Consider the following 68,992-nt stretch of genomic DNA (forward strand, 5'->3'; position numbering starts at 1 on the left):
TTCTTGTTTGCAATTTTAATTTAAAAAGAACACAAATGTTTAGCATTTAAAAAAGGGGAGAGTTAGTCATATAGTTCTACATTTTTTTTTTTTGCAATTAAGTACCTAATAATTTATATGCAATTAAGTGAATAATAGTTTGTATGTACTTAAAACACTAATCTATCTTCACCTATCAGTTTTTATTAATAGGCCGTTACAGATAACTAACCAATTAGAACTAATATAGTTTTAAATAGCTAAAATTAAATAAATAATTTTTTTATCCTATTAATTTTTTTACAGTAAATTCTTTATATACAGCGATAATATATTTATAAATTATTGTGAAATTAGGGGTGGCAATTTGGGCCGGACACGAGACACGGCACGGTTACGACACGGTTTAAATGAGTTTGGGTCGACCTAAAATGGATCTGGATCCATCCGTGTCGAACACGATTAACACGATTAAATAACGGGTGAACACGACACGAACACGACAACCGATTGGGACCCGATTAGACACGAATATTAAATGGGTAAACACGATCAAACCCGTAATGACCTAGTTAAAATATTAAAAACAACTATCAAATTATATTATAAGAATAAATATTATATACAACACAAATTATAAGTGAAGTGTATCCACTTTACATAGAATAATCTCTAGTTAATGATCTGTTGGAGATACATTGCTTTTTGAAAGATTGTGTTTGAACTTCTCTTTTGTATTACAAATATTATGTTGGTGGCTTAGTTGATTATATGGAGTATTTTTATTAATTACTTATTATGACTAATTTTTTAATTAATTTGATTTAGAGAATTTTAATATTTTGAAATAAACATGTGTAAGGGCCTCAACCGATTCACGTGTTCAAACGGGTTTAGTGGTCTAAATGGGTTTGTGGGTCTAAGTGGATTCGTGGGTTACATGGTCCATTAAGACACGATTAATAAATGGGTCTTAATGGGTTGGGTATGGGTTTGGCAAAAACATAGTGGGTCGGGTTTGGATTTTGCTCCTAGACACGATTAATAAATGGGTCGGGTTTGAGTCTGTCAAAAAATACATGAAAACGAATAGGAAACAACACGAACACGACACGTGACCCGAATTGCCACCCCTATGTGAAATTGACAGCTACTATGCTAAAAGCTTACGACTTTGATTATTTTGTTGATTACTTAAGTTTAAATGGCTAATTTTGTATAACTTGTTCTCATTAATAATAGGTTATAAAGTTTAAATTCTTCATTTAAGAAAACTAGGAAAAGTGTTCTTAAAATAATTTAAATAACTAAATAAAATGAGGAATACGCTTTAAAGAGAATAAATAATTATATACAAACAAAAATGCACACGTGGCTTCGTCTAGTTCCAAGCATTCACTATGTTTCTATATTCAGCAGTTGCTAAAATCTTTGTGGGACCCGTACTGTCCAGATTTAGTCTTATCTTCCTAACTCGTATGTCTTGGGCGGTTTGAATTTTTTTTTTTCAATGCTATAAAAATTGTTTTTAAGGAAAATAAATAAAAATTGTTAGACATCAAATGCATCACGAAATTCCGAAGAAAAAAAAAGCATCACGAAATTCCAAAACAACAAAAATCGAGGTATAGAAAATTACAAAGATTCTAGTCCAAGATAGTACGTGGCATCGTAAGAATGTTACGAATATTTAAAGTGTATATATATAGCTTTTTTTTTTGTCTCCGGATTTGGTGGCAGAATATACCATGTGGATTTTAGTTAGTTCTCTTCTAGATTACACGAACTAATTCTAAACTATTTTACTGATTATTTTGCTGGGTAGTATATGATTTATTCGCATTTATACATAGCTCATGCATTCAAGATTTTGAATTAGCACTCTCTTCAAGTTTTATGTACAGGAATTTAGATTTGGGAGAAAAAATTATCATCTTCTGTTACCAAAGACGATCCAATTAAATCCACATCTCACTCCTGTGGATCTAGTATTAGAGAAGTAAAGAAAAATTACAAGATAAACTTACCATTCACAGTGTTTTCTTGGCTAAAATTAAATTGGAAAGGTCTACTGTTTTCAAAGTTAGGTAGACCCTAAACTGCAATTATCACAGATTCACAGTCCTATATCTATCTACCATGATTTTTTTTTTCGGGGGTATGTTACAATCACCTACATTAAAACTTTACCTTTACGTTAACAACGATGGTTTTACACAATTAGTTCTCTGGTCAAAGTTTTTTTTCATGAGTTATGACGTGAAGGCTAAAAGGTATTTAGGTTGTAATACTAAAAAGGTGAAATGTCCAATAATCTTTTTGAGGGGTGACAAAATTCGGTTGGCTTGTCAAATTAGATTTAGAGTTGAAAGAGAATATTTGCAGGAGGAATTAATGTGAATATCATGGCATTTCGCATATGGTTATTTTTAAGGCAATACACATGTATAGAAATAGATAGATGATCGTATAAGTAGTATAATCACATATGTCAAAAGTCATTAGAAAAAGATCAACGAAGTGTAAAAGTATGAAGGTGAGAAATTATATAGAAATTATCTAATTCTTTATTATTTAATTTTTTCTATTAATATATGTATTAATCACTAATCCAACCAATTCTCCACTCCATTATTCACCATTCTTGTTCTAGGTAGGACCAATGCCACAATCCTTGAAATACATCTCTGACTTTGCGGCAATGAATCATAAAAGTTGTTTGCTTTTTCTAATGCTTTTTAGGGATAAACACCATAAACAATTAAGTCGCAACATTTTAGACAAATGAAAAGTCCTAAATAAACTTTTCTCACCACAAATATGATCAATATCTTTGAAAAATCTTCGAGAGAGCAATTTTTCGAGGTGACTACGATTGTGCTGTCATTATTGTTTCTGCGCTTGGAAGAAAGCCATCAATGCCAATGCCATGAATGACACAACTCACCTTCCCAAACAAATTACTAATAATTCTTGCTAGAATATGTTATATTTCTATTATTCTCTTTTTTCAATAAAAAAAAATTATGAGTTTTTTTTTTTGTCGCGATCCTCTAGGACGTTAACGTCCTAGAGGATCGCGACCAAATAATAACATATTGAGAAAGAGAGATTAATAGAAATATAACATATCTATTGAAGATGTTTAAGAAAGAGCACGAAATAATCAAAGAAACTACCGCGTCTGAAAATACTCAAATTTACATTATCAGGACTCCAACCACACAGTATAATAATCAACACTAAATTATAGTGGGGATATAGTACACACCTACTTTGGTGTGAGTATTGTAGTCCACGGGAAAAAAATTTATTGAAATATTTTATCGTTTATATTCCACTACCAATTGATTTTAGTGTATTTTTATTTATTTTAATAATATAATACTAGAGAATAGTATTTTTAGTGTGAATTTTGGTGTTGTGATTGGAGTATAAAAAAATGGTGTTGAAATTCCACTAAAATAATGTAATTTCAAATTTAGTATTGTGGTTGAAGAGGCTATAAGTGAAAGTGGGACATGTGGAAGTAATAACATGTAAGTGTAGAGTACCATATACACGTTCGGTGTTGATTTTTAAGGAGGTATGGGCATGGAGGAATAGCCAAGTTTTTGGCTCTAGAAGTCACAGTGGTCAGAGCATCATTAGAATCAAATCCAGGCTAGTTGAGAAAATCAAAGCTAGGCTAAATGAGGCTGTTAGAGAGAACGAAGCCAATGAGAGGTATAAAGCTGAGACTCTTATCTCTATCAGACCTAATCATTGTCGAATGGAGGTCCGATTGGGGTACGAAGAACTGCGTCAGTTAGGGTAATAGCGTTTGACAACACTGACATGCAGGCACGAAGCCACGTTACACTATACCCCCCTCAAAAAAAAATTGCACTTTTTACCCACTTTTTATTTTATTTTTACAATTTGTTACCCTTAAAATTTACAAATTAGCCCCCTCTGAATTTTTTTTCACAAATTAACCCCCCCTAAAGTGAAATCCTGGCTTCGTCCCTGCTGACATGTTTACATGTACATAGAGAAGTCCGATTAATGGGCAGTCATTGGCACATGCATAACTTAATGTTGTTCTCTTGGGAGCTCTAGTTGCTAAGTTCATGAATGCTGGAAGTTTTTCGATCATTTGAGACAATCTGTAGGTGGTGAGGAGCGTGGAATTGAGTACGATCTGTCCGAACTGGAAGTGCATAAATATTCATAGGCAGATTTTAGATAAGGTTAACGATGTTAGAGAGGTTCAGTTTGCTTGGAGAGCGAGGACCATGAACGTGGTGGACCATGAGTTGTGTCAATGGACGACACGAGATCTTGGTTCCGGTTTTTGCAATTACAAGGAGTTACCGACCTTTATTCGGAACGTTTTAGAGTCTTTTTTGGGCAATGTCAATGTTAATAAGCATGGGGCACTCGAATATTTTAACAAGGCCCCAAACCTTAAAAAACATTAAATATAAGTTAGTAATTGATTAGTAATCAGGGGGTACTTACTTGAACTATTTAGCAATTAATTTCGCCGGTTTTTGCTTTTACCGCTTTATTTCAATACGTACAAACTATTTCATGGAATTAACATTACGCTTCCCAAGTCAAATAAAATGAACATATACATTATACACCTATTTAGCTATCCCTACTATTTCTTTCTATTGTCGCGAATCTTCCTCACACACATCACATTCAAAATATAAAAAATAAAAATAAAAAAGTGAGAAGACAAAAAAGAAATAATTGGAGTATTCTCAAGAGTGAGACACTCTATTTGTACTCATATACACGTGTACGCTTTGCTTAGGTCTAATTACACGTGAGACCTTACACTAAACAAAAATTGCAACAACCACCATTATTATATCACCTTTTTTATCCGATAAAAAAAAAATTATATCACCTTTTATTTTTTATAACACATCAAATTAAAGTCTCTCTAAGAAACAAGCAGTGTTTATTGAACCCTTTTGGTGTAAGGCCTGTCTCTTTCACATATTAATAATTTGGCCTCAATTACATATATAAATAGGTTGGTCTCTTTTATCAATATACACCCGCTAAAGTAACAAAGCTGAATAAATATTAGAGGAAAAGAAAAAGAGCGAAGATAATGAAGAGGTTTCTTTCCTTGAGATCACTGTCAAGGACAGTCCATAGCGATCACGGCGAGGATGATGATGATGGTGGTGGTCAAGATCAACGGCTGAGATGCGTCGAGGAGATTTCTTCGCTGACAGTTTGGAGAAAGTCTCTTCTGATGAACTGTAATGGCTTCACGGTGATCGATTCTCATGGAGATCTGGTTTATAGGGTCGACAATTACATCGGACGCCCCGAAGAAATCATCCTCATGGATGCCCACGGCAAATCTGTCCTCACAATGCGACGTCGTTTGGTACGTATATATATATATATATCTCTCTCTTTATGTTCTTTTTAGGGTTGTCAACCTTTAGTCACCTAAGTAATTAAAGTTCTATTTATTTTTTATTTTTGTATAGTCTTCAAAATTGTATATAATTTTTTAACAAATCTTAAGTATATAACTCAAATTTTGTATATTTATTATTATAGCTTATTTATTTTTACAATAATTTTACGAAATAGAAAGACTAATTGAAATAACCAATGTTACATTGTGATTTTTTTTTTTTACAATATCATTAATTTTTTTGACAATGTATATTATCACTTTCAAAAATTTAATCACGAGGCCAAAAAAATTAATGAAATCTGATACTTTTACATTTTATTTGTATATTTAGATTGTCTCTCGTCCTATATCCTTTTCAAACGCTCTTAAAGAATTGTATTCTAAACCTAGTCTAATTTTGGTTGTTTATCTGAATTATTTAAGAAAACCCAAAATAAGAACATGTCAAAAACAATTCTAGTAATAATATTGGGAATATTGTACTTTATTTTTTTATTTTGTAGAAGCTTGGACTAGTATTGGAAAGTTGGTTTGTGTATGAAGGAGACTTTGGTGACAATAATCATCATCAACGCACCGCAACAAGACCAAAAAGGCCAATTTTCTGCATTAGGAAGAATATTAATCTTCTAAATACAAATAAAAATAAGAAAAACATTCTCGTGCAAATTTACCGCGACATGTCGTGCAAAAACTGCGAATACTCGGTCGAGGGGTCGTACACAAATAGGCATTGCCGGGTTTTGGAAAACGGTTGCTCGAAGAAAGTCGTGGCTGAGACGAGAAGAAAAGAAGAGATTATTGGAGGTGTTTCTTATGGTGTTGATATTTTTCAGCTGATTGTTCATCCCGGGTTTGACCCCGCATTTGCAATGGCTTTGATTTTGATTTTGGATCAAATGTTTTCTTGATGTGTAAATTAATAGATAAATTGCTTCTGTTAATTCTTGATTATTTGGTACATTTAATTTGTTTCTTTTGTAATAAGTTAACTATTTTATTTTATTAATGGATGTTTCGGGAAAACTTGGTAGGGGTGTTAGTTACTACATACTTTAATTTTTTATTAAGTGATCAAACAGTCAAATGGTAAAAGATCAATCAACTTCAAATCCACGCAAAAGAAAAACTTGACACTCAAACTCAATACTACTGTTAAATTAGGACTTCGTTTACGATACGGTAGGTTAATTGATTTATTGATAACATAAATTAATATATATTTATGATTATGTAGATTGCAAAATTTAAAATTAAATACTGTTTTGCCGACGGTTTATGCCTTTTCTATCTGCATGTGATTTTTCCGTTTAATAAGATTAAGAGAACAGGAAAAAATAAATAAATAAATAACATCGGAGATACAAATTCACATATACGTGATCGTTTGTTTGGTACTAGCAAATAGCAATTATAGGTCATGTTTGGTTACATATTTTAACTGAGCGCTTTGATATTGGTGGTGGCTTAAACTAATAATTATATGTTGAATTATATTTTTTTTTAAATTGACCTTAAGCGATTGATGTAAATTGTTGTAACTTGTACGATAACTTGAGCGGTTAAAATATATTTATAGTAACAAATATATCGTATTTTCTTATCTTCATATACTATTAATAAATTAATCAATACAAATTTAATAAATATATGAACGAAAAAGTCAAAATGTATGATGATAAAATACTTAAATAAAAGTGCCATCTATATGGTGGTGTTTGGTAAAACAGTTTTGGCCAATTAATCATCCTTTTTTTATATATAAATTTGATCTTTTTTTGCAACTTCTCACGTCAACTTCTCACAAATATCTTGATAATTTTTCTTTTTATTTAAATGGTTTGTTTAAAACCACCCAAACATTATCAGCGTTATTTATATATAATTTTTTCGGCAGGGTGTTTGAAAAATGGTATTAAATATCCTTTTATTTGTAGATTTTTATATTTTTTAGTTTTCTCCTAGTAATATCTCACATTTACATATAGTTTAATAGTAAAAAAAGACTTGATATAAAATTGAACTTAGAATAGAACATAAATGCTTACTGATTGAAAAAAAATTAAGACACTGACTTTTATATCCCTTTCTATTTTCTTATAATATTGTCCTTCTTTGAAAAGTGCATTAAAAATCAGTGAACATGATAATGAAACGGATAATAATAATTAAATAAAGAGACATCTATGATGGAATTTGGTAAAAACAAGGCCAATTCAATAAAGTTTGAAATTATTTGCAATTTTTCACAAAATATCTTGCAAAAACATTATGACATCCACTTCCAAATTATTTTCTATTTTCTTATAATGTTGTCCTTCTTTGAGAAATGCACTAAAAATCGGTAAATATGATAATGAAAAACAGTTAATAAAAAACAAGTAAAAAAAGAGATATCTACTGTGGAATTTGGTAAAAACTAGATATCTTGATAATTTCGCTTTTTTTTATTTAACCACAAACATTATCAACGTTAGTTATATATATTGTCGTTTCCTTGTAATGTTGTCGTTCATTCGTCATTGTGAAGTGGTTTATAAAAACAGCCAAGAATATGGAGATGCGGGGTATCGATCCCCGTGCCTCTCGCATGCTAAGCGAGCGCTCTACCATCTGAGCTACATCCCCTGACTGTTAAAGCACATAACGCCAAAAATAAAACAATTATTAATCATAAAAAAAAATTAAAGTAACAAAGGGGTCAAAAAAGAGAGAATAGCAAAAAAAAAACACAGATAACTAGAAAGAAAGGCCATATACAAGGAAGTAAATAAAGGGAAAGAATTCATTGACTGGTGATTTTGTTTTACAACTGTTCTAAATGGTACAACAAGACAACAACTCAACTGCCCTACGAGACAAGCTGAATCTAAAATACAAAAACTAACCCCTTAAATAAGTTACACAACCCAATTCCCATTCCCATTCCCATTCCCACCTAAAGCGTGTTTTATGTATGTACACACAAAGCCATCTTCTTCCCGACAAATAGTTAACCACAGCCCGAACCGACCAAAGGGAATGAGTTTTTTACGTGAACCCGACTACAAAAGAGAGAGAGAGAGAGAGAGATAACATATATTTTATTTCGATGCCAGTCAGTCTAGCCGGTCCCGACCTCTGTTCCACTCAAAGGGCATCAACTTTCGCAGCTTGTTGTGCTGACCGTTGGGAGCGTTGTTTTCCGGGACCCGCATCGGCGGAGGCATCGTATAAGTATACCTCGGCTCCGCGATGGAGTCCTTGGCGGACTTTCCGGGCGATGGCGATGGTCGGCTCGATCGCGGGGCCGACCAAGCCGCGGGCGGTTCTTTCCTGAGGTGGTTATTCGGGTCCCTTTTGTTGTGGGCGAGTTTCGGCTTCTTCGATGGGATTAAAATCGCCTCCTCTCTTCTTCCCAGGCTCTCGGCCCGCGGCGGCACCGGGACCGAGGCTGGGTAATGATGATGGGGTTCGCTGGTTTTCTCGCTCGACTTCAATTTGCGAGCCTTCATGGACTTTTGCGAAGATTTTTGAGGCCACCTTATGAGCCGGTCTAGGTTCTGCCTCGTCGGACGAGTTGCGATGTCGTAAAGGGTTTGGGCCGCGGATAATAGTTTCGGGCATTTCCCAGCTGTCACAAAAATAAGTACGCTCATATCAACACAACAGTTGTGGTAATTATAAAGGTGGCAGAAGAGAGTTTAGAAATTTCAAAGAACGAACGACAGTAAATAAGGTAGTTCGGTTTACTTTGTTGGCAGAAAAGCTCATGCCTTAAAGAGTCTACGAGACCAGTGGCAGAGCAAGGATTTGAAGTCAGGTGGGGCAAATTTCAAGAAAAAAAATCTAAATTTTGTAGGGGTGTGAGAATAAAATTATTTAGGGGGGCATATGCGTAAAAATCATATAATTTAGGCTAAAAATATGTTTCATAAAAAAAAATTAAGGGTAAAAATTTTAATTTCAAAAGTTCAGGAACCCCGGCTCCGCCAGTATAAGAAACCACCAGAAGATATCAAGTATGATTTGCCCTAAATCCCAACTAGAATCCTTGCATTAATGACCAAAAATCTAACATCACAACAAAATCAAATGGACCATCATATAAGAGTTGACTTCAAGGATATATCAGTTACACTTCAGGATACTGATTTATCTTGTTTCACAGAGCAGCTAGTAAACGTACAAAATAGGATTAAGGGTGTAGAAAATGTACCATTCCCCGGTTCATCCATCTTGACTCCGGATACTGCATTTCCAAATAAACAAAGATATATATATATAAAAGCAAGCTCAAAGGAAAATTATACTTGGTTAAATGACATAAAAGTCTGCATAAATCAACCCGACATACCTAGCGTAGAAAAAGAACCTTTCAAACTCGGCACCAATGAATCACACTCTCGCCCGGAAAGACTAGTGGGAATATCAGGAGAAATTCCATTGTCTAAACAGACCGCCTTTAGCCCTGAAGGGACTAGGCTTTGATCATAAGTCAGGGACTCCAAGTCCGTTACATTACCCAACGAACTCGTGATATTCTTTCCTACTTTTAACCATCTACCAGGACATGTACCCTTTATCGTCGACAGTTTGACTGCATCAGAGCTAGCTCGGCAGTGTCCACTGGACGAGTGAGACCATGGAAATGGCGGCAAGCTAACTCGGCGAGCTACTTGCTGTTTCCCTGGACGTGCATCGGAAATATTCTTCGAAGCCAATGGGGGCTTTGTTGCATCCAAGAGAAGAGACTCCAAATCTTTTGGCGGAGGAAGCATCAAGCGTTGCAAAATTTTCAAAGGTCGAAGTAATGGGGACCCGGGTGGATTAACGGGAGTTTCGGACTTGACAAAAGTGTCCTGTAACCGTGAGAGAAAAGATTGATAAAACTATATTACCACTAGCTGTGCGAACAATGTTGTCCGAATCTTTATAAAGATAGGTCACTGACTTGAAACTTGCGGTGAAATATGAAAACAGCTGTTTGGTTTTACACTAACCTTGCTACTAGATGGCATATCTACTGAGGACGAATCTCGAGTATCCCCACTGATACCGATTTCTTCGTTGGAATTAGCACTGAGTAACCATGGAGACATTTTTTTATTGGAACAGCTATCTGTTTCAGCAAAATTTTGGGACTGGATAGACCTTGGAGGCTGGAGCATGGAACACGACTTTCGAGCCAAATCCAGAAAATTATCATTCCCAGTTACTGGTTTCTTCTCCTTGTCCTTGCCTGAGCTGGCGGGTTGGTGGTTTCCACAAAGGAGCTCAGTCAGTGGAAGATCGTCTACATGCTTTGTCGCATCAAGATTGTCCGACTTCAATCCATAAATACCTGAATGAATTAATACATCAATTTAATGGGTGAGAAAAAATCAATATAACTCAGATGGTTTCAAACAACCAATAGTATGCAAGAAATAACTCCTTACCATTGTCTCTCTCTCTCTCTCTCTCTCTCTCTCTCTCTCTCTATATATATATATATATATATATAGATGTATGTATATATACATATCCCCCATATAAATAGAGTTGTATGATTTATAACTACTAAGATAATGGTGCAAATAACAAAGAAAACGAAAAAGAAGAAATGAGATCTACTGTAAACTGGAAGCACAAAATAACGGGGGCTGCATAATAAAAAATCACTCACAAACATAATAAAAGTCTAACTAAAAATCAGATACATGTAATAAACCACAAAAATACTAACGTCATACCAAAGAAGTTACTCCCTCCAGCAGTGGAACCAAAGCAAGTCAAGCCTGACTTCAATGAGGCAGAATCATTTTTCGGCTTTATAGGGACTCTGGGACTTCTTTTGTCACCTCGCTTGCTTAAGTTATTCCTCTGTTTTGCTACTTGAGGTTTCTCTGCAATGTATTAAAAATAGGCCAACACTAAATCAGATCAAGCTCTAAACAGATTTAAATATATATATATATATATATATATATATATATATATATATATATATATAACTGATTCACCTAAAGTAGACTATTGAGCTGCACATACTCAGCCTAGACCGCCTAAAACAAAAATAGACGGAAAAACAAATACAGAAAGCAGTCAACGGGATTTTTTTTATTTTTAATTTTTAATTTTTTTTTTGTCAACAAACTTTTTCAGCATATACAACATCTCCAAGAGGATGTATTAAATCAGGCCGTTTACCTGAAGAGGGACATTTCAGAGTACACAAGCCAAACTGTTGAGACACGCCTTGTACCCCATCAATCCCAACTCGGGAGGGCTCTTGTATTAGAGCCACTCGTGGCCTTTTGGGACATGAACCACTACTTCTTGAATACTTTGCTGTCTTCCGCTCCACATGTCCAACTTCGGACTTTGGATTCAGCAGAATTCCGTTCTTGCACCGGTTATGAAGGGCACCGGAGGCGGCTTCGGCCTGCTTTATAGATAGCCGGTTATCGTGCTTAGGAGGTTGAGAGTCCGTAATCTTATTCCATGAAGTTACTTCTGAGACGTTAATTGTGTGCACTGAACTTGAACCTGAAATCCCCAATGTTTATCGCACCAAAAAATATGACTGATTAGCAAAAAGAGTCATAACCAATCCTGTTTAGTTATTATTATCTATTAGTAGAAAAAATATAAGAGGCTATATGAAACAGCACAACCAAGTTGAAATTGAATAAGTATAATTAATTGGATATACTATCTCCGTTGTTATGTAACAAGGTAATAGTGTAAGACTATAATCATTTCCTGGACCGTTTTTAACTACCTTTCCATTAAAAATCTGATGTCATTTTCACCTCTTTGACTTGGTGACTAACGGGATAAACAAGTTTAAGAATCCCCTGAATGATTGAATCCCCCACAGAGTGCTCAGAACTAAAACCATGGCCTAAATCATCATCCATTGAAACGCAGATAAAGGAAACTTCTTAGCTAGCAAGAGAACCTAACTCGAAACTGTACAGCTTCGTAGCCACACACTGGTAAAAATGCCTAATCTTGAAAAACATCACTAACACCTCAGATACGACTCTCAGTCACAAATTTCAAACACACAACAAGGTTCCTAACTCTCATTCCAAACCAATTTCTCGATTTCATGTAACACATTAACCAGAAAGCACTCGAATCTCAACCTCAAAGCCAAGAAATCAAAGATACTAAACAAAATCTTAAAAAAAAAAAAAAAATTAAAGAAAAGAGGAGAAAATGAAAGGAAGCTGACTTTTTTCACGAAGAAGCGAATTATTACAGGGCTCGAGCTCCTTGACCGAGACCGATCCAATCAGCTTCGCCACCGGAGCTAGGTCAACGGGGAAAGTGAACCCTACAGCGTCCATTAGAAAAGCTCGGAGCGAAAGACCTCGACTCTAACCCTAAGGGCCTCGCGAGGAGCTAGATTCGGCATGGCCTAGAGAGAGAGAGAGAGGAGGAGAGAGATTTCGCCGTTGCGGCTGAATCAGGAGAGAAAATGGCGGATTTGGTATCGTGGGATTCTAGGGCACGAATTGGAAGAAGAAACAGAAGTATTTATACTTTTCGGGAAAACAAGACTTGTGTTTGGAAACATATCGTCCGTTGGGAATGCTCCGGTGAGGGTAATTTCATCGTAACCCACATCCGGTTTCCAATCAACCTCCTTTTACTGGCACGTGCTCATTTAAGAAGAAGAAAAATTAATGTGATTACAAAATTTTACTTTTTTTTAATAAATTTTCAAATCAACATATTTAAAATACAAAAAAAAAAAATGTTGAGTGGCATTGAGCTTGGACTTAAGGTGGGTGTGAGGCTGTCTGTCTGCCTCTTTGATGGAGGCTTCAGATTAGTTGCTAATATTATTGTTAATTTTTTGGTGTAATTTATTTGAAGTTTCTAGGATTAAAGTCAATTGTGAAAATAAGAGTCAAAATGTAGTTACTATTATTCTAGTTTTTAGTTTAATTTGTGCATTATATTAAGTAAAAACTCTGGTCATTTGACTATGTGCAATTTATTTATTGTTTGAAGTTTATTCGGTCTCTATACGTTAATTATTCAACTTTTTATTGATTATAAGGGCTAGTTCATGTCAATTTTCTTTCCATATAAAAAATCCTATAAAGTGTAGGAAGGGAACAATATACATTATTTGTGAAATCCGTGACGTCAACTATTAAACTATTTGAGATATTATTGGTTTATATATTTTTCGATTGTCGAAAATATAAGCAAATTAAGACTCAGAAATATAATATTTTTATTGGTCTATTATCAATATCACTTAATTAATGGTGGAACTTATTATTGGAGGAAAGTGGAGTTGGGATTTATCCATTATTATCTTTATTATCGTGCTAAGGATTCTTTCTTTTAGACAATGCTTAATCCTCTTTTTCGTATATAACCATGCTATTTTGTGTCGACGTGGCATTATCCAAGTAAGAAAATAGCTACAAAATTATTTTCGCACGGGAGAGGATAAAATAAAAGAAATCGCGAGATTGTTATAGAATCCAACCAATCCTAGTCGACCACGTTTTGTTTTCACCTAATCCGCACTCTCTTGGTTGTTGGGAGTTGGGACTGGTTTAATTACGAAAATAACCTCTAGTGTAGGGCTCACTAAACAGCCTGTTGTACTCGGCAGCAGTAGATAATTTAGGCCCACGTATACACATGTCAGTAAATCATCACGATTGTGGCTGTGTTTGATTAAAGGATCAACGGTTGGAATATAGGGCTTAATTTTATCGTCTGTTTCCAAGTCTCTTATCTATTTTGCAAGAAAAAAAAAAAAGTCTCCTAACTATTTATTTTTTTTATTTACAAAAAATATCTTTTTTATTTTTTTTAGGAAAAAAAACTCAAATCCAATTGAAATGCATGATTCTTATTCTAAATACCGTTTTCCCTCTCATATATCAAACTTTTTTTAACAAGTGATCATTATTATAATACAAAATTATAAAATGGATTATTTTGTACCTTTAGTCAAATTGTAATGTGACGTGGGGGATTGTTTTTTACCTTGGAACGATCTTACCTCACTCTTAGATGGAGTGTAGTATATAAAAGTGTTAGAGATGGCCGTACATACATCATGCGATGGATCAAGAAATTAAGCTAAGAGGTGGCATAAATATTTTTTTTAAGAATTAATGATACTTTTGCCCCCTGATGTATGGCGCTCTTGAGTCTTGACAATCCACCGCCTAATATATAAAAACAACAACTTTTGGCTTCAATATTATGTGCTATAACATATGTGAAGCATTCCGTCTAATTGAAGCTCAAAACATTAGTTAAAGTGGCACATATTATGCACGTGTTAAGGATATTACCAAAATCTCCTTATGTCGCATAACACGTGCATAACATTTCGAATCCATCTCACCCAAATCGATTTCTTCCTTCTTCCCCAAATCGAATCAGCTAGGGTTTCCTTCTTCATTTTCATACTCGAGCTAGAGGTCTCTGTGGCGTGGCGTGAGCGACGAATCGAGTTCGAGGTGTGGTCGCGATGGAGAGTAGTCACAGCAACGCGTCAACTCGCAAAAAAGGCCGCGTGATTGTTGACCGGGCGGTGGTGTTGCGGCCAACTTGTCTGTGCGGTTTGAATGCCATCGAGAGAACATCACGGACTGGGCATAACCCTGCAAGGCGATTTCTCGTATGTCCTCTGTACAAGGTAAGTTTCGATTTCTCGGATATGTCTGCTAGTATCAATATGTGTGCATTTTATTCGATTTCTCAATATGTTTGCTGGTATCAATATGTCTGCATTTTATTCGATTTCTCAATATGTTTGCTGGTATCAATATGTCTGCATTTTATTCGATTTCTCAATATGTTTGCATTTTTTTTTCTTAGTACCTGCCAATGTCTATATTGTTCATAGAATTGAAAGAAAATAAATATTTGAGATTGTACAAAGTAATATTTGAGATTGTTACTTGTATTAAACAGAATAGAAACTCACAAGGTTGCGGCTTCTTTGAATGGTTGGACCCCCTATGTCACAATCGTCGAAAGTTTAAGACGGGATTGATGTACAAGATTTGGAAAATGACGTGAAGATCACTGATAACATGATGATGTTGATAGCTAGTGAATCTTTGAAAATAAAGATACTACTTTGTGTGATTTTCGTTCTTTTATGTATGATTTTGATCAAGTAAAATCAAGTGGAATTGAAAATGAAGTTGTAATGATATTTTGTGACAATGAAAATGGTGTGTTCTTGTATTTGATGACATTGCTTATAGTGTTGACAACAAGTGATTATTGACTGAGAGAAATTGAGAAAGAATCTAAACACAATCACAAACACAAACAATATAGATATTGTTAATCGCGTTTTTGGATTAGCATTAAGAACCGTCCGTGGTTCGATCTAGGGCCGGACCCTATGGCCGCACGTAGGTTGGATTTGATGAAGTTCTTATCTTCTCGTCGTGTTCTTGTTCTTCGAATCTTTGGGTCTCCGGGTCCTTGAGTTTCCGGGTCGTTGGATCTTCCGCGTTCACCGTGTTCTTCACGTTCTTTATTGAGTTCTCGAGTCTTTGTTTCTTTGAGTCTTCAACCCTTTAAATCTTCCACGTTCTCCGTGTTTTTCACGTGTTTGTGTTCTTCGTGTTCATCGTGTTCTTCGGATCTTCAAGTGTCCGGGTCTTTGGATCTTCGAGTCCCGGGTCTTTGGATCTTCCACGTTCTTCGTGTTCTTCGCCGGGTCTTCAAATCCTTGCACATTCACTTAACCATAAGAAAATGTGAATCTAGAGGGACGCGGAGGGTTTTCCCTCGGCGCGTGCTCCGACGCTCAACATTAGTCGTGTTGTATTGTGTTTTTGGTAAACAATTTATACTTGTCTCTATGTTTTCTAGAGAGAGAAAGTGGTGGTGAGATTTTTGTAGAGTTTTGACAAGTTGAGAGAAACTTACCTTGTGTTGTGAATGAATGAGGTATTTATAGGGACCAAGGAGTTTGATGAAAAGTACTTGATTAGGTGGTGGAGATGGCCGGGTGGTCTTGGCCGAGTGAAGACGGCCGGGTGGTCTTGGCCGATTGAAGACAACCGGGTGTTCTTGACTGAGTGAAGATGACCGGATGGTCTTGGCGGGTGAAGATGACCGGGTGGTCTTGGCCGGGTGAAGATGACCGGGTGATTTTGGCCGAGTGAAGATGACCGGGTGTTCTTGGCCGGGTGAAGATGACCGGGTGGTCTTGGCCGGGTGAAAATGGCCGGGTGGTCTTGGCCGAGTGAAGATGGCCGGGTGGTCATTTTATTTGGCCGACCGGGTGGTCATTTTTGTGGCTTTGTCTTGAAGATTTGTCAAGAAGTCTAGCTTGAAAACATTCTTTGAGAGTATTTTGAAAGACATTTCATGAGTGTTGACTCGGAACTTGGTGCGTGAGTTTGCTTGTGGGCTTGTGCATTATGTATGGACTTGATGTATCATTTTTTGCTCTCGGGGTGTCGTTTTTACGTTGTGAAAACGACGGCATAACAGATATTATAATTCAAAATATAGTTTGCTTACACAGCTTTCCAAAACAATATAGTTTGCTTAACAAACATACTTAAGCTATCGAGTAAGCTCAAAATATAGTTTGCTTACACAGCTTTCCAAAACGATAGAATTAGCCTATATAATATCAAAGTTTTGTAATATAGATAGAATATAATCACGGAAAAAATCTCTGACGCTCCATTTGCACTATGTTGGTGTTACAGCGAGTCCTAAGCCGAGGGCTTCTCTGAAAATGTAAAAACAATAGTTTGTAAAAAATGAATGAAATGTAACATGGTCATGGACAATTAAAGCCGAAAATACTTACCCTAAATCCAGTAGTTGCAGTTAAAGCTTGGGTTTTGGTTGTGACGGTGCTGCTGCTGTGGAAGCTTGGGTTGGTTGTTTTGGTAAATTTTGCTTCCATGTGTTACCCATATAATAAATGAATTATGCAAAAACATATGTAATATCTACGTATGCTATAACATCTAGAGAAAGTGAAATGTCTACTAATATAATGGTGTAAAATAATCGTACTAATTAAATGAAAATATTAATGTCTAATATATATAATAATAATCAATTGATAATATTATGATCAAAGTTTATAACAACACCTTTTTTGGGCAATTTCTTTATCGACAAATGAGCATGACAGCAAAAGATCACATAACAGTTATCTATTATGGTAATCAAATAACACTATTCTTTTTAATCTAATCTACATTTTATTTTCTTAATTAAACATCTGTATGTTGCATACATAATTAATTTCCTTATGTGACGCGTAATAGGCAACATATATATAGATCATCTAACTATTAAAATTAAACTACATATGGTATTTGAAGTTAAACAAAGTTAAATGAATAATTAATCTTTTTTTTTTGGGGAGTAACATATTATTTACTTAATTAGAAATGATCTCGTTTATAATATTATTATTTGGACATAAAAAAAATATTGATAAATATTACATTTTGCCTTTATACATACAAAATTCCAACTTACTACACGCTTGAGAGCATAACGCAAATAATGGTGAGCTGATTTTCATTACCCAACATATTACTTATAAAACCATGAAAGGAAAAACAGAAATACATAAAATGTAATGGAGAAAATGACATGAATAATGTAACATTTTAAAAATGTTCTAAATTATTTCAAAACTAGTATCTTTGTAAATTGTAAAGAGTTATTTGAGGATTTTTTTTTTATGAATGAAACTGTAAATTATAATATAGTTAAATGGAGCGCAAATAATAATAATATTTAAAAAAAACTGTAAATATAAAAAGAAAATGATTGTTTATAATTTGAAAAATACTATTTGTGATAAAAAAAATTAGACATGTTATTCCTAAATTTAACTATAAAAACATACTATCACATATAATTTTCCCAATGTTTCCCTGTAACTCGTATATACTAATTCAAGTCTCAAGAGAACTTCATAATTTTATAAAAGAAACTAATTAAAGTTCAATATCACTCTAAAAACAATTATTAAATGTAAAAGATTGATTTTTTGAGCAATATTTTGTTTTAATGAACTTTTTAAGATCATAAACAACTTATTTAATTTTGTAAGTACGCTTTAAGTTGTATATGTGTTGAATTTCATAAAAAAAAGCTAAAATGCCATAAAATAAATGACGATTTTTTTTATTTTGTATTTTTATTTTTTATGTTACACGGGTGATTTACAATATTCAAGTTGCACCACGATGACCTACAAATTTTGAATACAAAGAAATAAAGGCAAATGTCAGGTATAGTGTGTACCAATTAGATGACACTATTATATATTTCTTTTTCATCTCAATATCACCCAAATACATGGGCCATTCTATTTAACCTTAAAATATAACTTACTAAACTCTCTGATTATCAGTTTTTTTACTTAAAAAAAAATGGAATCATTCAACGTCAACGATGGTGAATATTGTCTTTTTTATTTTGTAAACTCTTAATATTCTTTCTTCACCCGTTAGTTTATATCTCCGATCTGATCATGTGCATACAATCATCACAAATAAAAAGACTACATGAGAAGCTAACATAACATTTTTTCACAAGCGCACACACTACAACCCATGACAAAATATTCATACTTTCATAGCAAGCCATCGAAGAATTAGGGGAAAAAAAAAACAAGCCAAAGTCATCCGGCCATATGGTGAAAAAAATGCAAAAACTATCCAACAAACCAAAACAAAATCTAAACCCTCAATGATTCTCTCAAAATTAATGTGCATCAAAGCTAAGCTAAACCACCATAATAAAAAATAACAATAATGCTAAAGCAATCTAACAAATCGGCGACATTGTCAAACTACGAACATTCAAATGGTTGTATAATATTACAAAAAAAAAAACCCGAACAAACGAACATAGCCAATCACAAACATCGAACAACAAAACGACATAGAACACTCAAATTTCTCGACCAAATCACAAATCAATAGCTCAATTATCTTGCTCTGTATCTCCCAAACTCCTTATAGGGCCGCTCGTTGAGTTCTTTCTCATTTTTTTTTAGTTGGGCCGCTATATTTTTATTAAGGAAATTTATCTCATAGCATAAGGTGAATTGAGTAATTAATTAGGCAACTAAAACAACTTAAGGCTAATCACTACAAAATCTATATAATAATAACTAATGTGACTGGCAAAAAAATAATGACAAATTAATAACAAACAGAGAGAGAGAGACAGAGAGCGGGAAAGAGAGGGAGAGAAACATAAAAGGAAGGAAAGAATGGGCCTACCAAATCAGATGACACAAGCTTCCACGGCGGCGCAGCTACAAAGACCATTATCGGCGGTGGAGGCGTTGACGGTGAACTCCATTAGAGTCAGGTCCGTCATGGAAAAGCTCCTCAACTTTCCACAGGCCAACCAAAACAACTTTCTCGAATTCAAAGGCCACTGCCTCTCTCTCTCTAGGTCTCTCTCTCTCTCTCTCTCTCCATTTTCGTTTTTCTTTTTTGAGGTCTTTTGTGTTTTTTTGGACTCTGTTGCGCGGATTTGTTTTGCTGTTTACTGTGGACATTCGGAGAATCAGTTTTTCCCCTTCTTCGATGTCTCTCTTTATCTGTCTCTCTGTCTAGGATTTGTTTTCACTCTCTCTCGATTCGCTCTCCATTTCTGTTTCTCTCGCTGTACGCGGATTTCGTTTTGGGTTTTGAGGTCGTTTGTGTGTATTCTTAGGTGTTTGGACTCTCTTCCGAGGAATTTGTTTTGACATTCAAAAAATCTTTTTTTTTTTGTTTTTGTTCTGGACTGTGATTTTGACCTAGGTTTGTGATGTTGCGACACTTCTCACTTACAGACCTGAATTCTTTTGTCTCTCCGAAAGAAGAGAAAAGAAAAAAAAAACTTGGTTTGTTTGAATTTGGGTATGAGATTGACTTTTGATGTAGGTGTTTCTTTTACAAGAGAGTGTTTAGTTTGTGATCTGTTCCATGGTTATGGATAATCTTGGAGCTTGTGAGTGAGTAATGTGATAAGTTATTGTCAATTATGTTTATTACTCTTATTATCATTAATTTTTTTTTTTTGTTAACCCTTAGTTGAAGGTTTAGGGCTTTGAACACCATTAAATTTAGCCACTTTTTGAAGCCGCCTCAATTTTATAAGCTTATGGTTTAAAAGGATCGAATAATGCCTATGGATTAAGAGGATCAAATAAAGCTTATGGCTTTGAGTTAGAGATAATAACTTTAATTTGAGAAAGTCTCCAATCTTTTATTCAGAGCCTTGTTTGAATGATTCATACTCTCAGTGCGTAGTTGTTAAGTATTTATTTTGTTATGTATTTATATTCGGTACATTTTACTGTCTGTGTAACTCTACTGAATTCTAGAGTTCAGTGATTATTTCAAGCTTTTCTATTTAACTGACTTGATTACTTTTACAAATACAGAGGTATTGATTATGCACTTGCGAACAATGAGCAACTAGATTCAGCCAAAGATATACCACCCTTGGTGAAACAGGTGATCTTCGTTATGTCCATAAGCAATTTCTTGAATCCATGCTGTAATTTGATCCATTGTAAAGTTTTAATATTTTAATTACTTAATCCCATTATCTGCATTTTTTTTTACTTGTATATGAATTATCTATAGACGATGAAGCTTCCCTCTCTTTTCCTTGTAGCTATGTGAACGAAATAATTTTACCTTCACTCAAGCTACTTTGATGGTGCTATTGATTTCTGTAAAGGTAATGTCAAACTCAAAGTGAAATATCTTTCTTGGGTCTTGTAATACAAGCATTCAAGTTTCCTTTTCTTTTATTTTATATAAAGTATAAACATAAACATTGTTCACTGGCTGGCTCATAGTGAGTGTTTTGATAAATTAGTTTTAGGAGTACTTTACATTATGTCACTTGTCTTCCCAATCTCTTGAAGACAAGTGTTCGTGGTAGCTGGAATCAGGTTTCTATTTACTTGTACTTCCTAGAGACTGTTTTTCATCTTTGTCTTATCAGTTTTATACCTCTACTTTGAGGTTTATTTTCCTTTGTGTGACGAGTCTTCATATTCTGATTCTATTTTGGTTTGTGTTTCTCGTGCTAGAATGCTTGTCTGATTGGATGGTTTTCAGAGGAGGAGAGACAAGAAATGCTTGCTCTAGCTGATAAGGTTCTTTGTACATGGTTTATTTTCCAATATAGAATTTGAAGTCTGTATGAGATAATTTTCTTTTTGTCAGCACTCAGAGTTGCTTTATTGTTATCATTTGACAATTACAGTGTAAGAGAAATTTCTGTGAAGACGCGGGATTTAGTTCTATTTCTAGTTCTCACCCTGCGATTATAGTGGTAATGGAAAGGTGGGCTTTTATATTAAGTTAGACGTCTGACGTATTTGAATTGAATATTTCCTTAACATTAGCTATATCAGCCTATGATTTGAATCAATCTTATTTGAGTACAAACTAATCAGGGTCGGATTCTTTTTTGGTGGTTCTTTTCCAGGTACTTTCCTCTGATAAAGATACGTCATATAGTTACTGCCTTCGAGGTTAAGGTAGTTATTTCCTTTTTTCATTACACACACACAGACACACACACACACACACACACACATATATATGTATATATATCGATAAATTCATTACATATATATTTGTTGAGCACTTTTGAGTCATGCTGATTTTTAGTTTTTTTTTTAATTTTTTATTTATTTTGGTGTGATCTAGTCGGGATTTGGTATTTATACAAATGACTTTCACATACTGAAGAAAACGGCTGCCCCAGAAGACAGGATTGTAAGCACTTCCTTGGTCTAATATTTCATTGTCAAATGTTTTTTTAGATGATTTCTATATGACCCATTTATAAAATTCCTTTCTTTCTCTCATCATTTTGCATTTCGGCAATGGAGTTTATTTCATTTTAATTTTAATATTTATCTGCATTTTCTTGCATATGCTATCTCTGCAGCGGTTATTAGTTGCACAAGTGGATAATATGGATACGTCTGCATGTATCGTAACTCCTCAAAAAGTGAGGTATGACATTTTCCGTTCACCGTGGTTGGTTAAACATCATTACCCCGGCTTCTTGTTTTGAAGACATTTTTTGTTTTGTTTTTGTTTCAATTTTGTAGCTTCATTATGAACGGAAGGAGTGTAGAGAAGCGAACAAATATCTTAATGGTTTGTATTTTAAATTTCTGGTACTCAATATGTATATGAATCGTGCGATGTCTGATTCACCTGAAATTTTCAAGAGTCCTGATTTAATTATTCCGCTGTAATTTCTTAAATAGGATACAGGACCTCAAATGCCGTCAAATGTCACCCATATGTTAAAATACGGAACGAATTTACTTCAGGCTGCCGGCGACTTCGAAGGTAAATACGTGCAAAAATTTCTATACATTTTAAAAAGCTTAGCTCATCTAGTGATAACTAAACTCCGACGGACATCGCACTTCAGGTAGTTATATCATTGTGGTCGCCTTTATGTACGAGAGTCCATTATCCGACCTCCCAGTGCTGCCCGATCACGACCAGTCTCTTGTTGAAGGATTAGAGTCAGGTTCGTGCTTGAAAATAATAGATAATGACGATGATATTGACATAATACTGTCTGTGTAGCGATTTTCTTATGAAAGTATTGGATGACTGGTGACACAATGACTCATCCTTTTGGTTCAATGTTAGATCCCGACTTAATTGAAGGGCCATCTCGAATATCACTTAACTGTCCAATAAGGTTCCATTTGTTCTCTATGCGTTGTTCTTCTCAGTAAAATGTCAATGATATACTTTGTTCTTACGCACATGGATTTGTTTTTGCAAATAGCTATACCCGAATCAAACTTCCGGTCAAGGGGCGTTCGTGCAAACATCGTCCGGTGAGTTTTTTTTTTTTTTTTTTTGGGTACTTTTAAACTTAGTTCATATCTGTCAGATTATGCTTTTTGTCATTTACTAGATCATTTTAACGCAAAAGCAATATAGATAGTAGCTACATAGCATTCTTATTATAGAATCCTCTTAACCTGCAGTGTTTCGACTTCAGTAACTTCGTCAGTATAAATTCAAGTAGACCAAACTGGCGCTGTCCTCACTGTAATCAGTTTGTCAACTACAAAGACATTCGCGTCGATCAAAACATTGTGAAGGCATGTAGCTTTTCAAAATGTCTCGGACGATATCTTCGTTCGTACTCTCAAACCGGCTTCTGATTATTTTAAATTTATCCCCTCAGGTCCTGAAAGAAGTGGGAGACGATGTTTCCGACGTTATTGTCTCCGCCGATGGCTCATGGAAAGCCGTCTTGGAAAACGACGACCGAAACCAGGCGAGCGACGTGAATCTCGACCCACCTGGAGAATCGTCCGACGCTCCAGAATCGCCCGACCGTCCCAACATCGTGGATCTCACTGAGGAAAAAGACGACAACGACGGCGTCGCTATGGATATCGACGACGCTGTCGAAATCGAGGAGACCAAGCCCTCCGTCTCCGATCTCTGCGCCGAGTCTAATCCGAACGACACGAACGAAGTCACCCAAAACGTCACCGCCAGCGTAACAGACGAGGATTTCTGGGCCGGGCTCAACGTCCCGGCTTTCGACGGGTTCTCTCAGTCCGCGCCCGATAGCTTCACTTCCGTTGCTCCTTCACTCAATCCCGCCGAATCTTCTTCCCCGATGGATTTGGCGTTACCGCAAGCCCAGTTCATGAACCAGGTTTCTAGCAACGAGTACGGAACATTTCCTTCTATCTCCAGAACAGTTAACAGATTGCCCGTAGCAATTCAGGCTCTCCCAGCCCAGAGCATGGGGATCCAGATACCCTCCGTTTACACTGATCCCGAGAGACAACGTCAATTTCCCAGAGCCCTGCCGAATCCACCGCAAGTAAGAAGTATCCGTTTTACTGTTTCATTTCTCAAATGCTAATTTTTTTTTTGGTCCATTAGAAAAATAGCCATCTTAAACGTTGAAGATTGCTAAATAGCCAATGTTTGGTAAATCTTAGGTAAATAGCCATTTTCATGTATTTACAGACGTAAATCTTAGATAAATAGCCACCTCCACATATTAGGCCACGTCATTATTTACGGCTATTTATCTAAGATTTATCAAACGTCGACTATTTAGCAATGTCAAACGTTTATGTTGGCTATTTTCCTTATTTTCTGTTTATTTTTTATTTTTTTGGGTTCTGTAGCTAACTAGCCTCGTACTACAAACATAAATTTGGATAAATAGCCAACGTTCTGTTAGTTTTGCAAAGTAGCCATTAACACAAATTAACGGTATACAATCCAAAATATAACAGAAATTAACTTCGCCACGTCAAATTCAGTGGCTATATTCAAAACGTATTGGCTAAATAGCAATATTAACGTTCTATTTTTATTTATATTTCTTCTTCTTTTGTTTGATTGAAGAATCCGCAGAACCATGTAAACCAAGAACACCGCCGGTTCACGAGCGAGCAGCTGAACAGTTACAGACCGAACCAATTCGGGGGATTCCGTAACCAGCACCTTCAACACTCTTTCAACCCGCACCTCGCTCGGCCGTCCATGCTCGCCCAGCGCGCCGGTCAAAGTCAACCGTCCAGGTCGGCCGCTGCGATCTCGCCACCTGTCTCGCTCTCCCGCTACCGCCACCAGGCGGACCCGACTCCGGACCCGAATCGGCGGCCGGAGGTGCGAATGAGGGGAGACCTCACGCAGAGGGATATCTCGCACATGAGGGACGTGATGATCCAGCCAACTCAGCAGCAGCAACAGCAACAATCTCAGCCCCCGAGACCGCCGCCTCAGTTTTCGCTTCCGGATCTGAGTACAATCATCGCCAATCAGATTTCCGCAAACGCCCCCGAACCGCCCGACACCGATGGACGAGAGTAATAGGGTGTTTTGCTTCTAGGTAGTTAGTAGTGTGTGTAATTAAGGTACCTCAAAAAGTTCAAGATATTACAAAAAAAAAAAGTGTGATTTTTTAGGCTAGTGCGCGCGCCCATGGCCTAAGCCTTTTACCTAATCCCGCCTCAAAACAGGCCTCGGTGGAGGTAGTTTTGAGCTTAACAAAACGAAAAACACGTCGTTGTGTTACTTTTGTGCCTTTTTTTTTGGGCTTTTGATTATTATTAACCCTAATTAAATTAAAAATCTAAGACTTGTAATCGATTATCGCGAACTCTGATTTGCGATTTCTTCTTATGTGGCTTCTTCTTCTGCAATTTCTTCGTCCTTGATGATAAGATGGAATTCTTCCTACTTTTTAAGCAATCTAGAGTCTGAAGTTAGTTTTATAACCTAAACAAGTATTTGATTGCTGAGCCAAGCTTGATAAATCTAAGGCTCTGTTCCCGCTTCTTCTAATAACCTAAGGCACGTGATGCGTCAACGCCAAGGAAAATGGTTTCAAAGAAAGAATGCAAGTTTTTTTTTTTTTTTTTTTTTTTTTTTGAGAAATTAAATCTGTAGTTAAATATGATATTTAAGGAGAGATTTCCTTTGATGAAATGAGTTCATTGTTTATTAAAAGAATGAAAGTTACTAATCCATCGGAAGTAATATCAGCTTCCATGTAGATGTGAGACTTCAACTCCGGGAAAGACAAAAAATAAATTACAGACTTCAGACAAATAAACTCAAGCTCATTATAGTGAATGAAAAGTGACTCTTTAAACATTGAACCACACTGTCTTTGCATCTATCTTCACAAAGTCAATAGACAACTTCACATCTTAAAGACCACGATAAATCGAAACGTAAAATAATATCTATGTTTCTTTGATTGAGAATTTACTTAAAATTTTTTGTGTTACGACCGCCATGAAAAATCGGTCGAATCATGAATCATGAAAGATAATGTCAATGCTGATGCAATTTGATTCACGCGAGAGTGAAATATAGACATTAAACTTGTAATAGAGGTGGTACCAATCGAAATAAGGCTATGGGTAGACGGAGCGATCCTCTTTTTTTAGTACTAGTTGAAAAATAGCGCTACGCGCGAGTCAGCAATATTTAAAAAAAAAAATTAAAAAGAAAAATAAGTAAAATAAAGTAAGTTTAGACTTTTAATTGTATTAAATATAATATACATAAAAAAATTATACAAAATATATTGATAATAGAGGGAGGAAAAAAATTAATATACATACAAAAATTATACAAAATATATTTATGAAAGAAGGAAAAAAAAAATTCAAAATCGGAAGTAAAAAAAGAATCAAAACCGGAAGGGAAAAAAAAATGGTTCCACGTGTCGCTGCCTAGCGGCACCAGAATTCAAGTTGAAATAAAAATATATACAAAATATATTGATGAGACAGGGGAAAAAAATTAAAGGTCGGGAAAAAAATAAACGATAACATATGTTATTGATATACTATAATATAGTATTCGTATTATGATTATAATATACATAAAAAAAAACATACAAAATATATTGATGTTTGGAAGGGAAAAAAAATCAAAATTGGAAAGAAAAAAAAAATCAAAATCGGAAGTAAAAAAAAAATCAAAATTGGAAGGAAAAAAAAATGGCTTCAACGTGTCGCTGCCTGGCGGACCAAGATTCAAGTTCGAAAAAAATATATATACAAAATATATTGATGAGAGAGGGAAAAAAATTACAAGGTCGGAAAAAAATAAATGATAATATATGTTATTGATATAGTATAATATATTATTAATAATTATGATTATAATATACATTAAAAATATAAAAAAAAAAATCAAATTGGAAAGAAAAAAATCAAAATCGGAAGTAAAAAAAAATCAAAATCGGAAGGGAAAAAAAATGGATTCCACGTGTCGTTGTCTGGCGACACCAGCATTCAAGTTGAAATAAAAATATATACAAAATATATTGATGAGATAGGGGAAAAAAAATTAAAGATCGGGAAAAAAAATGATAATATATGTTATTGATATAGTATTGGTAATTATGATTATAACATACATAAAAAAATTATACAAAATATATTGATATTTGGAAGGGAAAAAAAATTCAAAATTGGAAAAAAAAAAAAAAAAAAAAAAAAAAAAAGCAAACTGGAAGGCTACCTAAAAAAAGGAAAAAAAAAAAAAAAAAACGGAAGGCTCCCTAAAAAAAAAAAAAAAAAGCCACGTGTCGGCCCCTGGTGCCGCCACGTGTCGCCTCCTGGAGGCGCCACGTGGCGGCACCAAGATAAAAGTTAGAGACACATTGTCACTTATTAACTATGTTATGGATAAAAATATATACAAAATATATTGATGAGACAGGGGAAAAAAATTAAAGGTCGGGAAAAAAAATAAACGATAACATATGTTATTGATATAGTATAATATAGTATTAGTATTATGATTATAATATACATAAAAAAAAAACATACAAAATATATTGATGTTTGGAAGGGAAAAAAAAATAAAAATTGGAAAGAAAAAAAAATCAAAATCGGAAGTAAAAAAAAAATCAAAATTGGAAGGAAAAATAAATGGCTTCAACGTGTCGCTGCTTGGCGGACCAAGATTCAAGTTCGAAAAAAATATATATACAAAATATATTGATGAGAGAAGGAAAAAAATTACAAGGTCGGAAAAAAATAAATGATAATATATGTTATTGATATAGTATAATATATTATTAATAATTATGATTATAATATACATAAAAAATATAAAAAAAAATCAACTTGGAAAGAAAAAATGAAAATCGGAAGTAAAAAAAAATCAAAATCGGAAGGGAAAAAAAATGGATTCCACGTGTCGTTGTCTGGCGACACCAGGATTCAAGTTGAAATAAAAATATATACAAAATATATTGATGAGATAAGGGAAAAAAAATTAAAGATCGGGAAAAAAAATGATAATATATGTTATTGATATAGTATTGGTAATTATGATTATAACATACATAAAAAAATTATATAAAATATATTGATATTTGGAAGGGAAAAAAAATTCAAAATTGGAAAAAAAAAAAAAAAGAAAAAAAAAAAGCAAACTGGAAGGCTACCTAAAAAAAGGAAAAAAAAAAAAAAAACCCGAAAGGCTCCCTAAAAAAAAAAAAAACCACGTGTCGGCCTCTGGTGCCGCCACGTGTCGCCTCCTGGAGGCGCCACGTGGTGGCACCAGGATAAAAGTTAGAGACACATTGTCACTTATTAACTATGTTATGGATAAAAATATGTTGATTAGACAGGGGAAAAAAATTAAAGGTCGGGAAAAAAAATAAACGATAACATATGTTATTGATATAGTATAATATAGTATTAGTATTATGATTATAATATACATAAAAAAAAACATACAAAATATATTGATGTTTGGAAGGGAAAAAAAATCAAAATTGGAAAGAAAAAAAAATCAAAATCGGAAGTAAAAAAAAAATCAAAATTGGAAGGAAAAAAAAATGGCTTCAACGTGTCGCTGCCTGGCGGACCAAGATTCAAGTTCGAAAAAAATATATATACAAAATATATTGATGAGAGAGGGAAAAAAATTACAAGGTCGGAAAAAAATAAATGATAATATATGTTATTGATATAGTATAATATATTATTAATAATTATGATTATAATATACATAAAAAATAAAATAAAAAAAATCAAATTGGAAAGAAAAAAATCAAAATCGGAAGTAAAAAAAAAATCAAAATCGGAAGGGAAAAAAATGGATTCCACGTGTCGTTGTCTGGCGACACCAGGATTCAAGTTGAAATAAAAATATATACAAAATATATTGATGAGATAGGGGAAAAAAAATTAAAGATCGGGAAAAAAAAATGATAATATATGTTATTGATATAGTATTGGTAATTATGATTATAATATACATAAAAAAATTATACAAAATATATTGATATTTGGAAGGGAAAAAAAATTCAAAATTGGAAAAAAAAAAAAAAAAAAAAAAAAAAGCAAACCGGAAGGCTCCCTAAAAAAAGGAAAAAAAAAAAAAAACCGGAAGCCTCCCTAAAAAAAAAAAAAAAAGCCACGTGTCGCCTCCTGGAGGCGCCACGTGGCGGCAGCAGGATAAAAGTTAGAGACACATCGTCACTTATTAACTATGTTATGGATACATACATTTATTATTATTTTTTTTTTTTAATTTTTAATTTTTTAATTTTTTTTTTCGTTTTTCATTACCGTGTCGTTTTCTAAATTCTGGCTAGCGTCCTCTAGGCCCGTCCAAAATCAAAGCCCATTTAGTTTTATTTTTATTTTTTATTATTATCAGAAATCAAACCAGCACATTTACGCGCTCCGGTAACGCACTGCCCTGTTTTTTACAGCAAGCAATAAAATATCACCACGTCATCATCCGACCCCACTTACTAATTCCTCTGTCTTCCAATTTTTCTCCGATCCCGACCTCAGTCCCCTAATATGTGACCTTCCGATCCGCGACGACTCAGTGAGTCATGAGGTGCCGATCCGTGGCTTGCATATGGTCCGGCACAGTTCCGTCGCACCGAGTCACCGCCACCGCCGTGCTATCCGATCCTCCGACGCTCTACACCGGCGGATCCGATGGCTCCATCGTATGGTGGACCCTCTCGTGCGGCGATGCCGAACCGGTAATTCCAACTCGGTCCTCTTTTCAGTGCTTGACATTTTCTTCTCATTACGTCGCTCACAATCTGTTCGTCGAAATGACGCCTAAGAAACTTGTCGTACCTGAGCTTAGAGAACTGTGAAAATCTTGTCTTTACGATCACCGTGTTATGCTTTTCTAGTATCAATATTTGATTACTTGTTTTGTTCTATAAATTTTATAAGTGAGTCATGGTAGTGCAGTTTTGTAATAAATACTCAATTGAACAGGAATTTCATACCGATTGTAACAGGTCGTCTTTGCTTTCCTTGTAATGTGATTCCAGTATCAATGTTTGGTATTGATACTCTGCTATAAACTGTTTGAGTGAGTGAATGAATTTGGTAGTACTGAAGTATAATGAACACTCGGTTGAGCAGAAATTCAAACCGACTTTAACATTTCGTCTTTCCTGTCCTTGTAATGTAATTCCGATTCATTTTTAACTACTGGTATTGTGTTGTAAACTGCTTGAGCGACTGAAGTTACGTAAATTATGAAATTAAAGTTGTATGATGAACACTCAATTGAACAGGAGTTCAAACCGACCGCAATGCTATGCGGTCACGCTGCAGAGATATCAGAGCTCGACATTTGTGATCCCGTCATGTCTCCGACGGAGAAATCTAGCTCTGTCACTCAAGGCGGCGCATTGTTCAGCACTTGTGCCGACGGTGTGATGTGTGTGTGGAGCAGAAGCAGCGGTCATTGCCGGAGGAGACGAAAGCTTCCTCCTTGGGTCGGGAGTCCTTCCATGGCACGGACTCTGCGGTCAAACCCGAGGTACGTATGCCTCGCTTGCTGTTTTGTCGAAACTCTCCACGACTCTGTCGAATCGGGAGATGGGTCGGGCGTTCGAGAATCTCATGGCAGAAGAGGCCAGAAATGCAGCGTGGTTATTGTCGACACGTACACTCTAAGTGTCGCGCAGACTGTTTTTCACGGGAATTTGTCGATCGGGTCGCTGAGATTTATGGGTTTGGTTTCGCCGCAAACGGGGGATGCGGAGAAGCATTTGGTGGTTTTGTCTGATTCGTTGGGTGGGGTTCAAATACTGTCGATAATGGAGAATCTCCAGGAAGAGAGAGAAGGTGGGAGCGGTTTACCTAAAAGCTCTTCGCAGCTGGAAATGGCTGTTTGGGAAGAGAGGGTGTGTGAAGGACAGGTCATTCTGGCGATGGCAATCTGTGGGAACATCATTGCTTTTGTTCTTGAAAGTCATTGCAAATTTAGGCTGTTAGACACTGGTGCGACTATCGGAGAGATATCTTTTCTGGACACATTGTTTTGTGGAAATATCGATTCAGTTCAGTCACATGCTTCTGGGTGTATGTTTTTGGATAGAGCTGATCATAGGGACATTTTGAGTACAGAAGAATCCTCTGAAATGCGTAAAAAGCAGTTTGCTGTTTGGAATGATAGAGGAGGTTTAATTATGTTTCTGGTATCATATTCAAAAGATGGGTTTTCATGCGAACCTCTCTGCGAGATTTCGGTTGATTCTCATCCCCGTGATCTGAGACTATCTAATTCTTTTGCGCAATTAAATTCCTTGATTCTTCGTGTTGAATCACTTTGTTTTATGGATGAAGAACCTTTACATTGGAAGCCCGTTGTTACTATTTATTCACAGCCTAAAGCACATGAAGATGTAGGGGGTTTGTTGACCACTTTAAGAAGACATGGATGTGGCTCTTCTTTCATTGACTGGACCAGGAATTCTAACACTACTGGTGAAATTGAGGGTTCTTTTAGGTTTGGTACCGAAAATGGAAATTTGAGTCTTTCTCATAAAAAAGTGGTATCTTCTTCTATGGTGATTGCCGAGACTTCCTTGGCTCCTTATGCTGTTGTTTATGGATTTTTTAGTGGGGAAATAGAGGTTATACGATTTGACTTCGTTGAAGGGCTAGCTTCTCAAGAAGAAAATTTCCCGAATCATGAGTTGAGCTCTCCTTTATCTCGACAAAGATTTTTGGGGCACACCGGAGCCGTACTATGTTTGGCGGCTCATCTTATGATCGGTTCTGCAAAAGGGTTTAATTTTAGGAAGGTTTTAGTCTCTGGAAGCAAGGACTGTACTGTTCGAATATGGGATCTTGACACTGGAAAGATAATTACAGTATTGCACCATCACGTGGCTCCAGTTCGCCAAATAATTCTTCCTCCAAGTCGCACTGAACATCCCTGGAGTGATTGTTTTCTCTCAGTTGGGGAGGATTTTTGTGTTACTCTCGTGTCTTTTGAAACACTTAGAGTGGAGCGAATGTTCCCCGGACATGCTAACTATGCTGCCAAAGTTGTATGGGATGGTGTGAGAGGCTATTTAGCATGCCTTTGTCCAAACCATTCAGGATCTTCCGATATCAATGATGTTTTGTACATTTGGGATGTAAAAACAGGTGCACGAGAGCGTGTCCTTCGTGGGACTACCTCACATTCACTGTTTGATCATTTCTGCAAAAGTATCAGCAGGACTTCCCACTATAATTCCGTACTCAATGAAAATACATCACTTTCTACATTACTTCTTCCGATTATGGAGGACCGGAGTAATTCTGGAGCTCGAGAAAATAACTTAGAGAATTGGGTGTCTTTGCCTGGAGATGCAAGCGGTTCTCGTACTTCGCGGGCTCATGGGGATAAAAGGTATTTTGGAGAAAACACACACTTTACTAGTCAAAGTAACAAGTATGCCATCAAGTGTTCTTGCCCATTTCCTGGGATTGCCACTCTTAGTTTTGACCTCGCATCACTGATGTTCAATAATCAGAAGCATGAGTCCATGGTAAATGGAAATGCAAAACCTGAGAATCACAAGGTGGGGAAACAGAAAACCGAGATACTAAGTCCTCGGTCCAAAAGTCATAAACACGATTCTGAAGGGGACGTGACATCAAATAATACCAACAGCAATATGTCACTTGAGGAAAGCCTAATTCGATTCAGCCTATCTTTCTTACACTCTTGGGACGTGGATCCTCGACTTGATTATCTGCTTTTATCCGACATGAAGCTTCAGAGACCCGAGAAGTTTATAGTGGCTTCTGGTCTGCAAGGTGACAAGGGATCGTTGACGCTGGCTTTTCCTGATCTGAGCTCTTTGCTTGAGGTAATTTGAATAAAATGAAAACTGGAATCGCACATTATTATTTTTTCTCTGTAGTTTCCTTAATACCATGGTTATAAATTTCAGATTTGGAAATCCTCATCGGAGTTTTGTGCGATGAGGTCATTAACAATGGTATCTCTTGCCCAAAGAATGATTAGCTTGTCACATTCCACTTCGTCAGCCAGCAGGTAGCCGCTAGTTTTCATATGTGCATAACAAAAATTGAGCATAATTTGCATATAGCCCTTATTATCTGTTACTCCAAACAGCAAAGTGTGACTTGTGAGATTCTAAATGTTATTTAATTGTCATGTTTTGCAGCGCTTTAGCTGCATTTTATACCAGAAAATTTGCGGAAAAGTTTCCTGATATGAAACCACCTTTACTCCAGGTTTTTTCATGTGCTTATCCTTCTCTTCAATCTTTTTCCTTTTAACTTCTTCTGAAAAGGCTGCTGTAACTGGAGTCGGTGAAAGTGACCTACAATCTTAAAAAAATCAACATTTTTTTTTTAAATGTATATATTTTTTCCTCCTCCGTCTTCCCTTGCAGCTTTTGGTGAGTTTCTGGCAAGATGAAAGTGAGCACATCCGCATGGCTGCTCGTACCTTATTCCACTGTGCTACTTCGAGGGCAATCCCGCGTCCCTTATGTGGTCAAAAGTCAACCGTTCATGCAAGCACGATAGCAGAAACTAGTTATGAAGAAGTGGGAATTAAAAACTTGGATCTACAACTAGAAGAAACAGAGGATTTGGATGGAGAAGAGCAATCCAGTATTTTGGAATGGCTAGAGTCATTTGAAATGCAGGACTGGATTTCCTGTGTTGGTGGAACTAGCCAAGACGCGATGACATCGCATATCATTGTGGCAGCAGCTTTGGCCGTTTGGTATCCGAGCCTCGTAAAGCCGAGTCTTGCCTCGCTGGTCGTTCATCCATTAATGAAGTTGGTCATGGCCATGAACGACGGATACAGCTGCACAGCAGCGGAGCTCCTTGCCGAGGGTATGACGAGCACGTGGAAAGCGTGCATCGGCTCCGAAATACCTCGGCTCATCGGAGATATTTTCTTCCAAATAGAGTGTGTGAGTGGTTCATCACCCAACACCGCAACACTGAATTCGGCTGTACCGAATTCCATTCGCGAGACCCTGGTTGAGATTCTTCTTCCAAGCTTAGCTATGGCTGACCTGCAAGCCTTTTTGACCGTAATAGAAAGTCAAGTTTGGTCTACAGCATCAGATTCGCCCGTTCATCTTGTGTCCCTCATGACTCTAATCAGGGTTGTGCATGGTTCTCCGAGAAGTGCCGTTCAATACCTGGATAAGGTTTGTGTACTAGACAACACATTATGGATTTTAATCACCTGGAGTCGTGGTTTTCTTGTAATGGGATAAAATAATTAATATCATGTCTCATTAAATAGCATATATCTCCCACACTATTCTGTTGAAATTTTATATGCAAATCTCTATTTGATGGTTGTGCAGGTTGTGAACTTCATATTACAAATCATGGAGCTTAGTAACTCAGTCATGCGTAAAACTTTCCAACAAACTTCAATGAATGCACTAAGAGAAGTTGCACATTCGTTCCCAATGGTAGCCATGAACGAAACTGGGTCAAGACTGGCTATCGGGGAAGTGATTGGAGGGATAAAAAGTACATCGATTCGTGTCTATGACTTGCAGAGGTACTTGAAAACCCCGAAATAGGTTTTTTTTTTCCTTCCTCCTATTATTGGTTGTTGACACTGGTCTCTTTTGTATTAAATAAACGCTTTGTTCTACAATATAGCATTGCGAAGATAAAAGTTCTAGATGCAAGTGCACCTCCAGGACTTCCAACTTTGCTCGCAGCAGCTTCGGAGACTGTGGTAGCCACAGCTATTTCAGCCTTGAGCTTTTCCCCGGACGGAGAGGTATTAACCCGTTTAACCCACTAGATTCGAAAATCTATTTATCTTGACCGACCTTGTTTTCCTAACTTGTTCTTGTCGCGTACTACAATTATATATTTACAATACAAATGCGCCGAGCTAAGACATAATTAGAAGTACAAAGATTGAATTAGAAGGATGGAGATGTGAAATTATGCTATATCCTAGCGCTACCACATCACCTATTCTTTGATGCAAAAAAAATTCATCCGTTGAATCTCAAAGTTTGTTGAATAAATGATTTTTTTTTTTTTTTGCAGGGCTTGGTAGCCTTTTCCGAGCACGGACTAATGATCAGATGGTGGTCTCTGGGCTCTGTTTGGTGGGAGAAACTAAGCCGAAACCTAGCCCCGGTTCAGTGTACCAAGCTCATCTTTGTTCCTCCATGGGAAGGATTCTCTCCCACCTCTTCTCGGTCGAGCATAATGGGCAGCGTGATGGGACTCGACGGAAAATTCAATATTCAGGTAACCTGATTCGATATCCTGTACTTTCACACTCTACTTTGTATATCACATTACAAAGATTCTTCATTTTTCCAAAATTCAGGATAATCCAAAGGTTTCGAGTCATCCGGACAATTTGAAGCGGTTGATCCATAATGTCGACCTCTCTTATCGGCTACAATGGTTGGATGATCGGAAACTACTTCTCACGAGACACGGACATGAACTGGGTACTTTCCAGTTGTAGAGGTTATGTCTTTATAGTCCCCCGTTTTTTGTCGTTGAGAAGTAAATTCAACTATAATGAGGATCTTAAATATTTATTCAGATACAAATCAGCCAATATTTCGGCTTCTTCTTAGGTTACAACATATATAGAGAGAGGTTAATTTTGGCATATAGAAAATTCAGTGGCTATTATTACATACTGATTGTATTCATTTTTCCCCCCGGGTTGGTCGTTGCGATCTATAATGTACAGATCATGAATGATACAAGTGAAATTTGTTAGTATTTTCTTTTCCTTTCTAATTGATGTACACACATGGTTTGTTCTGTTACTTGCTACCATTTGAATAGGTTGTGTTGTGCTGATTTGTTACAAATAAATGATAATAAAAAAGTATAATTTTACAAAATTATCTACTATTTATACTTTTTGTAGTTTATTATATTAAATTCATTTGATTTTAAATTGTCCTTTCAAGGGTTTGCTTGATAATCTGCCTCCCCGTCCAATTAAATGGCATTATTTGCCATTCCTTAAAGTATGGTAGGCTTTAAATCTCTTATGTTATTCTCTCATGAATGCCCTATATATATTTATATATAATTTTACATAATAAAAAGGCATTGGCGTTGATTTGGAAACAAAAATGAGACGCATATGTCTACGGCTACAAAAAAAGGCCAACCGTGTAAATTTCTCAAATGATAGATTAGGCTTTCCTAGTGTAGGAAGAATTTGGTAAATCTATTACTACTGTTTTTTTGGCCGTATTTTCGATGCCTATAGCCCATCGTCTAGAACATCATCGTGATTTCTAGTATGAAACGCAATAGCTTTTGATGATTATTTCACTGCTTTGTTTTTGTAAACATCACTTATAAAAATACTTTTGGACTTGATGAGAGACTGATCAACACCCCTAGTAGAGCCACACAGGAGATTGGATCATCTTATTAACATGTGAATTGATGAAGGAACAATTTGATGATTTTGTGTGTATAATTGGTCTGATGTTCCACAGAGAATTCAGCGAATTCTCATTTATTAATGACACTGTTTAGGAAACCCTAGTTATTTGGGAAAACAGCTTTCTTAGGGAAATAAATATGCTACTTAGTATATTAAATAATCAGTTTAATCGTTGATACGAAAAACCAACAATACTTCAATTACTTTATGTTCAACTTTTTTGTATCAACTTTAGCTGGCTCTCTAGTTTATATCGTCATTATTAATTTATTGTTAAACATATGATGATTATAAAAAAAAACAAGTAAATCAATATTGACGTTTGAAACTTGTAGGTTTGAGGAATCATTCGGTGACAATTTGGAAGCTAAAGAAAGGGCTGTCCGAAAATGAGATTTGTCATAACAAAGTTCCACGATTAAAAAAAAAAAAAAAAAAGCCAAATACATAGCTAACTTAACCTGACACGTCGTATTTTTTGTCACACGAAGTTGATACGTGTTGTTTTATTGTGACATGTCAAAACAAAGGCACATGGTTAGGTATTAATTAAGATAGGGCATGTAAACTTCTTATATTCTAGCAACTCATTTTCTTACACGTAGCATTTTGTGAATCGAATTTTTATACATTGATATTAGTACACAATATTGGTATACGAATTGAAAGGACTAGAATTGCACAATTATGTAGGCTGAATAATTTTGTCATATTTGAAAACGAAGGGACTACGTTCACATGTTTTTGGTTAATTTACAAGGACAAATTTAAAACGTGGCTAAAGTCGTTATTATTCATCATGCAAAATATTGATGCAATTGGTTCTTTAAAATGTCAAAATCAAAAGCAAAAAATAAGAGTTCTTGAGCAAAAATTTTCAAAAATGTCTTTGACAGCAGAACTTTATTAACCTTACTTTTTTTTTTCTTTTTATCTGGAACAATAAATTTCCGGAAATGAAAGGGTACTTCCGCCCGATATTATCAATGCTCGTTTTCCTAAAACCTAGCTAATTGCTTGTTTTACTAGATCCTGGTTATTTATTGTGTTTAACGTTATTATTTAATTAACCATTAAATTTACCATTTGTGCAATTAATTTTTGTCGACTTTTACTTTACCAAGACCTCTAAGAATTTCCACTTGAACGGCTCTGATAATGTAACTCTTAAAGCCTTTCATTTTACTCTTTTTTTTTTTTTTTTCCATTTCTCATTCCCCTTTTATACTCCCAAACAAAGCAGACAAAATCAATAGTCTCTCATCAATGAAGTCCCATACGCCTCGTTGTACCAAATTCCTCCTCCAAAGACTTTTCAACACTTTATTACAACGCTTTATATATTAAAAAAAAAGTTATTCCTTTTGAGTTCGACAGATCAGAAGTGAAAGCAAAGCAATAATAAGCTCTCACTTCCACACACTAAAAAAAAAAAAAAGATTCTTCTCTTTTCATCCACATTCCATATGGCAACAGAAAAAGCTAACTTTCCGGCACCGACACTCCCATTACTTACACTGCTTTTGCTCATCCTCTCCGCACGTGCGCAACTCCCCGGCACGTGGGAAACAGTGACGGAGAACGCCGGCATCGCTTCAATGCACACGGCGGTGACTCACCGCAACACCGTCGTCCTCCTCGACCGCACCGACATCGGTCCGACGAAGAAGCTCCTCGGAAACCGCCATTGCCGGCGAGACCCGCGCGACTCCGTCCTCAAGGTCGACTGCTACGCCCACTCCGCCGAGCTCGACCTGACCACCGCCGAGATCCGGCCACTCACCATCCTCACCGACACCTGGTGCTCCTCCGGCCAGTTCCTCCCAAACGGAACCCTAGTTCAGACCGGAGGCGGACTCGACGGCCTCCGAAAGATCCGAGTCTTCCGTCCCTGCGACCCCGCCGCGGCCGGCGGTGGTCTCTGCGACTGGTCGGAGCTCGCCGGAGAAGAGCTCGCTGAGCCGAGGTGGTACGCGACGAATCAGATTCTGCCGGACGGGACGGTGATCATCATCGGCGGACGAGGATCGAACTCCGTCGAGTTTTTCCCGCCGAAAATGGGGAGGCCGGAGACGAGGCCGTTTCCGTTTCTGGCGGAGGCGGAGGACGTTCAGATGGACAATCTGTATCCCTTCGTTCACTTGCTTCCCAACGGCCATCTCTTCATCTTCGCCAACGACCGGGCGGTGATGTACGATCACAAATCCGGCGAGATTCTCCGGCGGTACCCGGCCTTGGAGGGCGGGCCGCGGAACTACCCCTCCGGCGGGTCCTCCGCCATGCTCGCGCTCTCCGGGGACTTTTCCGAGGCCGAGGTGGTGGTGTGCGGCGGCGCGGAGTACGGAGCCTTTCTGAGGAAGAACTCCGACGCGGCGGCTTCCGGCTCGTGTGGGCGGATATCTGCCACGTCAGCAGAGCCGGCGTGGCAGACGGAGGAGATGCCGCTCCGGCGGATCATGGGAGACATGGTGGCGCTTCCGACCGGGGACCTATTGATTATAAATGGGGCCGGGAAGGGCTCCCAGGGTTTCGATCTAGGGTCTGACCCTGTACTGTATCCGCTTCTGTATCGCCCGGCTCAGCCCGCGGGGCTCAGGTTCATGACACTGAGCCCCGGGACTGTGCCGAGACTGTACCACTCCACCGCGAATCTTCTACCCGACGGGCGGGTCCTGCTCGCGGGGAGCAACCCCCACATGTACTATAAGTTTGAGGGGGTGGAGTTCCCGACGGAGCTTCGGATTGAGGCCTTCTCGCCAGAGTATCTTGCACTGGGCCTCGCGACGCTCAGGCCGGCGTTCGTCGAGGCCCCTGAGAGGGCACGGTACGGGGAGGCCTTCGAGGTGGTGGTGTCGGTGCCGCTCCCGGTGGTTGGGATCCTCGAGGTCAACTTAGCGAGCGCGCCGTTTGCGACACACTCGTTTTCGCAGGGCCAGCGGGTCGTCAAGCTGGCGGTGTCGAACGCAATGCCAGTCGCGGGACCCGAAACATGGAGGTATAAGGTGTCGTGCACTGCACCGCCGCACGGGGCAATCGCGCCGCCCGGGTATTATATGGCTTTTGTTGTCAATCAAGGCGTGCCTAGCGTCGCACGATGGATACAAATAGGAGTGTCTTAGTTATTTGAACTTGGATCTTCTATCATATTTTCGGCTCATTTTGCCTCTCGGTAATTAAATTATCAAATGTCTTCGTGTATAAATATTATGACGTGTATAAATATTATGACTGCAAAAACAATAGATGTTCGTTGACCATGAATTAAATTAATCTGTACGGACAAAAATCTTATGTTATTACATTGGTTGATAGAGTGATACAAAGTACAAACAATAGATGTTAGTTGACCATGAATAAAATAGTTCTTTAATGGGAAAATATCACGTCTCCTCTGTGTTTAATCGAAAATATTGAGTTTATTCCTACAATTTTTAGAAATATAAGAAGTTTCCATTCAAATTTTTATTAATATCAGTTATAGACTTTAAAATGTGTTTCCATACCAAAATCCTCCATTTTTTTATAAGATTTTGTTGATTTTTTTCAAAAAAAAAAAATTTGAAATGCTCATTTTCAAAAGAAGTGATTGTACGTGGCCACCAATGACGACGACAGAAGGAAAATCTTACCAGAGAAGAGACAAAGCATTATTGCTGTTGTCATCATAGTTCGCTGAGCAGCGTGCAAGATTTCTGAATCCGGTTGACTAGCTCAATCAAGTTCTCCATAGTCGTCATGATCAAAAGCTCACTATGTGTAGTTTTTCCTCGTTCGAAACCTTAGAATTTTCTCTCATTCTCAAGTTATTAACGAAGAAGAAATAGAAAGTCAAGCGCACGAGTCAAACGAGAATTTTGTTCTTATTTATTTTATTTTAAAAATAATTTAGTGTATAAAATGAGAAAATTCATTAAGAGTAAAATGAGTAGTTCAATTTTTAGTAAAAAAACAAAATCTTATAATAATCGAGAAAGTTTTGATATGTAAATGCGTTTTAAAATATATAAAGAAATGTTAAAAGACATGTCCGATATTTCTATGAGAGGCCTATGATATTTTCTTTTATGGAAAAAAAATCTTATATTATTATTAGTATTATTATTGTATACGAGTTAAGATTGCATAAGATTTATCCTAGTTTTTGTCACGGCCGACAAGATTGCGCCAAATAATGACATTTAGGCGATTGATGTGGCTTCACACTATCAACCTCATGATATAATTTATGGCAATGTGAGTGTGTGAACCAAATTCAGAACATTATCATTATGATAAGGAAAAACTACTATTGGAAAAGCAAAAAAGAATGGCTACGGGAATTATAATTGGGCCGCTCAGTGGTCATTATCTTGCCTCCGTAGAATTGTTAATGGCCTCAACAAAGGGACCCTTTATCCACTAAGCTTATAAATTTAGGGTTCATATACATTATTGGAACATTTACAACAAGTTCTCGATAGTTACCTATCTATAGATTAAGGCTTTCTATCTCTCCATTTTCTTTATGCATTCTAATTCAAATGTTCAAATTGCAAATTGTACTATTTTTATTCATTTTAAATTAAGGTATCTACTCTTTCCATTGCCTTTATATCTCATTTATCTCAATCTTTCTCTTTTCTGTCCATTCTCATCACCCCTATAAAAGTTATTCAATCTACGAACGAGAATCCATCAGGGTCGAGAAATAATTCTTCTTTCTCGTTCCTATATATGTATAAGTACATATATATATATATATATATATATATATATATATATATATATATATATATATAATTAGCTTGATTGCCAATTCTTCATATCTAGTACGGGTTTTTTTTTTTTTTTTTTTTTTTCTGGTACGGATTTGACTTTTTTTTTTTTTTAATAGAGAAATTGTCCGATTTGCCACTAATTTCATAACATTTTCTCACTTTCCACCAAAAGATTAATGGTCAAGCGGCTATATAGCCAAATAGAACTTAAGCTTTTGCAAAATAGCCATAGTTTGCCAACTATAAGCAAACTAGTCTAAGTAAGATTAATCTAGGCTGGATTAAATTTAATCCCAACGAACTATAAAGACAGAATGTAAGCTTTATGAAGGCTGAATTAAAATTAATCGAGACAGGATTAAAAGTCGTAGTACTCTCAATTGGCTATTTTGCTATACCTAATGAAACTATGACTATTTTGCAAAAGTTATAGTTTGAATTGGCTACTTCATGTCATTTTTTAGCCCAAAATGCCACCGATATGTCAACAATGTTGACATTTATGTCAACAATATTGACATCTAATCGTGAATGGAAAAAATAGATGTCAACATTGTTGATATAGATGGTGACATTTTGAACCAAATTAGTCTTTTGGTGGAAAGTAATAAAATGTTATGAAATTGGTGGCAAATTGGACAATTTCTCTTTTTTTTTATACCAACTATGAAGAGAGTTTCAGTCAGTTACGTTGAGGCATTTTGATTAATAATTCCATAGTCATTAATTGAGGAGAAACTCGGAAAAAAAAAAAAAAAAAAAAAAAAAAAACATGCATATGATATTTTCGTTTCTAAAATTTCATTTCTCAATGTAAACTATCAAAATATCATCGAATTCCATTAAAATCCAAAGGAAAAGAAAGAGCTTACTATTTTTGGAAAAAAAAATCATTGAATCAAATTGGAAACATTTGCACCGAAAAGGAATATTTAAAAATATATATATTATTTTATATTTTTTGAATTGACTATAAAACAACACTACACAGAATGTAATGTAAGTACAACAAAAATGAAAACTCGTGCTCATTTAGCTGCAACTTTTTATGTGCCATAACTCATGCCAACTACACAAGATTTCATTGAAATTTTAAGCGATATTTTGCCCCTTTTCAACTAAAAATATAATGGGCGGGAGAAGTCACGCCCATAGGCGAAAATAAATATTAGTCGCGATTTCGTCAAATTGAAGAATCCATATCCTTCTTCGCTATTTAATCTATGCTTCTCTCAACTTGCCAAAAACATTTATCTCAATCAATTTAAACTCCGAGTGTCCTCCTCAATTTCTCCAAAATCTTTGACTTCCTCTGTTCTCCTCGCACCTCCATGGGTCTTCTCTGCGTGGGTCTCTCTATTTTACATCACCTTGTAATCCACCAATGTTTAATATTATATTTATAAATATTTGAAAAGCTAATTCATCCTACTATTTTTTAGAATTAGACCCATATACACACGCTGACACGTGGTGAATCTCTTTTACGAGAGATTTCATGTCGCTTTAAAATTTGGTTCACATAAATATTTTGAGTGTGAAAATTCTTTCATGTCTCTTTCATTGCTTGTTAAGCAAGAGCGAAAAACTTCTCATTTTGTTTTATGCGATTGAAATGTCGATTGTCGATTTTGTGCCAAAAAATCAGAAATTGTGGTGGTCGATAAAAATTACAACGGAAATAATGTGGAAATTTGAAAAAATTGCGTCTACGAAAATAGCGGTGACCGACGCAATGTGATAAAACACGGAAATTACGACGGATATAACGCTGCAAAATTTCAAATATAAAAAATAAGTTTCATACACATGTTTTTATACCATACTGTGAAAAAAAATTACTTATAAATGTTTACTTCCTATTTTCTTTTATACATTTGTATTTATAAATTATAGTAAATTATATTCCGAAACATGATAACTAATTCAAAGCCCATTACTAATTTTCTCTACAAAATGGCCCAAGCCTCTTTACCAAATTTGAAGAAATAAAAGGGGTCCACATGGGCCTGAAATTAACGTGGCCCTCGTTACTTTATATTCTTCAAAATCTTCCTCTCTGAAACAGTGGCCTCAGTAATTTTTTTTAAAAAATACACGGCCAATCTTCTTCAGCAACAATCTTTAAAAAAAAAACAAAATTTAAAAACTTCGGAATCGAACTTTTGGAGTTCTGGGCAACACAGATCTGTGGAAGAGTACCGCAAATTGTTGAATTTACAGCGTCAAAAGGGCGAAATGACGATGACAAAACGACGAAAAATTGACGCGAAACGACCATATTGCAATAAGTGTGCCGGACTTCTCAAAATAGCGCAATTTCATCGTTATTTCTCCGAATTACTCCGAAATTTTAAACTATTCTCAATATCACTCCATGTAGTGATGAAATATAGCATCAAAATTCATCAAAATTAATCCAAAACTCCAAGGAAAATAAATAGTAAAAACATTAACATCTGAAATTTATTAATATTATTTTCTTTAATGGATTTTGATGGTAATGATATCTTGTCAAATTCCATTGAAAAAAAAGTCTTTTTCTTTCAATGAGATTCTATACTTGATCTATCGACAAATTAAATAAGGTATTTATGTCTTACGGAACAAATTAACAACACACAGAAAGTTATTTAAAAAATTCGAATTTAGACTAAGAATATTCCAATCCAGAAGTCTAAAGAGTCAGCTATGTAATTTCAACAAGTTTTGATATCCATACAACGTTGTTCCATAGATGAAATAGACTTATAAAAGCTTATACTATAGTTTTTTAATTCACAACGGGTATTTTGGATTGCTATAAGAGAAAGTTTATGAGGAAAAGTCCAACGTTAATAGGTAAAAAAAAATCCACAAAATCACCGGCTAAAATGGTATTAGTGGGCTGCTATTATAAATAATATATAGCTAATATCTAGCAGATTTATGGAGTTATAGTTTGGTTATTTGATTCAGGTTAATTTTTTATATCTTATATCATACTCCATTCCTAGGTTAAAAACATTTATTTTTACTACTAATTAAATATTTTATATTTCATCATAAACTAATTTTGCTTTCTGGATCCAGGTTTTAAGAAAAAATAAATAAATAAAAGTAATAACAATGGTTATATATGTATGGACTCTAGACGCGCAGTGATTATCTACACCTGGATTTTTTTTCCCTCATGGGTGAATAACTAATATAATATGAATTTTTAAAAATTATAAGGTATGTCTAAAAGAGTCACTCAGTGACGCAAGCCATGTAGTAGCTAAATTTTTTTACCTTTTATCGTATATTATTTATTGTGCCAATTATGATGTTACTGTTAGGTTCACAGTATCTCTAACATCCATTTCTAGAACTTTTGAATTTTTAGTGATTATATGGATTCTCTCCAAATCATTTTTTCCTTCTTATCGAGTGAGATTATAAATTATTTCAAAGGGATATCAATATAAACATCATGACATGTAAACATCTTCGAATATTATTATCTTGAAGTAATTGAAACGTGTCTGCAAATGCTTCAAAAAATATCGATCAAGCAAGAGTTCGTAAGCAAATATATGGCTTGTGGTTTTCGTTTTATATAACGTACGTCGCAATTATTTTCTTTCATTTCATCATTTTGCGTCTAGTTTTATATGATGTCTTTACGTAAGCAATATATTGTCAATTCTGAGAATATATCGCCAACGCTTGATATATTGTACATGTATTTGGGTTAATATATGTGTTACATAAATAACCATGTTTTTTTTTTCTCTATTAACTGCAAAATTGTTCTGACCCACAGTAATCTGACTGAAAATGAAAGTGACAAATTAATCCCATATATTATCAATAATTTCTACATAAAAAATATATTGTACCACTTAACTGTGTTTTTCCGGTAAGCAGATCTTTCCTGTTTATGGAGGAGAAGAAGATAGGTATAGATATAAAAAAAAAGAAATTGAAGAAAAAGACAAGCGACTAATTAAGAAATTTAAACTTAAAATACATGGGACAAAAAAAATGCAGCAAGCCAGTAGCCAGACATTTTTCCTTCAGAAAAAGCACAAGAAAAAAGAATTGGAAGGGCCGGAAAAAAAAAAAAACATCTCATTTATACCAAATAGCAAAATTTTATGTACAAAATATCAATTATTAGAAATTTGAGATATTTCAAAGAAAATATCTAAATTTCTACCAAATAGCAAAAATATATAGGTTTGCTTGTAGCAAAAATTTGAGATATTTCACGAACTTTTACATATTGGTCTTTAATATTTATTTTTCCATGTCAACATCCTAAATTTTAACAACTTGACACACCTATGGTCTTGTGACATGATATTTTTAAGAATACAATGATTTGTTGATAGGATATTATACTCGATTCAAATATAATATATTTTTTTTCACTATATGTATCTGCAATTGATGAATTGATCTATATGTACTCTTCCACAAATCAAATTGAAGACATATAGCTCACAACTACAAACTGTGACTTAGAGACCATGGAACTTAGACGACAGTTTCTCAAAAGTTGTCGTCCAAGCTTTCTCACCACGGTGGGAATTACTCTCGCAGCACGTTGTACAACATTTTTTGCAATCCGTTGCAAGTTTTTGACACATACGACAGATTTTTTTGTGCAACAAAAGCTCATATCACTGTGTTCGACGATAGTACTTTTTAACCACTGTCCAAGCCCAAAATCAGGGCCGGCCCGAACTCATCCGGGGCCCTAGGCGAATAAAAATTTTGGGGCCCTTTGATAATAATAAAAAATTAAATAAAAAATTATAATCAAACTCAAACTCAAATCCAAGCAGCCAAGTTATACTCAAACTCAAATCCAAGCAGCCAAGCTCACACGCAAATTCTAATTGTCCTGTGTATACTCAAACTCAAATCCAAGCAGCCAGGCCAAGTTCATATACATTCAAATCCCTAATTTTCACATAAATCCAACCAGAGAGAAGGATCAACCATAGAGAAGGATCAGCCAGAGATAAAATAAAAGTACCGGATATATGATCAACATTCAACAGTATAAATATTTTCTACATTGTCCTGCTGTAAAACTTGTATGTACAAAATTACCGTAGAATTGTCTAAGCTTGTGATTGTCCTGTTGTAAAACTTGTATGTTTTTTTTTTCTTTCTATACTACGTCTTTGAAACAGGGTTTACCTGGAGAGAGTGGAGACGAGTTGTGGGCCTCTGCAATTCAAATTCCCTAATGTCTGTTGCTTCTCAATTAAAGCACTGCAATTTTAAACATTAAACTCTTAACCAAATCGGCTCACCAAGTAAATAAATATCAGAAAGAGTGAGAGAGACTATGAAGTAATATGCTTAGGTGTTGCTTCCCTAATGTCTATTGCTTCCCTAATGTCTGTTTTATTACGCTCTCTTTATTCTCATTATAAACAGAAGTTTATTATGCAGAGCCACTGATGAAGATAGAAAGGTATATAAAGTGTAATGTTTGCTCTGCTAATTTTGTTACATATTATTTATCCCTTTCAATATTTAGTAATAAACTATTGATCTTTTCTCGACTATTGACGCGATATATGTGATCCAATCGCATACTGCAGACATATATGATTTATTGTTTATTTAGGCGTTTTCATTGCAGACCTGTGGACAGTCTTTCTGGTGTGCAATCGAAGACTGATGGAGAGTACTCACCAGAGTCTCATCACCTAAATTCAAATCCTGAAATCCTAATTTTCAATTCCTGAAATCCCTAATTTTCAAATCCATTCTCAATATTTCAAATCCCTAATTTTCCTCACCTTGATTTAGTAGGGCTCGGTCGCCGGTCGGACTCGGACGCTCGGTGCTGTGCTCACTTCACTTGACGCGAGCGCGGAGGAGATGGCGCGGAGGAGAGGCTCGTTTGGGTCGCGCGGAGGCGGAGGAGATGGATGGGGCGTTTGTTTGGGTCGCGCGGAGCCGGAGGAGATGGTGCGTTCGTTCGGGTCGCACAGAGATGGCGCGTTCGGCGTGAGTTTGGGTCGCGCGGAGGCGGAGTGAGAGGGTCGTTTGGGTCGCGCCGCGAGGAGTGATAGACTCGTTCGTTTGCCGTCGCGGAGGAGGAGAGGCTCGATTAAATATACAGAATTTTTTTTTTTTTTGGGGCCCTTCCAAATTCGGGGCCCTAGGCCTCCTTAGCCCAGGGCCGGCACTGCCCAAAATTATAGTAGCAGTGACTATATAATATTACCTAGACATGTGGATCACAAAGTTCAGATTACTTGTATCTAAAATATGAAGAAAAGTTATGTGAAAGAGCCTCAAGTGCCAAGCTTTCGAATTTCAGGATTGATGGTGCAAAACAAAAAAAGTAGGGCTCAATCTGAAAAAATTGAAAAATCCAGGGGCAAATGCTCAAATAAGACAAAATTATATATTAATTTTTCAAATAAAAAAATCTGAGGGGCCCTGTATGCAGCAAGAGATAGTCTTCTCTCTTCCATGTTTCCAAAATTTCTTCTATCAACCTAAGTTTGACATTGTCACGCCATAGATTCTTATAAAAGCACATACGTTATATACCATAAATATTCCTTTGAAACCTTTTGAACCGCCAAAACTACTATTTCCCAACAATATTTACAAAGATCAAATCATCCAACAGTAAAGAAATATGGGCACTAGTATGGGAGTGACTTGTGCTATTATCTGAAATTCTGAATATCTCACATGACTAACACATCGTATATACACATCATGTAAATTAAATAATTAATTATATATATTATACTAATAATATTTGGTAGTTACGCTCACGCAACGTCCATCTCTCTCTTGTGCACTATCCTCATGCATGCATGTACTTTTCAATTTCCACAAAGAAAATAAAAATTCAAAGCAATACAAATAGCTAGTCATGGTAATATAAAGTTTTCCACGTAAAGTAAAACACGTAATTCAAGTATAGTTCTAGGCCGTTTCCAAGTTCTATAAATACCTCCCAACCCCATGATCTATCATTCCATACATATATAAATCTGCATGTAATAAATTATTTTGTACACTTAGCTAATAATTATCATTACTAATATGGCGATTAAGTACTGGTTTGTTACTATACCCATCTTGTGCTTAATTTTGAAAAGTGCCAAAGAAGTAGAATCTGCGAGCTATAACTATAAGGATGCCCTAGGAAAGGCAATCTTGTTCTTCGAAGGCCAGCGATCGGGGAAATTACCGTCGACCCAACGCATTACTTGGAGGGGAAATTCCGGGCTCGCCGATGGCAAGCTTGACAATGTAAGTATTTTTTTTTTCTTGTACCATTATTATATATTATATAATATTTTCCAAAGTTTTCAAATTTTTTTATTGAATGCATGCATGCAAAAATTAGCTTATATATATAAGCTTTTTGTTACTTATATATAAGCGAAAATCAAAACATATTCAAATTTGACTGCTTTAAAGGTATTACGATAAAAAAAAATGAAATAAATATAATATTAACACATAATATGTATTGTATGTATAGGTGGATTTGGTGGGGGGATATTATGATGCAGGTGATAATGTCAAGTTTGGATGGCCAATGGCTTTTACGGTGAGCTTATTGGGATTGGCCGCCACGGAGTACCAAAAAGAGATTTCCTCCGCCGGACAACTCGCAAATCTCCGATCCGCCATTCGTTGGGGCACCGATTTCATCATTAGATCCCACACATCACCCACCACATTTTACACTCAGGTATATATACATATACTATCATGCATATATATATATATATATATATATATATATATATATATACATATATATACTATCATGCATATCATATATATACATAGTTGCACTTTGGCCTTTATTTTTATTTTTTTTGTGTTCACCTCCCCTGAACTTTTGATTTTTGGCTATTTTTCATTCGGATTTTCAAGAGATGAATTGCTCTTTCGAATACATAACGAATTTTAATTCATATTTAGCAATATCAGTAATGAACTCATTAAGTATATTGTTAAAATAAAATAATGCTCGGTTTGAAAATATTTTTGTATTTATTTCTAGCAGTATATTTTTATATGATCTACATAGTAATAGTACTTAAGCATTCAAATATATAGTTATAAGCTTAAAACATGAAACTTTTTCGTAGAAAATTTAATAAAAAATTTAAATTAGTTATAAAAGCCAAAAAATATGTAGGTGACTAATTAACTTGAATTTCGTCAAAAATCACGGGCCACCACTTTTAATTTATAAGACTTAATTAGAGATTAAAAAAATATGTTGTTAATTACTAGTAATTTTCTTAAAATATCTATTCATAATTATTTTTGGGGGTGTGTTTTGGTAAATAATAAAAAATAAATAGGTAGGAGATGGGAACTCAGACCACAAGTGTTGGGAGAGACCCGAGGACATGGACACGCCGCGGACTCTTTACAAAATCACGGCTTCTTCTCCCGGCACCGAAGCCGCTGCCGAGGCCGCGGCCGCTCTTGCCTCCGCCTCCATCGTCTTCAAATCCTTTGACTCAGCTTACTCCGCCAAGCTACTATCCCACTCTCAATCCGTAAGATCGGCCCGCTAAAATATAAATATATATATTATATAATTATATAAACTAGAAGAAAGGGGATGAACAGTGTTTTGTGATTTTTTTTATATAGAAAAACTAATCTTTTTTATAGAAAAAAATAATAGATTGAACCCTAAACACACGTGGTGTTCATTCATATCGATTTTTTTTATCAGAAAGATAAAAATGTCTCCAAAAAACTATAAATACATTTTTTTCAAATCTAAATATTTCTGAACATGTCTCTTTATCCAGACTAAAATATATTAATTATTCCGCAGCAACATGCATGTCATATATATATATATATATAAGAAATTGTTCTAAATAGTCACCACCAGAAGAGAAAAACCTTTCAGCCGTGACAATTGTCGCGGCTGTATCCTCAAATATCGCGGCTATCTTTGTTTTAGCTGCGACAAAAGTCTGATGGTTCTCGCAATTAAAATTTATATTCAATTGTTCAAATATTAAAAATATAGTTCAACTCACGCCTAACAATTTCCTACGATAGTTTTGTTAGAAATTTTAACCTAGGAAATTCAAATGAGTTATATGTCTAATCAAATTTACATTTTTCATCAAGATTAGTATAATCTAATGATTCTTTTTTTTTTGGATGGTAGCTATTTGATTTTGCGGACAAATATAGAGGGTCATACCAAGCTTCTTGTCCATTTTACTGCTCATACTCTGGCTACCAGGTGAGAAAAAAAAAATGAAATAATATTTTGTTTATTGCTTGTTTAGTTATATTCACTAATTACGTAACCTTTTTATTTTTCTTATTTTAATTTGGTGTTAAAGGATGAGCTGTTATGGGCTGCAAGCTGGCTATACAAGGCTAGTGGGAACAGCAAGTACTTGAATTATGTTACAGCCAACAAAGATTGGAGTCATGTGATCTCTGAGTTCAGCTGGGATAACAAACTTATTGGAGCTCAGTTATTACTAGCAAAGGTATACATACATACATATAACTCTGAATGAAACACAAAACAAATTATGAGACTTACTATATATACTTATTTATTTCCCTCCCCAGGAATTCTACGGAGGAAAGAAAGATTTGGAAAAGTACAAGAATGATATCAACTCTTTTGTCTGCGCAGTTATGCCCGGGAGTGGTTCCGTACAAATCAAGACTACCCCAGGTATTATAGATTTTTCTAATATATATACATATGATGAATTAAATAATAATTTTTGTTTTGTTTTTTGTATTTGAATTAGGTGGACTATTGTATACAAGAGATAGCAGTAACTTGCAATACGTTACAAGCGTGTCCACAGTACTATTTAGTTACTCCAAGACTTTAAGCTCAGCTGGTGTTAGTGGAGTCCAATGTAACTCCGCCAAGTTCTCTCCTTCTCAAATCAGAGCCTTTGCCAAATCACAGGTTTTTTTTTTTTATTCATTCGTTTGTTTTGTTATTGTTCGTTTTAGAATGTATGAAAAAATGACCAAGAAAAATATGGTATGTTACTATTTTTCGCGTATGTTCAAGAATTCTAGCTATATGGTTGTGATGTGATGATGTACGTATACACAAGGGGTGAAGATTAATATGCACGTGGCAATATAAGAGACGGTTGAGCACAAAAATCAAAACAAAACAAAAAATATAAAGTCATTTGCTAGCATCATACAGTTTCTTCAAACGCTTACTTGTAGGGGTTTTTTTTTTTTAATTTTTTTAATTTTTAGGACCGATAAAAATATTTGTTCTCATCCTATATTTAATATACACATAGTATTTTATGATGATTTTATCGTAAAAAAAATTCTCCTAAGAGTACTCTTACATTTGAAATATAAAGAGAAAACATGGTTTCAAAATTGAAAAAAACATGGTTCTTACTACCATTCATATTCATAATGTCTTCGAATTTCAGAGTACTAAAAAACATCCTCATCCCTAAAAAAACAAAACCTAAATATAAACTTGTAAAATATTATCCATGTAAATGATAGGGAAACGATCTCAACTAGTAGCAATTTTGATAATTTGGACCAAAATAGTAGCAACTATGTCTTTGGACAGTTTTACTACAAACAAATGATAAAAGTTTTATGAAAATAATACAATTTTTTTTTTCTTTCAGGTGGACTATATACTTGGAAACAACCCCATGAAAATGTCATACATGGTTGGATTTGGCAACAAATATCCAACTCAACTACACCACCGAGGCTCTTCTGTTCCCTCCATCAAGTCTCACCCAAGCAAAATTGGATGCAACGAAGGGCAAGCCTATTTCTCCTCAAACAAGCCCAACCCAAATGTCCATGTTGGGGCTATTGTTGGAGGCCCAAATAGCAATGACAAGTTCACGGACTCGAGATCGGACTATTCCCATTTAGAGCCCACTACTTATATCAACGCTGCTTTTGTGGGCTCTATTGCTCCTTTATTGGGAGCCTCAAAGGCTGAATCTTCTTTTGAACAAGTCCCACAACTTATTATCACTACTAGTCATGATAATGTTAATGGCACCATGGAAAATGTGGTGGTCTAAGAAGCTTTGTATGATTTAAGGGTATTTTTTTTTTAATTGGCCATTATAAATTATGTCCAAGATATGTTGTCAATGTAAGATATAGTAATTGATCTTGATACAATAGTGTACAATACGTATGTATACTTTTGTCATCAAGGTTGCTACCTATGAATACAATAGTGTTAAATTTATGTGGGAATTATATGTGGTTAGATTTTTTTTTTTTTTTTTTTTTTTATATATATTTTGTCATTGTTATCCGTTTGAAATTTTTATGCAATATTGTAAATGTATCCAGTTTAAAGATGTGTCCTTGCATATTTAAAATGTGAATACACTTCAATTAATTTATATTATGTTGGTACTATATTAAAGTATTCTAATGTTTAATATATGTATAATGACTATTTAAGTATATATTGATTTTATATATAACTACTTAAAATTGTGTATCGAAGGATATTACTGTCCAAAAAATATGAAAATGAAAATTTTCGATATATCTTAAAATAACAGTTATTTTAGAGAGTAATAGTCTTAAAAAAGCATTAGTCCTGTAATTAACTCCAAATTGATTCATATTTTATTATGAAAGCCTTCAATCAAAAATCTGCAAATTTCCCTAGACGTGATGAGCACTTGTTCATTTTCAGTCAGTTTTGACGGCTTTAATAACAGAATCATTAAAGATAAATCGAGGTCTGATTTAAAAGGGTGGAAAGACAGTTTTCAAAATTCTGGGAGTCACCTATTGATGTCGCCATAGTTCAAGGGGCAAAAATGTCATAAAAACTAAATTAATTCTAATTAGCTTGTTTAACTGGAACATCTATTTCAAATCAAGAGAAATTAACAGCAATAATACCATTTGTTTGACTTTTACCAAAAACCACTCACAACTCAAATATTGACACATCTAGCTAGTACCAAATCGGTCACGAACTTGTTAGTTCCGTGATACATTTTAGCCACGAACTAGTTAATTTCGTGACACATTTGGTATTAAATGTGTCAATATTTGAATTTTTGTTATTTTTGATAAGTGACAAATAATTGATATTATTAGTGTCAATTTCCCTTCAAATCAAAGGTGGTTTAGGGATTAACTATTCGAACAAGGTCATTAATGCTTGTGTCCATTTTTGGGAGCATAGATACATGAATAATGCAACTTTCTCTAAGGTAATTACAGCCGAATATTTATAATATTATAAAACTTGTAAAATATGTTATCCACATTTAGTTATATACCAAGTGGGGAATTAAATAAATACAATAGAGCCATCATTTTCACTTGCAGTTATTAGGCACGCAACGGATTATTACATATAATAAAATATTTCGGTTTAGAAGTGTACTCAAAATATCAAGTTGACATGGTATATAATTGTATTCAATAATTGAGGATGCCATTTAAAATAAATAAAAAATTAGAATGTGGGATATGCATTAATGAGAAAATAAATGGAGACATAGGCCATAATTGACGTTGGAGAGATGATTATTAGGAGGAGGTATATCTTAACTCATGTGTTTATAAATAGTTCATCTCTGCGCTTGAAATTTACTGCTTTAAATTAAAAATATAAACTAGAATGATTGATAATGTATAAAATGTTCTTTATATGTCTTTTAAATATCCTTGGTAATGTGTTTTGGGTCATTGATTTTCCCCCATAAAAAACCTGCCTAAAATGTTATTGAAAATTTGACCATCATGCGAAGAAAATATAAAGTACCCCCCAGCTAAGTTTAACATAAATAGAAATAGATATCCCTTTCAAAAAAAGAAAAAGAAAAACTAAATAGGTATCTTTATCAACATTTAAATACTCACACACGCCGCCCAGAGTGATTTCTTGAACTTCTATATATCACTATGGACTATGATTTATAATTTAAAATAACGTTGCAATAATAATAATGAAAAATTACCCCCCTTGACTGTCAGCTTGTTAAATTTTATTTTAATTCAATTTGTATGTGTGTGTATATATATATGTGTGTGTGTGTGTGTGTGTGTGTGTGTGTATGTATGTTGTACTAAATATAGATATATATCCAAGTTGAGAGTATTCAATTCATGATTGAAGTTCTCCTTAAAAAAAATCATGATTGAAATTACTCAGCGAAATATTTAAAATAAAATAATTTACAAAGACGAAAACAAAACAAAACAGACTAGACACTAGTCATGTCTTCTGTTCTCGCCTTCAAACTCAGCTCATCTCAATTAATTAGATATTTATCTCAACAAATAAGTCTATGCTGCAATAAACTGAAGTTGCACATAACGTACAATTGAGTCCGTATGATATTTTGTTCTTACATTAAACTATAATTATATTATTTCGTCCTAAAAAATCCGATCCTATGAAGTTAAAAAAAACACGCTCAAAAGAAGCCGATTTCGCTCATCATTTCAACTGGTATCCCTATCATCATTATTGCCAAAAAAAAAAAAAAAAAAAAATCTCGAAAATTGAGACGAACAATATATCGTTAAAACTTAAAAGTGAAAGACTAGCAATCGCATAAATTACACTACAAATTATTCTTTACATGATATCCGATCGAAACTATATATATCTCTATCTTCTCACGTATTAAATAATTAGTTGCTAATTCAAAATCGAAAATTACATATACCATGACTTCACTCCAGTAAATTAATCCTCTTATCTATATATATAAAAGATACACTCGTTGACTGATAATTATATCTGTACGAACCCTCTTTATAATTCTTGTCAGCAAGCACCGGTGAGCGTTGAGTTGCTGTATTGGTCAACGAACCAATTATTACTATCATTAAGGTCAACAAATAACCGATCGTCAAAAAACAACAAATCCGATTGATTACGACGACGATCTTCATCATTACTAGCATTCGAGGCCACGAATTCGCAAGCATCAAGCTCCGCAAACAAATCCGACGACGATTGGTCGTGATCATCGCACTCCGTCTTAACAAAAACGTCACCCTTTGGTGCCGATAACTCGTGATCTAGACCACTATTTTTAATTACGCGGGCCCTCTTGTCTGACGGGCCCACCGGAAGTGGGCCCGGGGTGGATTTGGTGCGAGTGGTCCCGGCGAGGGAGTTGCGACGAGCCGGGTGGGGATGGGTGTGATCGGCGGTGTAGGTTATGATGAAGAGAGAAGGGTCTGAGGGGCTTCGCTCGACTTGCTTGCGAGCCGAGCAACCCTTTGAGGAGCTGCATCGGTAGTAGCTCCTCGGGAAAGGCGATCCCTTTATCGGCTTCTGACCGTACTTTCTCCAAGCCCACATGTCCGATCCCAACCCGTCTTCTCTCACCTCTTTCACGACTCTCTTCTGTTGATTCTTCCTGTGACCATCATTTTACACGCGTCCAAATTCGATTTAGAAAACTAAAGAATTAAGATTTTTTTTAATTGATTGAGCTTGATATGTGTGTCACAATTTGTGTGCTTCTTGTAATACTAGCTATCATGCTTCCTAATTTGATTTAGAGAACAAGAAATTAGGGTTTAATTTGTTGGTTAATTGGCCTTGATATGTATCACAATTTTATGCACTAGTTGTACTATTAGCTAGCTAGAACATGTTTTTAATTTATTATTGGTAGAGATGATCATCACATGATTAAAAAAAAAAAATCAATATAGGGCTTTAATTTTTTTTTTTTTTTGTTTAATATACATACCAATATTCAGCAATCTCTATACATCTCTACTAATTACTTATACAAGATATATCAAACCTAAAGTGTGATTTTTCTTATGATAAATCACCACTAGCTAAAATAAGAAGTAAATATTACCTCTTCTTGTACTTGCTGGCCGGTTCTTTGGCGATTCTCGGCTGAGGCGCGGCGCGAACTTCCTGAGCTTGTTCGGGGAGAGAGACGAGAGGAGAGAGAGCAGAGGTCGAGGACGAGGAGAGAGAAGCGGGTCCCGCGGGGTAGAACGGCTTGTAGAGCTCCTCGAGCTCATCGAAGGCCGTCGCGGTCTCGGAGAGGTTAGGGTAAGCGTTGAAGAGGAAGTGATCATCATCTTGGAATTGAGCCCTCGGAGATGATAATTCCATGTTGTAATTGGTGGTGATGATATTATTATCATCATCAATAATATTGTTTATATATGAAGATATTGTTGGAGATTCCATTTCTATGTTGTAGTTGCTGCTGTTTCTTCCTCTCACCACGGCTAGCAAATCCCAGTCGTCCATTTTATACAAATATAATTCAGAGAGAGAGAGAGAGATTTATAGAGAGAGAGAGAGAGAGAGAGAGAGAGAGGATGGGTTTTCTTTTTTTATTTTTGTTCTGATGTGTGAAATTTTAAGCATATAGAATTCGGGTTTTATACAAAACAACTAAAGAAAACCATCAAAAGCTTATGGAGGAAAAAAAACTAAATAGCCCCACTTTTGCATTTACAATAGCGAGTTGACTTTTGCAAAAGTCAGAAGGGTTGTTAAATATAGAAAGAAAAAAAAAAATTAATAATCACACTCGCGAGGGTTTATTTTTACGAACTCGCTTCCGTGGGATATACAGTTGTCATGCATATATTATTATATTTAGCTTTTAGCTATAGCCTCTAGCCCAGTTGCCGCGCGAGTGTAATATTATATTATATAATAATATAAATATCTATGGTTTAGATTTTATGTAAATGTCAGAAAAGGGCTTAGTACGTGCGAGAAACGTTAAATGAAGTCACCGTGACCGTTAATTTGGAAGTTTGTAAAAGGGATTTGAATCTCCACGCTATTAACTCTTCTTTTGGTTTCTTGTTTTCAATATGTCGGCTTAGCCGCGTGATTGGTTAAATCATCCTTATAGATAATCTTGGTCAAATATATGATTATGTGTTTTTGTTATATTTTAAAAACATATATTATATAGTAAAATAAAGGTTTATTAGCGGCTTCACATATGTTTCGTCTAATAACCAGATAAGCAACATGTGTTTTTCGGCCTTGTTCTTATGTGATAGACTTGAGTAGTCGAAATTGTTGGAACAGTTGAATTTAAGAATAGTTAGTTTACACGACGTCTTCATAAATAATAATTAAAATAAATGGAGAAAAGATATCGTAAGAAAGTATTCTTTAAAAATATGTTTAGCTTAAGATCATTTTGTTCTTAGGGTTTTTAATTTAGTATTCCGGGGCACGAATAACAGTCGTCGTACTTTCGTGTGATATCCCAATTTTTTTGTTGCATAAAAAATATCAAATATATATAAAAAAAATTGCAATAATCTTTACGCGTAAGCGTAGCTATTATATTCTTTTTTTCTTTTTTTCCCTTTTGAAGTTTATGAACTTAGCTTAAGAACATTTTATTCTTAGGGTTTTTAATTTAGTATTCCTGGCACGAATAACAGTCGTTGTATAACTTTTATGTGATATCCCAAATTTTTTGTTGCATACAAAATATCAAATATAAAAAAAATAGCAATAATCTTTATGCGTAGCTATTATATTCTTTTTTCTTTTTTCCCTTTTGGAGTTTATGATTGTGAAAAGCTCGAATGAGCGAAATTGTTCGAACAATTCACAATTAGAATAGTTCACACAATATATTAATAAATAATTAAATAGAATGGAGGTAGAAATAGTTAGAAAATATCCTTATAAACAATATGTTTAGTTACTATATTGCCAAGAATATTTTGTACTTAGGGGTTTTTATTTAGCATTCGAGGGTTGTAAAGCAATTTTTGTCGTATTATATGAAACACATATTTTCTCTAGTTTTTGAAATTCAATTTGAGTACGAACAATATGAAATTATGAACTATTGACTCAGAAATTTGTATTAACGATTTTTTAATTTAGCATTCAAGGATTTTTATTCTCGGTTGTAAAGTCGTTTTTTTTCGTATTATGACACTTTTTTTTTCTCATTTTAGAAATTCAATTTGAGTTGTGATTTTGATGGCCTCGGTATGAAAATTTAAATCTATTGACTCAACAAGTATTAAAAGAATCATAGATCGGTATACGTGCACCAATCAACAATCGTGATTTCGCGTGCTATATTCCAAGCTTTAACTTGCATATCTAAATGTATCAAATATGAAAGTTGCGAAAATCTTTATGCATGATTATTAGATTCTTGTTCTCCCCCTTTTGCCTTGTTGGAGCTCTTATGGACGTCATATTCAGTTGTGAAATTGGATTATGGTGTGGATTAATAGTGGTTGTATATAGATTGTCCATTTATTGATTGGGATATTCATATAGGTGTATGTATGAGAGAGAGAATATTGATAGTACTTTTGGTTGGTCCCTCTATTATCTCCCCACATACATATATATAGAATAGGAAATTAATGTGTAGCTTAGGCACTACAATAAGCCCTCGTGTGTCTCTTTTTTGTTTATAATATTCCCTATCTCTCACTTCCCATTTGTATAAAAGAATCATTGAACTTTTCTTTGAAAGCAATATAACTACGCCTAGTCTGAGGTGGACAAAAGCGACAAAAAAATCCAGCAGGACTGAAGATCCAAGTTGCACATAAAAAATAAACATTTATTTTAACTAGATAACAATATATATTATCTAGTTTGTGGAGTGAACGCAAATACGCAGCTAAATGCAAGATATGTTCTAGCTAGTCAAAGATATTGAAAAACAAATATATTAGAAAAAAAAAGGTCAGTCAGTCAGTAATAGACTTTGCAACCTGTTAAAATTATTCTTTGGCGATCTCTTTTCGGGGAAGAATACTATGAAGAAAAACGTTCAAAAATAAGCACACAACATGATACTTATGATTAATTTACAGTACTATAACTGTTTAATAATGATAATTTTCACACACAGGGTTTGAGCTAGAAAAATAATATTTTTATGTGCAATAATATAAATAATTAAATAAAAATAAATTGATTTAAAAAATGATAATTGAGGGGGATCCGTATATAAATATATACTTATTTTTTGTCTACTTTTTTAGTATTCTATATTAAATTTTACATGAATTTAGAGGTGGGGTGAATGTCAGACAGAGTCACATATATGTCACGTTGACATTGTATAACAGCAACAGCAAAGTATTTCTTATATGAAATGGTTAAATTTTTCTTAATTATGATGAGGTTTATTATTATTTTATTTTATTTTATATATTTAATGATGTATTCCTAAGTCAATATATATTTATAAACTTGTTTCTTTACTCCTTTCCTATATATTAGAAGCTATGACGAGAGAGTGATGATATATTATAGTTACGTGACATGAAGGGAAATAATAATAATAAAAAAGAGCCTCTTGGGACCACATAATGGCCAACTTAGGGTTTTAGATTTATAGATTGTACAACGCGGTGCTAGCAAAGGGTTTTTTTAGCCACCGAGCTTTGAACGAGTCAATTGGTTAATAATATTTATATATGCATATTTAGAAATTAGACCCTATATGCATAGATATTGCCGCAATAATTTATCACTTTAAGTTCAAATAATAATAATAATATATACACCGTTCCTTGTGAGGGTTTCTTCGTGTAAATAGAACATTAATTGTGCACTTGACTATATGATGATCAATGTCAAATGCTTCTTTAATTTGCAAACTATAACATGTAGCAGCTATGTGATGAGAGAAAATATAGTTTAACATCGAAACAAATACTTCCAAATTTGATTGAAACACTTGATATGTTTATTTCCATCTGCATTACAAAGCATCTGAGAAAATTTCATCTGAATAACGGACAAATGCTTAATTTCATTATTAGTTGGGGAAACCCTAATCTACTCTGAATATTCGTTTCCAAGGATAAACTAATCGCATTTTTCTTGTCGTTTAGTGGTATTAAATTTTCTATAAATTTATCATGCCATAGTAGGTGTTTATTAAATGCAGTTTATCAACATATTTATCATTAATGTTTTTGTACATTAAAGTATTTTGAGAAAGTTCCCTAAATGCGTGTTTTCATTATACTCGTTCCAACAATATAAGCTACCAAAAACTTTTCCGAAATTAATGAAAATTAAAATGAAAAAGTCAAATAAACGGTGAAAAAAATATTAGAATTTGATATTTAACGGGATTAAAACTATTTGGTTGAAAATTTGAAAAATTAAGTTGAAAAGTCGATATTCCAGATAATTTCCACTTGATATTTGTCACATTTCCTCACAAAGTATTACTTTCCCTACAAAACGACATGTTTTCACTCCCTTTCCTTCAAACGACAATATAAATAAACTTTCCAATCCAAACGGGCTATTAAGCCCATTAAACTAGACTTCGAGACAATCAAGCCTCAAGCCAAACGACGTCGTTATCGTAGCTCTCGCTATAGAAGAGTCTTCTTAATTTTTAAACCACCACTCAGTTCGCGCGCTCAGAAATGGAAGATTCAACGAATCCATCGTCGTCACTTCGTTTCTTCTCCGATCAGGAGCTCTGTTACGCCGATATACTTTCACCGTCTCAGGTACACATACACAGATTTATATATAGATCATGAGCGTATATAAAGATCGTGATTTCAATTTTCAATCAATCAGGTCCTACCTAGGATCGAAGTCGCAGTCCTCAATTTCCTCAAAATATTGACTTCCTCTTCTCCTGCGATCTCAGATCTTCCTCTGGTATGCAAAATTTCAGTTTCTTACTCTGAAAACTACACTAATTCTCTTGGCTATCAATCAAAACACCGGATAAACACAATATTTTGCGGTGCTTTGATTTTGATGCGTAGATCGCAAGAAACTCTAGCAATGGACGCGTGAGCCAGGGAATTTCGACAGAAGTTTCGTGGATTTTTCTTTCACGATCGATATGCACCAGATCTCTGTTGCGAACCAACACTTGTAAAGCGTTTATCAGAGGTCGTTAACTTTTATTCCATTTACCAATTTTTTTTTTCTTCCTCTGTTTGGCACTCGCGAGAATTTTATTTGAATCAAAATCTATTTTCTTTCTAATAGTGTGGAAGGTGATGGAGATGTGCTATAAGATTGTATCTCAAGAGAAGCGAGTGACACAGAGAGAGCTTTTCTACAAGCTGATCTGTGATTCTCCTGATTACTTCTCATCTCAGATCGAAGTCAATAGGACTATCCAAGGTCTTTTTTTTATATCTAGTAATAACATTTTTTTTTCTCTATCTTATCTATAACAGTTTTTTCGGTGATTTTTTCAACAGATATTGTGGCGTTGCTCCGGTGCAGCAGGTACAGCCTCGGAATTATGGCCTCGAGCCGAGGGCTCGTTGCTGGTCGAATAATTCTTCAGGTATTCACAGCTCATATGATATCTCTGTCATATATGTCGACGAACGTGTGTGATTTAGCTTTATCGTTCTAGTTAATTTTTTTGATGGTGTACCGATTATTTTAATGGCGGAGATAGGAGCCAAATCAGAAGGCTGTGGATTGCTCTCTGTGTGGTTCCTCCGGCTATCCAATTTCCGGGGACTTGAACCTTTTGGATAAATTGGTACTGGAGAGCGATGCACGGTACATCATCATTGTCGAAAAGGTATTTGCGAAATCTCCAGCGAGTGTTGCTTTCGTATCGCGATTTCTAGAGACATATTATCTGAGCAATTTGGAATCGTTTAGCACGCGATTTTCCAGCGGCTAGCCGAGGATCGGTTTTTTAACCAAATCCCAAGCATTCTCATCACAGCTAAAGGCTATCCAGACATGGCCACAAGGTGAGATTCACAGAGTCGGTGGTAATGAAATCATCTGATAGTAATGCTTAGTATCTAAAGCTTGGTAATCAGTGTAGGTTTTTGCTTCACCGAATGAGCCGGGCTTTTCCGGAACTCCCGATTCTTGCAGTGGTTGACTGGTATGTTTTAAATTTCTGTTTTTTTTTTTTCGTTCTTGTATCTTATGTGTAAAACTCTGCAACTATGAATGTACGCAAGGAATCCAGCTGGACTAGCCATCCTATGCACATTTAAGTTTGGAAGCTTAGGCATGGGATTAGAGGCATACCGATACGGTAACTTTTCTTTCTTATGTTGTATATTATTTACAATCAAGTTTTTTTACTTATTTATGTTCATATTATTTTCTTTGGTAGCTTGCAATGTGAAGTGGCTTGGACTGAGAGGAGATGATATGGATTTCATACTTGCAGAGTCCTTAATTCCATTGAGCCCCAAGGACCTGCAAATTGCTAGAAGCTTGATGTCATCTGAGATATTGCAGGTATATAGATGATTTTCTCTCTCTCTCTCTCTCTCTCTCTCTCTCTCTCTCTCAAATCTTTTAAGGCTGAATATATATCTACAGGAGAGTTACAAACAAGAGCTAGCTTTCATGGTTGAAAGAGGGAAAAGAGCGGAAATAGAAGCTCTGTATTGCCAAGGTTATGACTTTCTAGGGAAGTTCATAGCAAAGAAAATCGTACAAGCCAATTATATATGAACCAAAACATGCCAATATAATTTCATACCAAAAAATAATAATCACCATTTTGTCAATAAGTGCTTTTCATGCACCATTGTCCACAACACAGCCAAATTAGATATATATCTTTTTTCTAATGAGAATTGATGAATAGAATTGTATTGTTGCACTGCTTTCTAATCAATTGATACACGCAGGTTTTAAATATGAAGAACTCAAATGCAATGTACAGATCACGCACACGGACACCTCAAAATCTCTGGCATATAAATAATGGCTTCTCAAAATTTCCTCAAAAAATAATATATTTAGCTTCTCTTAGAAGAGGCAAGCCTAACTCTCTTTCCTTCTACAACGAACTTTTTGCCACCCGAGAGCTGCCCAACCAACAAAACAAGGCATAGAAAATGTGAGTTTAAAAACTTGACACAAATTTCGAGCTGAATGAGAAATATACCTTTAATTTAAGGAAAGAAAGAGCATCTTTCTTCGAAGAGAAATCGGAGAAAACAGAAGCCGAACGTTCGTCAATCAAGGCTTTCAGATCTTTCAACTTAATAGACTCGCTGGGTATCTGAAAGGAGGGCTGTGATCAGTAAATAGTAAAATTATGAGTGCAGATAAGACTGTCCAGAATTTAGGAGGAGACTAACCTCGCGGAGAAGCTTCTTACAGAGCTTTTTCAACTTTATTTTAGGTTCTTTCATTGTTTGTTTTTCGATAGGGACATCGGAGAGTTCTTCTTCGTCAGAGCAATCCTGATCGCTAGAATCTTCTTCTTCTTCTTCGCTGTCGCTAAATGAAGTCTTCTTCCCCTGAAAGTAGCAACCGGCTATTTTCTTCGTTCGGTCCTTAATTCCAAGCCCTTGCTTCCCCGTAGTGGATTTATCCTAAATATAGTCATGGCACAAATTTATAAAACACGAAATAGAGAAAAGAACAAATATTTAATGCTACACATTAACTAGTGTATAAAAATTTATAAAGGGAAGAAAAATAAAAGTTTATACCAGTCTCTTGGTACTTACTTGGACAAGGTTGTATAGATTCTCTTGGTCATCCTCGTGAAAAGCAGTTCTCTCCTTTGAGATTTTACCCTTTTTGAACTTCTTTTTGGATTCTGCACCTAGAAAGCCGCCAGAGACGAATCCACTTTTGAATCCCCACCAGTTCGGGGAAATCTCCTCCTGCAAGATTCCTGTATGTGTCGAAGTATTTACATCATTGACGATTCTCTATACTCAAATGAGAATGAGCAATGAACATTCAAGAAATGGTTAATTCAAGAGCCGAGAAAATATAAGGTTATGAAATCATTTATACAGACAAATCATGCTCTACATGCTTCTATGCACAAGTGAAGTCAAATACATTTAATGATAATGGTTCCTAAGAAATAACAGAGTGAATCACGTGCGAGCTAGTTAACTTATACCTGTTTCATGCAAATAATGCTCGCCTCAAAGTTTCATCACTTTAACCCCGATCGTTTAAACGATTATGAATCATGTAAGATATGATTGTCAATCAGTGATCCAAGAAACACAACACATACAAGGACACAGAAAAATTCGTGTATGACAAAACTACGACTCAAAATGAATTGATTATTATACTACAGCATCCATGATTTTAGAAAACATCAACATTTGCCTTCGGGATTTTACCTTGGGAAACTGAGGTATCCATTTCGGATGCCATCTCTGACTCCAATTCCTCATTTGGACTTGGATCTATCTCATCTTCTTCTTCTGCCTTCTTTTTCACCTGTTCATTTTTTAAGTAAAATAAAATAAATTTAAAACAATACAGAACTCGTCAACTGCACCGGAACTCGCATGGAATCAGAATCACATACAATAGAAGACATGCCAGAATATGACTAGTTTGCTTGTCGAAGCGATGTTATGTTTTCATGTATATTCACAAGCTCATTGAGCCGTAAATATATAATGAAGTGTATACAACATTAAGTGGTTGTATCATCAATTTACCTGACTTCCCAAAGAAAGTTAACCCCATTAACTTTCCAATGCTACTTCCGCCTTTAACTGAGGCAAAGGCATCGATTGAATGGCACATTGGTTCAGTATATGGACAGACAATAAGCTATAACATATAACCAATGCCTTAAGTCCATAGAAGATATAACACTAAACCTATTTTCACTAGTTATAAGAGCAATCAATCCTTCTTTCCCCTTTACTGAAAGAGGAAAGAGACTACTGAAGAAAAGAAAATCCAGCGTATGAACTTACTAGGATTCCCTCGAGATCCTTCGCTGAATATGCATGAACAAGCTTCCCTTTCTCTCTTCTCTTGTACCTGATTATCGCAAGTAACGCCTAAATATTAAGATGGTGAGCTAATGAGCAATAAGAGTAGGAACAAAGAGTATATATACATATATGTATAGATATATGAAACTGACCTTCCCTGCGGTCGAGTAGTCTTAACCACTTTCTCCTCAACATGGGCAGAAACTTCCGACTCGTTCTCTTTCTCACTTTTCTTCTTATCATCTATAAAATACAGAATTATTCCATGACAAAGATCACAAATTTAAACCCAGCGCTGAGCAAATAATACCCATTATATCCCTACCTTTTTCAACGGGCTGAGCTGTTTGCTGCGAAAACAAAAGTGCATAACTGATTAGTAATCACCAACTATGTCAAGAACAAATTTTCAGTTTCTGAAAACTCACCACTTTCAACCTTTTGAGAATACTGTCAAATTGAGTGGTGTCAAAAGCCCATTCATTTGGCTTGTCTATGCCAATACCTATTCCACGTTAAAAGAAAATCAAATTAATCCTAAATTGTCAAAAGAATATGCAAAAAGAGCTTCAATTGATGAATTACCAAAGGGAAATTTTATTTATTCCTTCAAACTACAAAAAAACTCAAAATATCCAATGAACGGACTTACCAACAGTGTCTTGCTTGTTTTTTACTCGAACGTGTCCTTTGATTCCTTGCTTGTCTTTGCCTAGCCCTTCTCCTTCTTCCCAGCCCTAAAACAATCACAAACCACAAACCCTAAAAACACAAATCCAAACAGAAAACATAAAAAAGTTCGTTTTTTTTTTTATTTTTGAGAGGAAAAAAAAAAAAACCATTTGCTTCATCAGGCGAAAAGCGGCGGACTGTCGGCAGACGCCGACGTATCGGAGAGGAGCTTCCGGAGCAGCCATGGCCGCTTCTTCAAGCTCACACCGGTGCTTTCTCTCTCTAGGATTTTTAGTTTTCCTTAGAGAGAGAAAGGAAGAGAGTTTACTTAGAGGGCAAAAGGGGTTTTAAAAGAGAGAGAAAGGAGAAGAAAAAAAAACCTAGCGGTTGGTTGGTGAAGAGGAGTGATTCGGTGCTTCACCAAATTTGGATGTTTCAGTGCGGAATTAGTCTCTTAGCGGTTATCGACCCGGCGGGTCGTTACATAGCCCAATTGGCCAGATCCAAATTCTTTAGGCCGAAAGTATTCGAGCTAGCTTATTACCTTTCTGAAAATAACTCATGTCTCATTTATATTCCAAAAATAACTCATTGCTTTACAGTTTTTTTTTTTTCTTTTTGTATTTACAAGACAAGAGAAAGCATGAACTTTTTTTTAAAAATGAGCTATGAAATTTTTGAAGTGGTCGGCGATGTGTAGGATTTTGAGAAGTTGGGGTCTTCAACAAGCCATTATTGGCAAAAAAAAATGTTTGGTGAGTCATTCATTATGCGAAAACTTTGGTGACTTGAGAGTGCTTCATGCATTTATTTTATTGAATGTGACATATATGCCTTGTGCGGTTCCCGATTTTTATTTATTTCAAGGAGTCTCTCGTGGGGAAGGGACAAATTTTGATGCGGACTATGCAGCGGATTGATAACGGAAAAACGATGGAGTACTTAAAGAATAGGTGGATCGCGCAACCGTGACGCTCCTCTCTTATCGACCCCCATCTATGTTGGTTGGTTTGAAGACGTGTGATCTTAAGTTGGCTTTGAGTGAGTGAGATGTCGAGTTGATTGGTGACATGTTCACAATGGGGGAAGATGAGGAGATCCTCCAAATTATGTAATTCTGTGCTCCGTAAAGGATGTCGCAAAAATATATCATTTGGCATTTCTTGGTCAAGGGTGACACTCGATTTGCAATGGATATCGTGTGAATATAGACTCCAAAGATCGGGCTTCTTCATCAAGTGTGGGATCGAAGTGTCCGGATGGTAGAGCAATTTATGTGTTTGTGCAATAACATTTTATTTTTTGTTTCTTTCTTTTAAATCATGTATATAATTGATAAAAAAAATTAATAAAAACTTTTGATGGTAGGTTTTTGTCGTAATGTTAAATTTTATGTTTTTTTTTCCTTTCTAAATTGTATATAGTTAATAATCGGTGATAATTAATAAATTGTTGTCTATATTATTGATATATATTTTTTTTATTAAATTGAATAATTAGAGTGGATAATTTTTAATTATTAATTAAAAATTGGCCAAAATATGATTTCAATGTTTGAAAACTATATAGCTATATTAAGATTTTACTATTTCTTTTATGTAACATAATATTGTATATCATTTGTTATTTTCTTCTTATAATCTAAAATTACAAATATTAGGAGATAAATGAAAGCTAAAAGAATATGCAGTGCGAACACATTTCGTTTGGACAACTCACCAGATACGTACTTGGGTCGTCTGTGCTGAGCTGGTTTCTGGAATCAGGCAGAGAAAGCTCAGCTTGCTTTTCTTCTCCTTTTGAACTCACTTTTTATACTCTTCCTATCTTAACAATCCATAATTTTGGGTTTCAATTGGAATAGAAAATCAAAAGAGCCCAAGGGTTTTGGTTTTGGCGATCAAAAATGGGGTCCATGCTCGGCGACTTACCGTCGTACGACCCTCACAACTTCAGTCAGATCCGACCCTCCGATCCTTCCAATCCTTCTGTGAGTCTCTTCGCTGATCTAATTCTTCTTTCTTACTGTTTCGGCTCAATTCGTTTCGATTATGCTACGTAATGAATCCCTTTTCCCGTTTGCTGAGTTGGGATGTGAAAAAGATCGCATTTTGTTGGGCTGTGCTTCTCGTTCACGGTCAAGAAGATGTGAAATGGTTTATGGGTATTTGACTGGTCGGTGTTTGTGGGTTTTTGCCGCCATTGTTACTCTTAAGTCTCAACCAAGCTAATTTTTTTAATACGTTATTTCTTGAATGTTCAATTATGATTTTGAGAAACGGTTTTAACTGATGAACTTTCAAGACATGTTGAAAAAATGCCATTTCATTTTACGATTTTCTCTACTCTGAACTATTTATCATCTTGATCGGTTTTTAGTGAGTATTACAAGTATTTCTTGATGGTCTGAAATTTGAGGTTTTCCTAGTGAACATAGAAACAGCCCATTATTGAAACTTAAAGAAGAGATTGAATGATTATTCGGTATCACGGTAGAATTCCTAAATTTAAGGAAAAAGAAATAGTCAAACATGATATCACAAAAATACCAAAATTAAGTAAGATCTTGGGAAACAGGTTTCATTGATGAACTTTTGAGACGTTTCGAAAAAAATGGCGTTGCATTTTATGATGGACTCTACTTTGAGTTCTTTGTCAATTTCGATAATATTTCTAGTGAGAATCAGAAGATGGTAACTTAATTTGTTGCTTTGATGATCTGAAATTTGAGGATTTCCTAGTTCAAACAGTTACATTTATGTTTGTTTCTTGTGTATATAGTTTATATATTAACATGTCAGTCTTAGAAAAAACATGCTATCGCATCAAGAATACGCCTTTTTTTTTAAAATATGATTCTTGGTTTGGCAACTTACCCAAGGAAACAAAGAAAATGTGGTCCCCTGCTCTTAGTAAAACCATGTTCACCATATTAATTATTTAATTTATTTTAATTTTGTGTTTTTCTGTAGAAGGCGATTCCTTCAACATATAAGCCGACTCACAGCCGAACACTTCCACCGCCCGATCAAGGTAATTATTTTTTTAATTACGAGCCTCGTGCGAGAAAGGAAATTTTTCCGATGCGATCTTGGTCTATATGTACACATAACATGTCGTGTTTACGTATTAACGGGTTATTTTAAAATCTCTTTTTCAGTAGTAACGACTGAGAGCAAAAATAT

At 35.2% G+C, this 68,992-nt stretch overlaps 10 protein-coding genes and 1 non-coding gene across 13 annotated transcripts in view; 7 read left to right on the plus strand and 4 right to left on the minus strand.

The window, feature by feature from the left end:
* The first annotated feature begins 5,017 nt into the window (after positions 1 to 5,017).
* On the plus strand, positions 5,018 to 6,452 carry LOC149405616 (LURP-one-like protein (DUF567)). The gene is made up of 2 exons (XM_089606295.1): positions 5,018 to 5,377; positions 5,920 to 6,452. The coding sequence occupies exons 1-2, from the start codon at positions 5,093 to 5,095 to the stop codon at positions 6,325 to 6,327; spliced, it is 693 nt and encodes a 230-aa protein (XP_089462421.1). The 5' UTR covers positions 5,018 to 5,092; the 3' UTR covers positions 6,328 to 6,452.
* Positions 6,453 to 7,971: 1,519 nt separating this feature from the next.
* TRNAA-AGC (transfer RNA alanine (anticodon AGC)) lies at positions 7,972 to 8,044 on the minus strand. Its single transcript has one exon. It is a non-coding gene; the product is annotated as a tRNA-Ala (tRNA).
* On the minus strand, positions 8,024 to 12,943 carry LOC149405618 (uncharacterized). Its single transcript, XM_089607351.1, has 7 exons — positions 12,621 to 12,943; positions 11,588 to 11,926; positions 11,131 to 11,283; positions 10,399 to 10,739; positions 9,753 to 10,257; positions 9,615 to 9,647; positions 8,024 to 9,029 (listed from the first exon to the last, which is right to left on the minus strand). Exons 1-7 carry the CDS (start codon positions 12,733 to 12,735, stop codon positions 8,515 to 8,517), a joined length of 2,001 nt encoding a protein of 666 aa, XP_089463477.1. The 5' UTR covers positions 12,736 to 12,943; the 3' UTR covers positions 8,024 to 8,514.
* Positions 12,944 to 19,540: 6,597 nt separating this feature from the next.
* Positions 19,541 to 25,561, plus strand: LOC149405619 (RING/U-box superfamily protein). The gene is made up of 16 exons (XM_089607352.1): positions 19,541 to 19,843; positions 20,823 to 20,895; positions 21,059 to 21,124; positions 21,483 to 21,548; positions 21,659 to 21,738; positions 21,884 to 21,935; positions 22,108 to 22,176; positions 22,352 to 22,419; positions 22,518 to 22,566; positions 22,680 to 22,764; positions 22,850 to 22,951; positions 23,077 to 23,128; positions 23,219 to 23,270; positions 23,424 to 23,540; positions 23,627 to 24,280; positions 24,817 to 25,561. Exons 1-16 carry the CDS (start codon positions 19,656 to 19,658, stop codon positions 25,282 to 25,284), a joined length of 2,241 nt encoding a protein of 746 aa, XP_089463478.1. The 5' UTR covers positions 19,541 to 19,655; the 3' UTR covers positions 25,285 to 25,561.
* A 4,051-nt stretch (positions 25,562 to 29,612) lies between these two features.
* Positions 29,613 to 35,989, plus strand: LOC149405620 (Transducin/WD40 repeat-like superfamily protein). The gene is made up of 9 exons (XM_089607354.1): positions 29,613 to 29,950; positions 30,503 to 33,079; positions 33,164 to 33,267; positions 33,401 to 33,470; positions 33,632 to 34,408; positions 34,571 to 34,773; positions 34,878 to 35,001; positions 35,280 to 35,486; positions 35,569 to 35,989. Exons 1-9 carry the CDS (start codon positions 29,795 to 29,797, stop codon positions 35,710 to 35,712), a joined length of 4,362 nt encoding a protein of 1,453 aa, XP_089463480.1. The 5' UTR covers positions 29,613 to 29,794; the 3' UTR covers positions 35,713 to 35,989.
* A 2,012-nt stretch (positions 35,990 to 38,001) lies between these two features.
* LOC149405621 (glyoxal oxidase-related protein) lies at positions 38,002 to 40,041 on the plus strand. The gene has a single exon (XM_089607355.1). The coding sequence runs from the start codon at positions 38,130 to 38,132 to the stop codon at positions 39,780 to 39,782; it is 1,653 nt and encodes a 550-aa protein (XP_089463481.1). The 5' UTR covers positions 38,002 to 38,129; the 3' UTR covers positions 39,783 to 40,041.
* Positions 40,042 to 48,411: 8,370 nt separating this feature from the next.
* LOC149405622 (endoglucanase 20-like) lies at positions 48,412 to 52,693 on the plus strand. Its single transcript, XM_089607357.1, has 8 exons — positions 48,412 to 48,686; positions 48,922 to 49,134; positions 49,760 to 49,960; positions 50,593 to 50,670; positions 50,774 to 50,926; positions 51,012 to 51,120; positions 51,200 to 51,366; positions 52,073 to 52,693. Exons 1-8 carry the CDS (start codon positions 48,477 to 48,479, stop codon positions 52,484 to 52,486), a joined length of 1,545 nt encoding a protein of 514 aa, XP_089463483.1. The 5' UTR covers positions 48,412 to 48,476; the 3' UTR covers positions 52,487 to 52,693.
* A 2,267-nt stretch (positions 52,694 to 54,960) lies between these two features.
* LOC149405623 (WRKY transcription factor 22-like) lies at positions 54,961 to 56,734 on the minus strand. The gene is made up of 2 exons (XM_089606559.1): positions 56,276 to 56,734; positions 54,961 to 55,819 (listed from the first exon to the last, which is right to left on the minus strand). Exons 1-2 carry the CDS (start codon positions 56,680 to 56,682, stop codon positions 55,219 to 55,221), a joined length of 1,008 nt encoding a protein of 335 aa, XP_089462685.1. The 5' UTR covers positions 56,683 to 56,734; the 3' UTR covers positions 54,961 to 55,218.
* A 4,102-nt stretch (positions 56,735 to 60,836) lies between these two features.
* SPO11-2 (sporulation 11-2) lies at positions 60,837 to 62,881 on the plus strand. Its single transcript, XM_089607359.1, has 11 exons — positions 60,837 to 60,923; positions 60,997 to 61,080; positions 61,191 to 61,320; positions 61,420 to 61,557; positions 61,638 to 61,726; positions 61,844 to 61,972; positions 62,056 to 62,150; positions 62,228 to 62,290; positions 62,370 to 62,446; positions 62,528 to 62,655; positions 62,740 to 62,881. Exons 1-11 carry the CDS (start codon positions 60,837 to 60,839, stop codon positions 62,872 to 62,874), a joined length of 1,155 nt encoding a protein of 384 aa, XP_089463485.1. The 3' UTR covers positions 62,875 to 62,881.
* A 13-nt stretch (positions 62,882 to 62,894) lies between these two features.
* On the minus strand, positions 62,895 to 66,248 carry LOC149405625 (D111/G-patch domain-containing protein). The gene is made up of 11 exons (XM_089607358.1): positions 65,975 to 66,248; positions 65,788 to 65,872; positions 65,564 to 65,640; positions 65,461 to 65,485; positions 65,288 to 65,378; positions 65,115 to 65,181; positions 64,524 to 64,623; positions 63,885 to 64,054; positions 63,510 to 63,746; positions 63,314 to 63,430; positions 62,895 to 63,233 (listed from the first exon to the last, which is right to left on the minus strand). The coding sequence occupies exons 1-11, from the start codon at positions 66,050 to 66,052 to the stop codon at positions 63,165 to 63,167; spliced, it is 1,116 nt and encodes a 371-aa protein (XP_089463484.1). The 5' UTR covers positions 66,053 to 66,248; the 3' UTR covers positions 62,895 to 63,164.
* Positions 66,249 to 67,486: 1,238 nt separating this feature from the next.
* The window catches only part of LOC149405626 (DET1 complexing ubiquitin ligase), a 2,489-nt gene continuing 983 nt past the window's right edge, over positions 67,487 to 68,992 (plus strand). Inside the window, exons 1-4 of one of the 3 annotated variants that reach the window (XM_089607364.1) lie at positions 67,487 to 67,573; positions 67,672 to 67,797; positions 68,780 to 68,840; positions 68,968 to 68,992. The exon at positions 68,968 to 68,992 is cut by the window's right edge and continues 37 nt beyond it. In XM_089607364.1, the coding sequence (XP_089463490.1) occupies positions 67,714 to 67,797; positions 68,780 to 68,840; positions 68,968 to 68,992 (170 nt within the window). In that variant the 5' untranslated portion in view covers positions 67,487 to 67,573; positions 67,672 to 67,713. Of the gene's footprint in view, positions 67,798 to 68,779; positions 68,841 to 68,967 lie in introns of all 3 variants that reach the window. The other 2 variants (XM_089607363.1, XM_089607362.1) reach the window with 2 other exon arrangements.

The sequence above is a fragment of the Urtica dioica genome, chromosome 2, assembly GCF_054948205.1.
Source record: "Urtica dioica subsp. dioica isolate 48M chromosome 2, U.dioica_male_clone48M_v1_H2, whole genome shotgun sequence".
Lineage (NCBI taxonomy): Eukaryota > Viridiplantae > Streptophyta > Magnoliopsida > Rosales > Urticaceae > Urtica > Urtica dioica.

Bases quoted from the DNA above. Each gene is read 5' to 3' on its own strand.
- LOC149405616 (XM_089606295.1), top strand. From the start codon at position 5,093: ATGAAGAGGTTTCTTTCCTTGAGATCACTGTCAAGGACAGTCCATAGC. The intron at 5,378-5,919 runs GTACGTATATAT...TTTATTTTGTAG, and splicing joins TCACAATGCGACGTCGTTTG to AAGCTTGGACTAGTATTGGA.
- LOC149405620 (XM_089607354.1), top strand. From the start codon at position 29,795: ATGAGGTGCCGATCCGTGGCTTGCATATGGTCCGGCACAGTTCCGTCG. The intron at 29,951-30,502 runs GTAATTCCAACT...TCAATTGAACAG, and splicing joins CGTGCGGCGATGCCGAACCG to GAGTTCAAACCGACCGCAAT. The intron at 33,471-33,631 runs GTTTTTTCATGT...CTTCCCTTGCAG, and splicing joins TGAAACCACCTTTACTCCAG to CTTTTGGTGAGTTTCTGGCA.
- SPO11-2 (XM_089607359.1), top strand. From the start codon at position 60,837: ATGGAAGATTCAACGAATCCATCGTCGTCACTTCGTTTCTTCTCCGAT. The intron at 61,558-61,637 runs GTCTTTTTTTTA...TTTTTTCAACAG, and splicing joins AGTCAATAGGACTATCCAAG to ATATTGTGGCGTTGCTCCGG. The intron at 62,447-62,527 runs GTAACTTTTCTT...TTTCTTTGGTAG, and splicing joins ATTAGAGGCATACCGATACG to CTTGCAATGTGAAGTGGCTT.
- LOC149405625 (XM_089607358.1), bottom strand. From the start codon at position 66,052: ATGGCTGCTCCGGAAGCTCCTCTCCGATACGTCGGCGTCTGCCGACAG. The intron at 65,182-65,287 runs GTCAGTTTCATA...TGCGATAATCAG, and splicing joins ACTACTCGACCGCAGGGAAG to GTACAAGAGAAGAGAGAAAG. The intron at 64,624-65,114 runs GTAAGTTCATAC...AAAAATGAACAG, and splicing joins AGGATCTCGAGGGAATCCTA to GTGAAAAAGAAGGCAGAAGA.
- LOC149405621 (XM_089607355.1), top strand. From the start codon at position 38,130: ATGGCAACAGAAAAAGCTAACTTTCCGGCACCGACACTCCCATTACTT.
- LOC149405623 (XM_089606559.1), bottom strand. From the start codon at position 56,682: ATGGACGACTGGGATTTGCTAGCCGTGGTGAGAGGAAGAAACAGCAGC. The intron at 55,820-56,275 runs GTAATATTTACT...TGATGGTCACAG, and splicing joins GCCAGCAAGTACAAGAAGAG to GAAGAATCAACAGAAGAGAG.
- LOC149405618 (XM_089607351.1), bottom strand. From the start codon at position 12,735: ATGGACGCTGTAGGGTTCACTTTCCCCGTTGACCTAGCTCCGGTGGCG. The intron at 11,284-11,587 runs GTAAACGGCCTG...AATACATTGCAG, and splicing joins TCTGAAATGTCCCTCTTCAG to AGAAACCTCAAGTAGCAAAA. The intron at 9,030-9,614 runs GTACATTTTCTA...TTTTTGTGACAG, and splicing joins GATGGATGAACCGGGGAATG to CTGGGAAATGCCCGAAACTA.
- LOC149405619 (XM_089607352.1), top strand. From the start codon at position 19,656: ATGGGCCTACCAAATCAGATGACACAAGCTTCCACGGCGGCGCAGCTA. The intron at 21,739-21,883 runs GTGGGCTTTTAT...GTTCTTTTCCAG, and splicing joins ATTATAGTGGTAATGGAAAG to GTACTTTCCTCTGATAAAGA. The intron at 21,936-22,107 runs GTAGTTATTTCC...GGTGTGATCTAG, and splicing joins TTACTGCCTTCGAGGTTAAG to TCGGGATTTGGTATTTATAC.
- LOC149405622 (XM_089607357.1), top strand. From the start codon at position 48,477: ATGGCGATTAAGTACTGGTTTGTTACTATACCCATCTTGTGCTTAATT. The intron at 49,135-49,759 runs GTATATATACAT...AAAAATAAATAG, and splicing joins CCACCACATTTTACACTCAG to GTAGGAGATGGGAACTCAGA. The intron at 50,671-50,773 runs GTGAGAAAAAAA...TTGGTGTTAAAG, and splicing joins GCTCATACTCTGGCTACCAG to GATGAGCTGTTATGGGCTGC.